We start from the raw sequence: 69,722 nt of genomic DNA on the forward strand, positions 1-69,722 counted from the left end.
AGCGAACTGTCTCAACCAAGGAACGCCGTAGCTGCTCCTCTGGGCCTGGGGTTGCCTGCAGTGCCAAAGAAGGAACAGGACTTGAATTGCAGTAAGAACCCAAGCCGCCGTCCTCTAAGAGGCACGGTGCCTTCAGTCAGGAGGTCCTGGATGGAATGCGAAGACGAGGGTTACTCTGAGCGCAGCTCCGATTAGGGCAACGCGTAAGACCTCCGCGCCATGTGGGACGTGCCAGAACGGTGTGCGTGAACGTGTGCGAGTGCTGAGGAAACCAAGCTGCTCCAAAAGAGAGGGCAGTGCGTTCCCCTACGCTCTGCGTGCACAGTGGGGCTCTAAAGGGCTACGGGCCTGGATGTTGCTTAGCAGACCCAGGTGCGCCTGGGGTTACTCAGTGTTCCTGCCGGGAACAGGGTGCCCCGGCTAGCCTCCCAGGTGTCCAGAAAGCTGTGCTGCCGTTCAAGGTATGCAGAGCAGAGGCCACCACCTCCTGGAAACTGCAGCACGCCTCCGCTTCTGCACGGCAAATCAGGGCCTTACTTCCAGGCGTGCGTTCATGCTGGGTGTGCCGGGATCCACACAGCATGCTAAGATGCCGACTTTCTCCTCCAGCAGAGTGACTTCAGGTACGAGGGCGGGCCTCGCAGTGTTCCAAGCACAGCGTTCTCTCATGGCAGCTCACACAAGGGCCATGACAGAGTCTTCCTGGGCACTTCGCACTCACCAGCCATGTTGTCCTGAGGGCGTTCGAGGGCTCTGGAGATGTAGCGCTCGTCAAGGAACGCGCAGTGTGTGGTTGCCCAGCACTCGGCACGCACAGGGGTCCTCCGAGGGAATCAACCAATGGACCTCGACGTTGCTCAGCCGGCCCACAGGTGTCTGGAGGCACTCAGTGACCTTGGAGGGAAAATGATGCACGCCCGTGGGGCCTAGGAGTCCCCGGACGTGTACTTCCTTTAAAGCAAAGCGACTAACAACTCCTGGAAAGAGCTGCATGCCTCCCTTTCTGCACGGCTACTCAGGGCCTAACCTGGAGGCGAGTTCTCACGTTGAGGTTCCCTTTAGCTCTAGAGCCTGTCGTGCGGACCGCCACCGCGGCCACGGAAGCCCCTGGTTTAGAGAGAGCAAACTCATAATTTTCCCCGAAGCATTCTTCCAGGGCTCACTGGCCTGTCGGGAGCCGGGAATGTCAGGGAGCGTCAAGGCAGGCATGAATGCCGCCCTCAAAATGGGAAAGCAGGGCTAGTTCCAGCAGGCCCCCGTTTCCATGGGCACACTCAGCGTACATCCCTGTGGTTTCTAACGAGTCCCAAGAGACACCGGTTACCCTGTGTTTCCTTCCCTGAGTCAACTTATCGAAGTAGGGAGTCCCGCATCCAGCGAACTGTCTCAACCAAGGAACGCCGTAGCTGCTCCTCTGGGCCTGGGGCTGCCTGCAGTGCCAAAGAAGGAACAGGACTTGAATTGCAGTAAGAACCCAAGCCGCCGTCCTCTAAGAGGCACGGTGCCTTCAGTCAGGAGGTCCTGGATGGAATGCGAAGACGAGGGTTACTCTGAGCGCAGCTCCGATTAGGGCAACGCGTAAGACCTCCGCGCCATGTGGGACGTGCCAGAACGGTGTGCGTGAACGTGTGCGAGTGCTGAGGAAACCAAGCTGCTCCAAAAGAGAGGGCAGTGCGTTTCCCTACGCTCTGCGTGCACAGTGGGGCTCTAAAGGGCTACGGGCCTGGATGTTGCTTAGCAGACCCAGGTGCGCCTGGGGTTACTCAGTGTTCCTGCCGGGAACAGGGTGCCCCGGCTAGCCTCCCAGGTGTCCAGAAAGCTGTGCTGCCGTTCAAGGTATGCAGAGCAGAGGCCACCACCTCCTGGAAACTGCAGCACGCCTCCGCTTCTGCACGGCAAATCAGGGCCTTACTTCCGGGCGTGGGTTCATGCTGGGTGTGCCGGGATCCACACAGCATGCTAAGATGCCGACTTTCTCCTCCAGCAGAGTGACTTCAGGTACGAGGGCGGGCCTCGCAGTGTTCCAAGCACAGCGTTCTCTCATGGCAGCTCACACAAGGGCCATGACAGAGTCTTCCTGGGCACTTCGCACTCACCAGCCATGTTGTCCTGAGGGCGTTCGAGGGCTCTGGAGATGTAGCGCTCGTCAAGGAACGCGCAGTGTGTGGTTGCCCAGCACTCGGCACGCACAGGGGTGCTCCGAAGGAATCAACCAATGGACCTCGACGTTGCTCAGCCGGCCCACAGGTGTCTGGAGGCACTCAGTGACCTTGGAGGGAAAATGATGCACGCCCGTGGGGCCTAAGAGTCCACGGACGTGTACTTTCTTTAAAGCAAAGCGACTAAGAACTCCTGGAAAGAGCTGCATGCCTCCCTTTCTGCACGGCTACTCAGGGCCTAACCTGGAGGCGAGTTCTCACGTTGAGGTTCCCTTTAGCTCTAGAGCCTGTCACGCGGACCGCCACCGCGGCCACGGAAGCCCCTGGTTTAGAGAGAGCAAACTCATAATTTTCCCCGAAGCATTCTTCCAGGGCTCACTGGCCTGTCGGGAGCCGGGAATGTCAGGGAGCGTCAAGGCAGGCATGAATGCCGCCCTCAAAATGGGAAAGCAGGGCTAGTTCCAGCAGGCCCCCGTTTCCATGGGCACACTCAGCGTACATCCCTGTGGTTTCTAACGAGTCCCAAGAGACACCGGTTACCCTGTGTTTCCTTCCCTGAGTCAACTTATCGAAGTAGGGAGTCGCGCATCCAGCGAACTGTCTCAACCAAGGAACGCCGTAGCTGCTCCTCTGGGCCTGGGGCTGCCTGCAGTGCCAAAGAAGGAACAGGACTTGAATTGCAGTAAGAACCCAAGCCGCCATCCTCTAAGAGGCACGGTGCCTTCAGTCAGGAGGTCCTGGATGGAATGCGAAGACGAGGGTTACTCTGAGCGCAGCTCCGATTAGGGCAACGCGTAAGACCTCCGCGCCATGTGGGACGTGCCAGAACGGTGTGCGTGAACGTGTGCGAGTGCTGAGGAAACCAAGCTGCTCCAAAAGAGAGGGCAGTGCGTTTCCCTACGCTCGGCGTGCACAGAGGGGCTCTAAAGGGCTACGGGCCTGGATGTTGCTTAGCAGACCCAGGTGCGCCTGGGGTTACTCAGTGTTCCTGCCGGGAACAGGGTGCCCCGGCTAGCCTCCCAGGTGTCCAGAAAGCTGTGCTGCCGTTCAAGGTATGCAGAGCAGAGGCCACCACCTCCTGGAAACTGCAGCACGCCTCCGCTTCTGCACGGCAAATCAGGGCCTTACTTCCAGGCGTGGGTTCATGCTGGGTGTGCCGGGAGCCACACAGCATGCTAAGATGCCGACTTTCTCCTCCAGCAGAGTGACTTCAGGTACGAGGGCGGGCCTCGCAGTGTTCCAAGCACAGCGTTCTCTCATGGCAGCTCACACAAGGGCCATGACAGAGTCTTCCTGGGCACTTCGCACTCACCAGCCATGTTGTCCTGAGGGCGTTCGAGGGCTCTGGAGATGTAGCGCTCCTCAAGGAACGCGCAGTGTGTGGTTGCCCAGCACTCGGCACGCACAGGGGTCCTCCGAGGGAATCAACCAATGGACCTCGACGTTGCTCAGCCGGCCCACAGGTGTCTGGAGGCACTCAGTGACCTTGGAGGGAAAATGATGCACGCCCGTGGGGCCTAGGAGTCCCCGGACGTGTACTTCCTTTAAAGCAAAGCGACTAACAACTCCTGGAAAGAGCTGCATGCCTCCCTTTCTGCACGGCTACTCAGGGCCTAACCTGGAGGCGAGTTCTCACGTTGAGGTTCCCTTTAGCTCTAGAGCCTGTCATGCGGACCGCCACCGCGGCCACGGAAGCCCCTGGTTTAGAGAGAGCAAACTCATGATTTTCCCCGAAGCATTCTTCCAGGGCTCACTGGCCTGTCGGGAGCCGGGAATGTCAGGGAGCGTCAAGGCAGGCATGAATGCCGCCCTCAAAATGGGAAAGCAGGGCTAGTTCCAGCAGGCCCCCGTTTCCATGGGCACACTCAGCGTACATCCCTGTGGTTTCTAACGAGTCCCAAGAGACACCGGTTACCCTGTGTTTCCTTCCCTGAGTCAACTTATCGAAGTAGGGAGTCGCGCATCCAGCGAACTGTCTCAACCAAGGAACGCCGTAGCTGCTCCTCTGGGCCTGGGGCTGCCTGCAGTGCCAAAGAAGGAACAGGACTTGAATTGCAGTAAGAACCCAAGCCGCCATCCTCTAAGAGGCACGGTGCCTTCAGTCAGGAGGTCCTGGATGGAATGCGAAGACGAGGGTTACTCTGAGCGCAGCTCCGATTAGGGCAACGCGTAAGACCTCCGCGCCATGTGGGACGTGCCAGAACGGTGTGCGTGAACGTGTGCGAGTGCTGAGGAAACCAAGCTGCTCCAAAAGAGAGGGCAGTGCGTTTCCCTACGCTCGGCGTGCACAGAGGGGCTCTAAAGGGCTACGGGCCTGGATGTTGCTTAGCAGACCCAGGTGCGCCTGGGGTTACTCAGTGTTCCTGCCGGGAACAGGGTGCCCCGGCTAGCCTCCCAGGTGTCCAGAAAGCTGTGCTGCCGTTCAAGGTATGCAGAGCAGAGGCCACCACCTCCTGGAAACTGCAGCACGCCTCCGCTTCTGCACGGCAAATCAGGGCCTTACTTCCAGGCGTGGGTTCATGCTGGGTGTGCCGGGAGCCACACAGCATGCTAAGATGCCGACTTTCTCCTCCAGCAGAGTGACTTCAGGTACGAGGGCGGGCCTCGCAGTGTTCCAAGCACAGCGTTCTCTCATGGCAGCTCACACAAGGGCCATGACAGAGTCTTCCTGGGCACTTCGCACTCACCAGCCATGTTGTCCTGAGGGCGTTCGAGGGCTCTGGAGATGTAGCGCTCCTCAAGGAACGCGCAGTGTGTGGTTGCCCAGCACTCGGCACGCACAGGGGTCCTCCGAGGGAATCAACCAATGGACCTCGACGTTGCTCAGCCGGCCCACAGGTGTCTGGAGGCACTCAGTGACCTTGGAGGGAAAATGATGCACGCCCGTGGGGCCTAGGAGTCCCCGGACGTGTACTTCCTTTAAAGCAAAGCGACTAACAACTCCTGGAAAGAGCTGCATGCCTCCCTTTCTGCACGGCTACTCAGGGCCTAACCTGGAGGCGAGTTCTCACGTTGAGGTTCCCTTTAGCTCTAGAGCCTGTCATGCGGACCGCCACCGCGGCCACGGAAGCCCCTGGTTTAGAGAGAGCAAACTCATGATTTTCCCCGAAGCATTCTTCCAGGGCTCACTGGCCTGTCGGGAGCCGGGAATGTCAGGGAGCGTCAAGGCAGGCATGAATGCCGCCCTCAAAATGGGAAAGCAGGGCTAGTTCCAGCAGGCCCCCGTTTCCATGGGCACACTCTGCGTACATCCCTGTGGTTTCTAACGAGTCCCAAGAGACACCGGTTACCCTGTGTTTCCTTCCCTGAGTCAACTTATCGAAGTAGGGAGTCCCGCATCCAGCGAACTGTCTCAACCAAGGAACGCCGTAGCTGCTCCTCTGGGCCTGGGGCTGCCTGCAGTGCCAAAGAAGGAACAGGACTTGAATTGCAGTAAGAACCCAAGCCGCCGTCCTCTAAGAGGCACGGTGCCTTCAGTCAGGAGGTCCTGGATGGAATGCGAAGACGAGGGTTACTCTGAGCGCAGCTCCGATTAGGGCAACGCGTAAGACCTCCGCGCCATGTGGGACGTGCCAGAACGGTGTGCGTGAACGTGTGCGAGTGCTGAGGAAACCAAGCTGCTTCCAAAAGAGAGGGCAGTGCGTTCCCCTACGCTCTGCGTGCACAGTGGGGCTCTAAAGGGCTACGGGCCTGGATGTTGCTTAGCAGACCCAGGTGCGCCTGGGGTTACTCAGTGTTCCTGCCGGGAACAGGGTGCCCCGGCTAGCCTCCCAGGTGTCCAGAAAGCTGTGCTGCCGTTCAAGGTATGCAGAGCAGAGGCCACCACCTCCTGGAAACTGCAGCACGCCTCCGCTTCTGCACGGCAAATCAGGGCCTTACTTCCAGGCGTGGGTTCATGCCGGGTGTGCCGGGAGCCACACAGCATGCTAAGATGCCGACTTTCTCCTCCAGCAGAGTGACTTCAGGTACGAGGGCGGGCCTCGCAGTGTTCCAAGCACAGCGTTCTCTCATGGCAGCTCACACAAGGGCCATGACAGAGTCTTCCTGGGCACTTCGCACTCACCAGCCATGTTGTCCTGAGGGCGTTCGAGGGCTCTGGAGATGTAGCGCTCGTCAAGGAACGCGCAGTGTGTGGTTGCCCAGCATTCGGCACGCACAGGGGTGCTCCGAAGGAATCAACCAATGGACCTCGACGTTGCTCAGCCGGCCCACAGGTGTCTGGAGGCACTCAGTGACCTTGGAGGGAAAATGATGCACGCCCGTGGGGCCTAAGAGTCCACGGACGTGTACTTTCTTTAAAGCAAAGCGACTAAGAACTCCTGGAAAGAGCTGCATGCCTCCCTTTCTGCACGGCTACTCAGGGCCTAACCTGGAGGCGAGTTCTCACGTTGAGGTTCCCTTTAGCTCTAGAGCCTGTCACGCGGACCGCCACCGCGGCCACGGAAGCCCCTGGTTTAGAGAGAGCAAACTCATAATTTTCCCCGAAGCATTCTTCCAGGGCTCACTGGCCTGTCGGGAGCCGGGAATGTCAGGGAGCGTCAAGGCAGGCATGAATGCCGCCCTCAAAATGGGAAAGCAGGGCTAGTTCCAGCAGGCCCCCGTTTCCATGGGCACACTCAGCGTACATCCCTGTGGTTTCTAACGAGTCCCAAGAGACACCGGTTACCCTGTGTTTCCTTCCCTGAGTCAACTTATCGAAGTAGGGAGTCGCGCATCCAGCGAACTGTCTCAACCAAGGAACGCCGTAGCTGCTCCTCTGGGCCTGGGGCTGCCTGCAGTGCCAAAGAAGGAACAGGACTTGAATTGCAGTAAGAACCCAAGCCGCCGTCCTCTAAGAGGCACGGTGCCTTCAGTCAGGAGGTCCTGGATGGAATGCGAAGACGAGGGTTACTCTGAGCGCAGCTCCGATTAGGGCAACGCGTAAGACCTCCGCGCCATGTGGGACGTGCCAGAACGGTGTGCGTGAACGTGTGCGAGTGCTGAGGAAACCAAGCTGCTCCAAAAGAGAGGGCAGTGCGTTTCCCTACGCTCGGCGTGCACAGAGGGGCTCTAAAGGGCTACGGGCCTGGATGTTGCTTAGCAGACCCAGGTGCGCCTGGGGTTACTCAGTGTTCCTGCCGGGAACAGGGTGCCCCGGCTAGCCTCCCAGGTGTCCAGAAAGCTGTGCTGCCGTTCAAGGTATGCAGAGCAGAGGCCACCACCTCCTGGAAACTGCAGCACGCCTCCGCTTCTGCACGGCAAATCAGGGCCTTACTTCCAGGCGTGGGTTCATGCTGGGTGTGCCGGGAGCCACACAGCATGCTAAGATGCCGACTTTCTCCTCCAGCAGAGTGACTTCAGGTACGAGGGCGGGCCTCGCAGTGTTCCAAGCCCAGCGTTCTCTCATGGCAGCTCACACAAGGGCCATGACAGAGTCTTCCTGGGCACTTCGCACTCACCAGCCATGTTGTCCTGAGGGCGTTCGAGGGCTCTGGAGATGTAGCGCTCCTCAAGGAACGCGCAGTGTGTGGTTGCCCAGCACTCGGCACGCACAGGGGTCCTCCGAGGGAATCAACCAATGGACCTCGACGTTGCTCAGCCGGCCCACAGGTGTCTGGAGGCACTCAGTGACCTTGGAGGGAAAATGATGCACGCCCGTGGGGCCTAGGAGTCCCCGGACGTGTACTTCCTTTAAAGCAAAGCGACTAACAACTCCTGGAAAGAGCTGCATGCCTCCCTTTCTGCACGGCTACTCAGGGCCTAACCTGGAGGCGAGTTCTCACGTTGAGGTTCCCTTTAGCTCTAGAGCCTGTCATGCGGACCGCCACCGCGGCCACGGAAGCCCCTGGTTTAGAGAGAGCAAACTCATGATTTTCCCCGAAGCATTCTTCCAGGGCTCACTGGCCTGTCGGGAGCCGGGAATGTCAGGGAGCGTCAAGGCAGGCATGAATGCCGCCCTCAAAATGGGAAAGCAGGGCTAGTTCCAGCAGGCCCCCGTTTCCATGGGCACACTCAGCGTACATCCCTGTGGTTTCTAACGAGTCCCAAGAGACACCGGTTACCCTGTGTTTCCTTCCCTGAGTCAACTTATCGAAGTAGGGAGTCCCGCATCCAGCGAACTGTCTCAACCAAGGAACGCCGTAGCTGCTCCTCTGGGCCTGGGGCTGCCTGCAGTGCCAAAGAAGGAACAGGACTTGAATTGCAGTAAGAACCCAAGCCGCCGTCCTCTAAGAGGCACGGTGCCTTCAGTCAGGAGGTCCTGGATGGAATGCGAAGACGAGGGTTACTCTGAGCGCAGCTCCGATTAGGGCAACGCGTAAGACCTCCGCGCCATGTGGGACGTGCCAGAACGGTGTGCGTGAACGTGTGCGAGTGCTGAGGAAACCAAGCTGCTCCAAAAGAGAGGGCAGTGCGTTTCCCTACGCTCGGCGTGCACAGAGGGGCTCTAAAGGGCTACGGGCCTGGATGTTGCTTAGCAGACCCAGGTGCGCCTGGGGTTACTCAGTGTTCCTGCCGGGAACAGGGTGCCCCGGCTAGCCTCCCAGGTGTCCAGAAAGCTGTGCTGCCGTTCAAGGTATGCAGAGCAGAGGCCACCACCTCCTGGAAACTGCAGCACGCCTCCGCTTCTGCACGGCAAATCAGGGCCTTACTTCCAGGCGTGGGTTCATGCCGGGTGTGCCGGGAGCCACACAGCATGCTAAGATGCCGACTTTCTCCTCCAGCAGAGTGACTTCAGGTACGAGGGCGGGCCTCGCAGTGTTCCAAGCACAGCGTTCTCTCATGGCAGCTCACACAAGGGCCATGACAGAGTCTTCCTGGGCACTTCGCACTCACCAGCCATGTTGTCCTGAGGGCGTTCGAGGGCTCTGGAGATGTAGCGCTCCTCAAGGAACGCGCAGTGTGTGGTTGCCCAGCACTCGGCACGCACAGGGGTCCTCCGAGGGAATCAACCAATGGACCTCGACGTTGCTCAGCCGGCCCACAGGTGTCTGGAGGCACTCAGTGACCTTGGAGGGAAAATGATGCACGCCCGTGGGGCCTAGGAGTCCCCGGGCGTGTACTTCCTTTAAAGCAAAGCGACTAACAACTCCTGGAAAGAGCTGCATGCCTCCCTTTCTGCACGGCTACTCAGGGCCTAACCTGGAGGCGAGTTCTCACGTTGAGGTTCCCTTTAGCTCTAGAGCCTGTCATGCGGACCACCACCGCGGCCACGGAAGCCCCTGGTTTAGAGAGAGCAAACTCATAATTTTCCCCGAAGCATTCTTCCAGGGCTCACTGGCCTGTCGGGAGCCGGGAATGTCAGGGAGCGTCAAGGCAGGCATGAATGCCGCCCTCAAAATGGGAAAGCAGGGCTAGTTCCAGCAGGCCCCCGTTTCCATGGGCACACTCAGCGTACATCCCTGTGGTTTCTAACGAGTCCCAAGAGACACCGGTTACCCTGTGTTTCCTTCCCTGAGTCAACTTATCGAAGTAGGGAGTCCCGCATCCAGCGAACTGTCTCAACCAAGGAACGCCGTAGCTGCTCCTCTGGGCCTGGGGCTGCCTGCAGTGCCAAAGAAGGAACAGGACTTGAATTGCAGTAAGAACCCAAGCCGCCGTCCTCTAAGAGGCACGGTGCCTTCAGTCAGGAGGTCCTGGATGGAATGCGAAGACGAGGGTTACTCTGAGCGCAGCTCCGATTAGGGCAACGCGTAAGACCTCCGCGCCATGTGGGACGTGCCAGAACGGTGTGCGTGAACGTGTGCGAGTGCTGAGGAAACCAAGCTGCTCCAAAAGAGAGGGCAGTGCGTTTCCCTACGCTCGGCGTGCACAGAGGGGCTCTAAAGGGCTACGGGCCTGGATGTTGCTTAGCAGACCCAGGTGCGCCTGGGGTTACTCAGTGTTCCTGCCGGGAACAGGGTGCCCCGGCTAGCCTCCCAGGTGTCCAGAAAGCTGTGCTGCCGTTCAAGGTATGCAGAGCAGAGGCCACCACCTCCTGGAAACTGCAGCACGCCTCCGCTTCTGCACGGCAAATCAGGGCCTTACTTCCGGGCGTGGGTTCATGCCGGGTGTGCCGGGAGCCACACAGCATGCTAAGATGCCGACTTTCTCCTCCAGCAGAGTGACTTCAGGTACGAGGGCGGGCCTCGCAGTGTTCCAAGCACAGCGTTCTCTCATGGCAGCTCACACAAGGGCCATGACAGAGTCTTCCTGGGCACTTCGCACTCACCAGCCATGTTGTCCTGAGGGCGTTCGAGGGCTCTGGAGATGTAGCGCTCCTCAAGGAACGCGCAGTGTGTGGTTGCCCAGCACTCGGCACGCACAGGGGTCCTCCGAGGGAATCAACCAATGGACCTCGACGTTGCTCAGCCGGCCCACAGGTGTCTGGAGGCACTCAGTGACCTTGGAGGGAAAATGATGCACGCCCGTGGGGCCTAGGAGTCCCCAGACGTGTACTTCCTTTAAAGCAAAGCGACTAACAACTCCTGGAAAGAGCTGCATGCCTCCCTTTCTGCACGGCTACTCAGGGCCTAACCTGGAGGCGAGTTCTCACGTTGAGGTTCCCTTTAGCTCTAGAGCCTGTCATGCGGACCGCCACCGCGGCCACGGAAGCCCCTGGTTTAGAGAGAGCAAACTCATAATTTTCCCCGAAGCATTCTTCCAGGACTCACTGGCCTGTCGGGAGCCGGGAATGTCAGGGAGCTTCAAGGCAGGCATGAATGCCGCCCTCAAAATGGGAAAGCAGGGCTAGTTCCAGCAGGCCCCCGTTTCCATGGGCACACTCAGCGTACATCCCTGTGGTTTCTAACGAGTCCCAAGAGACACCGGTTACCCTGTGTTTCCTTCCCTGCGTCAACTTATCGAAGTAGGGAGTCCCGCATCCAGCGAACTGTCTCAACCAAGGAACGCCGTAGCTGCTCCTCTGGGCCTGGGGCTGCCTGCAGTGCCAAAGAAGGAACAGGACTTGAATTGCAGTAAGAACCCAAGCCGCCGTCCTCTAAGAGGCACGGTGCCTTCAGTCAGGAGGTCCTGGATGGAATGCGAAGACGAGGGTTACTCTGAGCGCAGCTCCGATTAGGGCAACGCGTAAGACCTCCGCGCCATGTGGGACGTGCCAGAACGGTGTGCGTGAACGTGTGCGAGTGCTGAGGAAACCAAGCTGCTCCAAAAGAGAGGGCAGTGCGTTTCCCTACGCTCTGCGTGCACAGTGGGGCTCTAAAAGGCTACGGGCCTGGATGTTGCTTAGCAGACCCAGGTGCGCCTGGGGTTACTCAGTGTTCCTGCCGGGAACAGGGTGCCCCGGCTAGCCTCCCAGGTGTCCAGAAAGCTGTGCTGCCGTTCAAGGTATGCAGAGCAGAGGCCACCACCTCCTGGAAACTGCAGCACGCCTCCGCTTCTGCACGGCAAATCAGGGCCTTACTTCCGGGCGTGCGTTCATGCCGGGTGTGCCGGGAGCCACACAGCATGCTAAGATGCCGACTTTCTCCTCCAGCAGAGTGACTTCAGGTACGAGGGCGGGCCTCGCAGTGTTCCAAGCACAGCGTTCTCTCATGGCAGCTCACACAAGGGCCATGACAGAGTCTTCCTGGGCACTTCGCACTCACCAGCCATGTTGTCCTGAGGGCGTTCGAGGGCTCTGGAGATGTAGCGCTCCTCAAGGAACGCGCAGTGTGTGGTTGCCCAGCACTCGGCACGCACAGGGGTCCTCCGAGGGAATCAACCAATGGACCTCGACGTTGCTCAGCCGGCCCACAGGTGTCTGGAGGCACTCAGTGACCTTGGAGGGAAAATGATGCACGCCCGTGGGGCCTAGGAGTCCCCGGACGTGTACTTCCTTTAAAGCAAAGCGACTAAGAACTCCTGGAAAGAGCTGCATGCTTCCCTTTCTGCACGGCTACTCAGGGCCTAACCTGGAGGCGAGTTCTCACGTTGAGGTTCCCTTTAGCTCTAGAGCCTGTCATGCGGACCGCCACCGCGGCCACGGAAGCCCCTGGTTTAGAGAGAGCAAACTCATGATTTTCCCCGAAGCATTCTTCCAGGACTCACTGGCCTGTCGGGAGCCGGGAATGTCAGGGAGCTTCAAGGCAGGCATGAATGCCGCCCTCAAAATGGGAAAGCAGGGCTAGTTCCAGCAGGCCCCCGTTTCCATGGGCACACTCAGCGTACATCCCTGTGGTTTCTAACGAGTCCCAAGAGACACCGGTTACCCTGTGTTTCCTTCCCTGCGTCAACTTATCGAAGTAGGGAGTCCCGCATCCAGCGAACTGTCTCAACCAAGGAACGCCGTAGCTGCTCCTCTGGGCCTGGGGCTGCCTGCAGTGCCAAAGAAGGAACAGGACTTGAATTGCAGTAAGAACCCAAGCCGCCGTCCTCTAAGAGGCACGGTGCCTTCAGTCAGGAGGTCCTGGATGGAATGCGAAGACGAGGGTTACTCTGAGCGCAGCTCCGATTAGGGCAACGCGTAAGACCTCCGCGCCATGTGGGACGTGCCAGAACGGTGTGCGTGAACGTGTGCGAGTGCTGAGGAAACCAAGCTGCTCCAAAAGAGAGGGCAGTGCGTTTCCCTACGCTCTGCGTGCACAGTGGGGCTCTAAAGGGCTACGGGCCTGGATGTTGCTTAGCAGACCCAGGTGCGCCTGGGGTTACTCAGTGTTCCTGCCGGGAACAGGGTGCCCCGGCTAGCCTCCCAGGTGTCCAGAAAGCTGTGCTGCCGTTCAAGGTATGCAGAGCAGAGGCCACCACCTCCTGGAAACTGCAGCACGCCTCCGCTTCTGCACGGCAAATCAGGGCCTTACTTCCAGGCGTGGGTTCATGCCGGGTGTGCCGGGAGCCACACAGCATGCTAAGATGCCGACTTTCTCCTCCAGCAGAGTGACTTCAGGTACGAGGGCGGGCCTCACAGTGTTCCAAGCACAGCGTTCTCTCATGGCAGCTCACACAAGGGCCATGACAGAGTCTTCCTGGGCACTTCGCACTCACCAGCCATGTTGTCCTGAGGGCGTTCGAGGGCTCTGGAGATGTAGCGCTCGTCAAGGAACGCGCAGTGTGTGGTTGCCCAGCACTCGGCACTCACAGGGGTCCTCCGAGGGAATCAACCAATGGACCTCGACGTTGCTCAGCCGGCCCACAGGTGTCTGGAGGCACTCAGTGACCTTGGAGGGAAAATGATGCACGCCCGTGGGGCCTAGGAGTCCCCGGGCGTGTACTTCCTTTAAAGCAAAGCGACTAAGAACTCCTGGAAAGAGCTGCATGCCTCCCTTTCTGCACGGCTACTCAGGGCCTAACCTGGAGGCGAGTTCTCACGTTGAGGTTCCCTTTAGCTCTAGAGCCTGTCATGCGGACCGCCACCGCGGCCACGGAAGCCCCTGGTTTAGAGAGAGCAAACTCATGATTTTCCCCGAAGCATTCTTCCAGGGCTCACTGGCCTGTCGGGAGCCGGGAATGTCAGGGAGCGTCAAGGCAGGCATGAATGCCGCCCTCAAAATGGGAAAGCAGGGCTAGTTCCAGCAGGCCCCCGTTTCCATGGGCACACTCAGCGTACATCCCTGTGGTTTCTAACGAGTCCCAAGAGACACCGGTTACCCTGTGTTTCCTTCCCTGAGTCAACTTATCGAAGTAGGGAGTCGCGCATCCAGCGAACTGTCTCAACCAAGGAACGCCGTAGCTGCTCCTCTGGGCCTGGGGCTGCCTGCAGTGCCAAAGAAGGAACAGGACTTGAATTGCAGTAAGAACCCAAGCCGCCATCCTCTAAGAGGCACGGTGCCTTCAGTCAGGAGGTCCTGGATGGAATGCGAAGACGAGGGTTACTCTGAGCGCAGCTCCGATTAGGGCAACGCGTAAGACCTCCGCGCCATGTGGGACGTGCCAGAACGGTGTGCGTGAACGTGTGCGAGTGCTGAGGAAACCAAGCTGCTCCAAAAGAGAGGGCAGTGCGTTTCCCTACGCTCGGCGTGCACAGAGGGGCTCTAAAGGGCTACGGGCCTGGATGTTGCTTAGCAGACCCAGGTGCGCCTGGGGTTACTCAGTGTTCCTGCCGGGAACAGGGTGCCCCGGCTAGCCTCCCAGGTGTCCAGAAAGCTGTGCTGCCGTTCAAGGTATGCAGAGCAGAGGCCACCACCTCCTGGAAACTGCAGCACGCCTCCGCTTCTGCACGGCAAATCAGGGCCTTACTTCCAGGCGTGGGTTCATGCTGGGTGTGCCGGGAGCCACACAGCATGCTAAGATGCCGACTTTCTCCTCCAGCAGAGTGACTTCAGGTACGAGGGCGGGCCTCGCAGTGTTCCAAGCACAGCGTTCTCTCATGGCAGCTCACACAAGGGCCATGACAGAGTCTTCCTGGGCACTTCGCACTCACCAGCCATGTTGTCCTGAGGGCGTTCGAGGGCTCTGGAGATGTAGCGCTCCTCAAGGAACGCGCAGTGTGTGGTTGCCCAGCACTCGGCACGCACAGGGGTCCTCCGAGGGAATCAACCAATGGACCTCGACGTTGCTCAGCCGGCCCACAGGTGTCTGGAGGCACTCAGTGACCTTGGAGGGAAAATGATGCACGCCCGTGGGGCCTAGGAGTCCCCGGACGTGTACTTCCTTTAAAGCAAAGCGACTAACAACTCCTGGAAAGAGCTGCATGCCTCCCTTTCTGCACGGCTACTCAGGGCCTAACCTGGAGGCGAGTTCTCACGTTGAGGTTCCCTTTAGCTCTAGAGCCTGTCATGCGGACCGCCACCGCGGCCACGGAAGCCCCTGGTTTAGAGAGAGCAAACTCATGATTTTCCCCGAAGCATTCTTCCAGGGCTCACTGGCCTGTCGGGAGCCGGGAATGTCAGGGAGCGTCAAGGCAGGCATGAATGCCGCCCTCAAAATGGGAAAGCAGGGCTAGTTCCAGCAGGCCCCCGTTTCCATGGGCACACTCAGCGTACATCCCTGTGGTTTCTAACGAGTCCCAAGAGACACCGGTTACCCTGTGTTTCCTTCCCTGAGTCAACTTATCGAAGTAGGGAGTCCCGCATCCAGCGAACTGTCTCAACCAAGGAACGCCGTAGCTGCTCCTCTGGGCCTGGGGCTGCCTGCAGTGCCAAAGAAGGAACAGGACTTGAATTGCAGTAAGAACCCAAGCCGCCGTCCTCTAAGAGGCACGGTGCCTTCAGTCAGGAGGTCCTGGATGGAATGCGAAGACGAGGGTTACTCTGAGCGCAGCTCCGATTAGGGCAACGCGTAAGACCTCCGCGCCATGTGGGACGTGCCAGAACGGTGTGCGTGAACGTGTGCGAGTGCTGAGGAAACCAAGCTGCTCCAAAAGAGAGGGCAGTGCGTTTCCCTACGCTCGGCGTGCACAGAGGGGCTCTAAAGGGCTACGGGCCTGGATGTTGCTTAGCAGACCCAGGTGCGCCTGGGGTTACTCAGTGTTCCTGCCGGGAACAGGGTGCCCCGGCTAGCCTCCCAGGTGTCCAGAAAGCTGTGCTGCCGTTCAAGGTATGCAGAGCAGAGGCCACCACCTCCTGGAAACTGCAGCACGCCTCCGCTTCTGCACGGCAAATCAGGGCCTTACTTCCAGGCGTGGGTTCATGCTGGGTGTGCCGGGAGCCACACAGCATGCTAAGATGCCGACTTTCTCCTCCAGCAGAGTGACTTCAGGTACGAGGGCGGGCCTCGCAGTGTTCCAAGCACAGCGTTCTCTCATGGCAGCTCACACAAGGGCCATGACAGAGTCTTCCTGGGCACTTCGCACTCACCAGCCATGTTGTCCTGAGGGCGTTCGAGGGCTCTGGAGATGTAGCGCTCCTCAAGGAACGCGCAGTGTGTGGTTGCCCAGCACTCGGCACGCACAGGGGTCCTCCGAGGGAATCAACCAATGGACCTCGACGTTGCTCAGCCGGCCCACAGGTGTCTGGAGGCACTCAGTGACCTTGGAGGGAAAATGATGCACGCCCGTGGGGCCTAGGAGTCCCCAGACGTGTACTTCCTTTAAAGCAAAGCGACTAACAACTCCTGGAAAGAGCTGCATGCCTCCCTTTCTGCACGGCTACTCAGGGCCTAACCTGGAGGCGAGTTCTCACGTTGAGGTTCCCTTTAGCTCTAGAGCCTGTCATGCGGACCGCCACCGCGGCCACGGAAGCCCCTGGTTTAGAGAGAGCAAACTCATAATTTTCCCCGAAGCATTCTTCCAGGGCTCACTGGCCTGTCGGGAGCCGGGAATGTCAGGGAGCGTCAAGGCAGGCATGAATGCCGCCCTCAAAATGGGAAAGCAGGGCTAGTTCCAGCAGGCCCCCGTTTCCATGGGCACACTCAGCGTACATCCCTGTGGTTTCTAACGAGTCCCAAGAGACACCGGTTACCCTGTGTTTCCTTCCCTGAGTCAACTTATCGAAGTAGGGAGTCCCGCATCCAGCGAACTGTCTCAACCAAGGAACGCCGTAGCTGCTCCTCTGGGCCTGGGGCTGCCTGCAGTGCCAAAGAAGGAACAGGACTTGAATTGCAGTAAGAACCCAAGCCGCCGTCCTCTAAGAGGCACGGTGCCTTCAGTCAGGAGGTCCTGGATGGAATGCGAAGACGAGGGTTACTCTGAGCGCAGCTCCGATTAGGGCAACGCGTAAGACCTCCGCGCCATGTGGGACGTGCCAGAACGGTGTGCGTGAACGTGTGCGAGTGCTGAGGAAACCAAGCTGCTCCAAAAGAGAGGGCAGTGCGTTTCCCTACGCTCGGCGTGCACAGAGGGGCTCTAAAGGGCTACGGGCCTGGATGTTGCTTAGCAGACCCAGGTGCGCCTGGGGTTACTCAGTGTTCCTGCCGGGAACAGGGTGCCCCGGCTAGCCTCCCAGGTGTCCAGAAAGCTGTGCTGCCGTTCAAGGTATGCAGAGCAGAGGCCACCACCTCCTGGAAACTGCAGCACGCCTCCGCTTCTGCACGGCAAATCAGGGCCTTACTTCCAGGCGTGGGTTCATGCCGGGTGTGCCGGGAGCCACACAGCATGCTAAGATGCCGACTTTCTCCTCCAGCAGAGTGACTTCAGGTACGAGGGCGGGCCTCGCAGTGTTCCAAGCACAGCGTTCTCTCATGGCAGCTCACACAAGGGCCATGACAGAGTCTTCCTGGGCACTTCGCACTCACCAGCCATGTTGTCCTGAGGGCGTTCGAGGGCTCTGGAGATGTAGCGCTCCTCAAGGAACGCGCAGTGTGTGGTTGCCCAGCACTCGGCACGCACAGGGGTCCTCCGAGGGAATCAACCAATGGACCTCGACGTTGCTCAGCCGGCCCACAGGTGTCTGGAGGCACTCAGTGACCTTGGAGGGAAAATGATGCACGCCCGTGGGGCCTAGGAGTCCCCGGACGTGTACTTCCTTTAAAGCAAAGCGACTAACAACTCCTGGAAAGAGCTGCATGCCTCCCTTTCTGCACGGCTACTCAGGGCCTAACCTGGAGGCGAGTTCTCACGTTGAGGTTCCCTTTAGCTCTAGAGCCTGTCACGCGGACCGCCACCGCGGCCACGGAAGCCCCTGGTTTAGAGAGAGCAAACTCATAATTTTCCCCGAAGCATTCTTCCAGGGCTCACTGGCCTGTCGGGAGCCGGGAATGTCAGGGAGCGTCAAGGCAGGCATGAATGCCGCCCTCAAAATGGGAAAGCAGGGCTAGTTCCAGCAGGCCCCCGTTTCCATGGGCACACTCAGCGTACATCCCTGTGGTTTCTAACGAGTCCCAAGAGACACCGGTTACCCTGTGTTTCCTTCCCTGAGTCAACTTATCGAAGTAGGGAGTCCCGCATCCAGCGAACTGTCTCAACCAAGGAACGCCGTAGCTGCTCCTCTGGGCCTGGGGCTGCCTGCAGTGCCAAAGAAGGAACAGGACTTGAATTGCAGTAAGAACCCAAGCCGCCGTCCTCTAAGAGGCACGGTGCCTTCAGTCAGGAGGTCCTGGATGGAATGCGAAGACGAGGGTTACTCTGAGCGCAGCTCCGATTAGGGCAACGCGTAAGACCTCCGCGCCATGTGGGACGTGCCAGAACGGTGTGCGTGAACGTGTGCGAGTGCTGAGGAAACCAAGCTGCTCCAAAAGAGAGGGCAGTGCGTTTCCCTACGCTCGGCGTGCACAGAGGGGCTCTAAAGGGCTACGGGCCTGGATGTTGCTTAGCAGACCCAGGTGCGCCTGGGGTTACTCAGTGTTCCTGCCGGGAACAGGGTGCCCCGGCTAGCCTCCCAGGTGTCCAGAAAGCTGTGCTGCCGTTCAAGGTATGCAGAGCAGAGGCCACCACCTCCTGGAAACTGCAGCACGCCTCCGCTTCTGCACGGCAAATCAGGGCCTTACTTCCAGGCGTGGGTTCATGCTGGGTGTGCCGGGAGCCACACAGCATGCTAAGATGCCGACTTTCTCCTCCAGCAGAGTGACTTCAGGTACGAGGGCGGGCCTCGCAGTGTTCCAAGCACAGCGTTCTCTCATGGCAGCTCACACAAGGGCCATGACAGAGTCTTCCTGGGCACTTCGCACTCACCAGCCATGTTGTCCTGAGGGCGTTCGAGGGCTCTGGAGATGTAGCGCTCCTCAAGGAACGCGCAGTGTGTGGTTGCCCAGCACTCGGCACGCACAGGGGTCCTCCGAGGGAATCAACCAATGGACCTCGACGTTGCTCAGCCGGCCCACAGGTGTCTGGAGGCACTCAGTGACCTTGGAGGGAAAATGATGCACGCCCGTGGGGCCTAGGAGTCCCCGGACGTGTACTTCCTTTAAAGCAAAGCGACTAAGAACTCCTGGAAAGAGCTGCATGCCTCCCTTTCTGCACGGCTACTCAGGGCCTAACCTGGAGGCGAGTTCTCACGTTGAGGTTCCCTTTAGCTCTAGAGCCTGTCATGCGGACCGCCACCGCGGCCACGGAAGCCCCTGGTTTAGAGAGAGCAAACTCATAATTTTCCCCGAAGCATTCTTCCAGGGCTCACTGGCCTGTCGGGAGCCGGGAATGTCAGGGAGCGTCAAGGCAGGCATGAATGCCGCCCTCAAAATGGGAAAGCAGGGCTAGTTCCAGCAGGCCCCCGTTTCCATGGGCACACTCAGCGTACATCCCTGTGGTTTCTAACGAGTCCCAAGAGACACCGGTTACCCTGTGTTTCCTTCCCTGAGTCAACTTATCGAAGTAGGGAGTCCCGCATCCAGCGAACTGTCTCAACCAAGGAACGCCGTAGCTGCTCCTCTGGGCCTGGGGCTGCCTGCAGTGCCAAAGAAGGAACAGGACTTGAATTGCAGTAAGAACCCAAGCCGCCGTCCTCTAAGAGGCACGGTGCCTTCAGTCAGGAGGTCCTGGATGGAATGCGAAGACGAGGGTTACTCTGAGCGCAGCTCCGATTAGGGCAACGCGTAAGACCTCCGCGCCATGTGGGACGTGCCAGAACGGTGTGCGTGAACGTGTGCGAGTGCTGAGGAAACCAAGCTGCTCCAAAAGAGAGGGCAGTGCGTTTCCCTACGCTCTGCGTGCACAGTGGGGCTCTAAAAGGCTACGGGCCTGGATGTTGCTTAGCAGACCCAGGTGCGCCTGGGGTTACTCAGTGTTCCTGCCGGGAATAGGGTGCCCCGGCTAGCCTCCCAGGTGTCCAGAAAGCTGTGCTGCCGTTCAAGGTATGCAGAGCAGAGGCCACCACCTCCTGGAAACTGCAGCACGCCTCCGCTTCTGCACGGCAAATCAGGGCCTTACTTCCGGGCGTGGGTTCATGCTGGGTGTGCCGGGAGCCACACAGCATGCTAAGATGCCGACTTTCTCCTCCAGCAGAGTGACTTCGGGTACGAGGGCGGGCCTCGCAGTGTTCCAAGCACAGCGTTCTCTCATGGCAGCTCACACAAGGGCCATGACAGAGTCTTCCTGGGCACTTCGCACTCACCAGCCATGTTGTCCTGAGGGCGTTCGAGGGCTCTGGAGATGTAGCGCTCCTCAAGGAACGCGCAGTGTGTGGTTGCCCAGCACTCGGCACGCACAGGGGTCCTCCGAGGGAATCAACCAATGGACCTCGACGTTGCTCAGCCGGCCCACAGGTGTCTGGAGGCACTCAGTGACCTTGGAGGGAAAATGATGCACGCCCGTGGGGCCTAGGAGTCCCCGGACGTGTACTTCCTTTAAAGCAAAGCGACTAAGAACTCCTGGAAAGAGCTGCATGCCTCCCTTTCTGCACGGCTACTCAGGGCCTAACCTGGAGGCGAGTTCTCACGTTGAGGTTCCCTTTAGCTCTAGAGCCTGTCATGCGGACCGCCACCGCGGCCACGGAAGCCCCTGGTTTAGAGAGAGCAAACTCATGATTTTCCCCGAAGCATTCTTCCAGGACTCACTGGCCTGTCGGGAGCCGGGAATGTCAGGGAGCTTCAAGGCAGGCATGAATGCCGCCCTCAAAATGGGAAAGCAGGGCTAGTTCCAGCAGGCCCCCGTTTCCATGGGCACACTCAGCGTACATCCCTGTGGTTTCTAACGAGTCCCAAGAGACACCGGTTACCCTGTGTTTCCTTCCCTGCGTCAACTTATCGAAGTAGGGAGTCCCGCATCCAGCGAACTGTCTCAACCAAGGAACGCCGTAGCTGCTCCTCTGGGCCTGGGGCTGCCTGCAGTGCCAAAGAAGGAACAGGACTTGAATTGCAGTAAGAACCCAAGCCGCCGTCCTCTAAGAGGCACGGTGCCTTCAGTCAGGAGGTCCTGGATGGAATGCGAAGACGAGGGTTACTCTGAGCGCAGCTCCGATTAGGGCAACGCGTAAGACCTCCGCGCCATGTGGGACGTGCCAGAACGGTGTGCGTGAACGTGTGCGAGTGCTGAGGAAACCAAGCTGCTCCAAAAGAGAGGGCAGTGCGTTTCCCTACGCTCGGCGTGCACAGAGGGGCTCTAAAGGGCTACGGGCCTGGATGTTGCTTAGCAGACCCAGGTGCGCCTGGGGTTACTCAGTGTTCCTGCCGGGAACAGGGTGCCCCGGCTAGCCTCCCAGGTGTCCAGAAAGCTGTGCTGCCGTTCAAGGTATGCAGAGCAGAGGCCACCACCTCCTGGAAACTGCAGCACGCCTCCGCTTCTGCACGGCAAATCAGGGCCTTACTTCCAGGCGTGGGTTCATGCTGGGTGTGCCGGGAGCCACACAGCATGCTAAGATGCCGACTTTCTCCTCCAGCAGAGTGACTTCAGGTACGAGGGCGGGCCTCGCAGTGTTCCAAGCACAGCGTTCTCTCATGGCAGCTCACACAAGGGCCATGACAGAGTCTTCCTGGGCACTTCGCACTCACCAGCCATGTTGTCCTGAGGGCGTTCGAGGGCTCTGGAGATGTAGCGCTCCTCAAGGAACGCGCAGTGTGTGGTTGCCCAGCACTCGGCACGCACAGGGGTCCTCCGAGGGAATCAACCAATGGACCTCGACGTTGCTCAGCCGGCCCACAGGTGTCTGGAGGCACTCAGTGACCTTGGAGGGAAAATGATGCACGCCCGTGGGGCCTAGGAGTCCCCGGACGTGTACTTCCTTTAAAGCAAAGCGACTAACAACTCCTGGAAAGAGCTGCATGCCTCCCTTTCTGCACGGCTACTCAGGGCCTAACCTGGAGGCGAGTTCTCACGTTGAGGTTCCCTTTAGCTCTAGAGCCTGTCATGCGGACCGCCACCGCGGCCACGGAAGCCCCTGGTTTAGAGAGAGCAAACTCATAATTTTCCCCGAAGCATTCTTCCAGGGCTCACTGGCCTGTCGGGAGCCGGGAATGTCAGGGAGCGTCAAGGCAGGCATGAATGCCGCCCTCAAAATGGGAAAGCAGGGCTAGTTCCAGCAGGCCCCCGTTTCCATGGGCACACTCAGCGTACATCCCTGTGGTTTCTAACGAGTCCCAAGAGACACCGGTTACCCTGTGTTTCCTTCCCTGAGTCAACTTATCGAAGTAGGGAGTCCCGCATCCAGCGAACTGTCTCAACCAAGGAACGCCGTAGCTGCTCCTCTGGGCCTGGGGCTGCCTGCAGTGCCAAAGAAGGAACAGGACTTGAATTGCAGTAAGAACCCAAGCCGCCGTCCTCTAAGAGGCACGGTGCCTTCAGTCAGGAGGTCCTGGATGGAATGCGAAGACGAGGGTTACTCTGAGCGCAGCTCCGATTAGGGCAACGCGTAAGACCTCCGCGCCATGTGGGACGTGCCAGAACGGTGTGCGTGAACGTGTGCGAGTGCTGAGGAAACCAAGCTGCTCCAAAAGAGAGGGCAGTGCGTTTCCCTACGCTCTGCGTGCACAGTGGGGCTCTAAAAGGCTACGGGCCTGGATGTTGCTTAGCAGACCCAGGTGCGCCTGGGGTTACTCAGTGTTCCTGCCGGGAACAGGGTGCCCCGGCTAGCCTCCCAGGTGTCCAGAAAGCTGTGCTGCCGTTCAAGGTATGCAGAGCAGAGGCCACCACCTCCTGGAAACTGCAGCACGCCTCCGCTTCTGCACGGCAAATCAGGGCCTTACTTCCGGGCGTGGGTTCATGCTGGGTGTGCCGGGAGCCACACAGCATGCTAAGATGCCGACTTTCTCCTCCAGCAGAGTGACTTCAGGTACGAGGGCGGGCCTCGCAGTGTTCCAAGCACAGCGTTCTCTCATGGCAGCTCACACAAGGGCCATGACAGAGTCTTCCTGGGCACTTCGCACTCACCAGCCATGTTGTCCTGAGGGCGTTCGAGGGCTCTGGAGATGTAGCGCTCGTCAAGGAACGCGCAGTGTGTGGTTGCCCAGCACTCGGCACGCACAGGGGTCCTCCGAGGGAATCAACCAATGGACCTCGACGTTGCTCAGCCGGCCCACAGGTGTCTGGAGGCACTCAGTGACCTTGGAGGGAAAATGATGCACGCCCGTGGGGCCTAGGAGTCCCCGGACGTGTACTTCCTTTAAAGCAAAGCGACTAAGAACTCCTGGAAAGAGCTGCATGCCTCCCTTTCTGCACGGCTACTCAGGGCCTAACCTGGAGGCGAGTTCTCACGTTGAGGTTCCCTTTAGCTCTAGAGCCTGTCACGCGGACCGCCACCGCGGCCACGGAAGCCCCTGGTTTAGAGAGAGCAAACTCATGATTTTCCCCGAAGCATTCTTCCAGGACTCACTGGCCTGTCGGGAGCCGGGAATGTCAGGGAGCTTCAAGGCAGGCATGAATGCCGCCCTCAAAATGGGAAAGCAGGGCTAGTTCCAGCAGGCCCCCGTTTCCATGGGCACACTCAGCGTACATCCCTGTGGTTTCTAACGAGTCCCAAGAGACACTGGTTACCCTGTGTTTCCTTCCCTGCGTCAACTTATCGAAGTAGGGAGTCCCGCATCCAGCGAACTGTCTCAACCAAGGAACGCCGTAGCTGCTCCTCTGGGCCTGGGGCTGCCTGCAGTGCCAAAGAAGGAACAGGACTTGAATTGCAGTAAGAACCCAAGCCGCCGTCCTCTAAGAGGCACGGTGCCTTCAGTCAGGAGGTCCTGGATGGAATGCGAAGACGAGGGTTACTCTGAGCGCAGCTCCGATTAGGGCAACGCGTAAGACCTCCGCGCCATGTGGGACGTGCCAGAACGGTGTGCGTGAACGTGTGCGAGTGCTGAGGAAACCAAGCTGCTCCAAAAGAGAGGGCAGTGCGTTTCCCTACGCTCTGCGTGCACAGTGGGGCTCTAAAAGGCTACGGGCCTGGATGTTGCTTAGCAGACCCAGGTGCGCCTGGGGTTACTCAGTGTTCCTGCCGGGAACAGGGTGCCCCGGCTAGCCTCCCAGGTGTCCAGAAAGCTGTGCTGCCGTTCAAGGTATGCAGAGCAGAGGCCACCACCTCCTGGAAACTGCAGCACGCCTCCGCTTCTGCACGGCAAATCAGGGCCTTACTTCCGGGCGTGGGTTCATGCTGGGTGTGCCGGGAGCCACACAGCATGCTAAGATGCCGACTTTCTCCTCCAGCAGAGTGACTTCAGGTACGAGGGCGGGCCTCGCAGTGTTCCAAGCACAGCGTTCTCTCATGGCAGCTCACACAAGGGCCATGACAGAGTCTTCCTGGGCACTTCGCACTCACCAGCCATGTTGTCCTGAGGGCGTTCGAGGGCTCTGGAGATGTAGCGCTCCTCAAGGAACGCGCAGTGTGTGGTTGCCCAGCACTCGGCACGCACAGGGGTCCTCCGAGGGAATCAACCAATGGACCTCGACGTTGCTCAGCCGGCCCACAGGTGTCTGGAGGCACTCAGTGACCTTGGAGGGAAAATGATGCACGCCCGTGGGGCCTAGGAGTCCCCGGACGTGTACTTCCTTTAAAGCAAAGCGACTAAGAACTCCTGGAAAGAGCTGCATGCTTCCCTTTCTGCACGGCTACTCAGGGCCTAACCTGGAGGCGAGTTCTCACGTTGAGGTTCCCTTTAGCTCTAGAGCCTGTCATGCGGACCGCCACCGCGGCCACGGAAGCCCCTGGTTTAGAGAGAGCAAACTCATGATTTTCCCCGAAGCATTCTTCCAGGACTCACTGGCCTGTCGGGAGCCGGGAATGTCAGGGAGCTTCAAGGCAGGCATGAATGCCGCCCTCAAAATGGGAAAGCAGGGCTAGTTCCAGCAGGCCCCCGTTTCCATGGGCACACTCAGCGTACATCCCTGTGGTTTCTAACGAGTCCCAAGAGACACCGGTTACCCTGTGTTTCCTTCCCTGCGTCAACTTATCGAAGTAGGGAGTCCCGCATCCAGCGAACTGTCTCAACCAAGGAACGCCGTAGCTGCTCCTCTGGGCCTGGGGCTGCCTGCAGTGCCAAAGAAGGAACAGGACTTGAATTGCAGTAAGAACCCAAGCCGCCGTCCTCTAAGAGGCACGGTGCCTTCAGTCAGGAGGTCCTGGATGGAATGCGAAGACGAGGGTTACTCTGAGCGCAGCTCCGATTAGGGCAACGCGTAAGACCTCCGCGCCATGTGGGACGTGCCAGAACGGTGTGCGTGAACGTGTGCGAGTGCTGAGGAAACCAAGCTGCTCCAAAAGAGAGGGCAGTGCGTTTCCCTACGCTCTGCGTGCACAGTGGGGCTCTAAAGGGCTACGGGCCTGGATGTTGCTTAGCAGACCCAGGTGCGCCTGGGGTTACTCAGTGTTCCTGCCGGGAACAGGGTGCCCCGGCTAGCCTCCCAGGTGTCCAGAAAGCTGTGCTGCCGTTCAAGGTATGCAGAGCAGAGGCCACCACCTCCTGGAAACTGCAGCACGCCTCCGCTTCTGCACGGCAAATCAGGGCCTTACTTCCAGGCGTGGGTTCATGCCGGGTGTGCCGGGAGCCACACAGCATGCTAAGATGCCGACTTTCTCCTCCAGCAGAGTGACTTCAGGTACGAGGGCGGGCCTCGCAGTGTTCCAAGCACAGCGTTCTCTCATGGCAGCTCACACAAGGGCCATGACAGAGTCTTCCTGGGCACTTCGCACTCACCAGCCATGTTGTCCTGAGGGCGTTCGAGGGCTCTGGAGATGTAGCGCTCCTCAAGGAACGCGCAGTGTGTGGTTGCCCAGCACTCAGCACGCACAGGGGTCCTCCGAGGGAATCAACCAATGGACCTCGACGTTGCTCAGCCGGCCCACAGGTGTCTGGAGGCACTCAGTGACCTTGGAGGGAAAATGATGCACGCCCGTGGGGCCTAGGAGTCCCCGGGCGTGTACTTCCTTTAAAGCAAAGCGACTAAGAACTCCTGGAAAGAGCTGCATGCCTCCCTTTCTGCACGGCTACTCAGGGCCTAACCTGGAGGCGAGTTCTCACGTTGAGGTTCCCTTTAGCTCTAGAGCCTGTCATGCGGACCGCCACCGCGGCCACGGAAGCCCCTGGTTTAGAGAGAGCAAACTCATAATTTTCCCCGAAGCATTCTTCCAGGGCTCACTGGCCTGTCGGGAGCCGGGAATGTCAGGGAGCGTCAAGGCAGGCATGAATGCCGCCCTCAAAATGGGAAAGCAGGGCTAGTTCCAGCAGGCCCCCGTTTCCATGGGCACACTCAGCGTACATCCCTGTGGTTTCTAACGAGTCCCAAGAGACACCGGTTACCCTGTGTTTCCTTCCCTGAGTCAACTTATCGAAGTAGGGAGTCCCGCATCCAGCGAACTGTCTCAACCAAGGAACGCCGTAGCTGCTCCTCTGGGCCTGGGGCTGCCTGCAGTGCCAAAGAAGGAACAGGACTTGAATTGCAGTAAGAACCCAAGCCGCCGTCCTCTAAGAGGCACGGTGCCTTCAGTCAGGAGGTCCTGGATGGAATGCGAAGACGAGGGTTACTCTGAGCGCAGCTCCGATTAGGGCAACGCGTAAGACCTCCGCGCCATGTGGGACGTGCCAGAACGGTGTGCGTGAACGTGTGCGAGTGCTGAGGAAACCAAGCTGCTCCAAAAGAGAGGGCAGTGCGTTTCCCTACGCTCGGCGTGCACAGAGGGGCTCTAAAGGGCTACGGGCCTGGATGTTGCTTAGCAGACCCAGGTGCGCCTGGGGTTACTCAGTGTTCCTGCCGGGAACAGGGTGCCCCGGCTAGCCTCCCAGGTGTCCAGAAAGCTGTGCTGCCGTTCAAGGTATGCAGAGCAGAGGCCACCACCTCCTGGAAACTGCAGCACGCCTCCGCTTCTGCACGGCAAATCAGGGCCTTACTTCCAGGCGTGGGTTCATGCTGGGTGTGCCGGGAGCCACACAGCATGCTAAGATGCCGACTTTCTCCTCCAGCAGAGTGACTTCAGGTACGAGGGCGGGCCTCGCAGTGTTCCAAGCACAGCGTTCTCTCATGGCAGCTCACACAAGGGCCATGACAGAGTCTTCCTGGGCACTTCGCACTCACCAGCCATGTTGTCCTGAGGGCGTTCGAGGGCTCTGGAGATGTAGCGCTCGTCAAGGAACGCGCAGTGTGTGGTTGCCCAGCACTCGGCACGCACAGGGGTCCTCCGAGGGAATCAACCAATGGACCTCGACGTTGCTCAGCCGGCCCACAGGTGTCTGGAGGCACTCAGTGACCTTGGAGGGAAAATGATGCACGCCCGTGGGGCCTAGGAGTCCCCAGACGTGTACTTCCTTTAAAGCAAAGCGACTAACAACTCCTGGAAAGAGCTGCATGCCTCCCTTTCTGCACGGCTACTCAGGGCCTAACCTGGAGGCGAGTTCTCACGTTGAGGTTCCCTTTAGCTCTAGAGCCTGTCATGCGGACCGCCACCGCGGCCACGGAAGCCCCTGGTTTAGAGAGAGCAAACTCATAATTTTCCCCGAAGCATTCTTCCAGGGCTCACTGGCCTGTCGGGAGCCGGGAATGTCAGGGAGCGTCAAGGCAGGCATGAATGCCGCCCTCAAAATGGGAAAGCAGGGCTAGTTCCAGCAGGCCCCCGTTTCCATGGGCACACTCAGCGTACATCCCTGTGGTTTCTAACGAGTCCCAAGAGACACCGGTTACCCTGTGTTTCCTTCCCTGCGTCAACTTATCGAAGTAGGGAGTCCCGCATCCAGCGAACTGTCTCAACCAAGGAACGCCGTAGCTGCTCCTCTGGGCCTGGGGCTGCCTGCAGTGCCAAAGAAGGAACAGGACTTGAATTGCAGTAAGAACCCAAGCCGCCGTCCTCTAAGAGGCACGGTGCCTTCAGTCAGGAGGTCCTGGATGGAATGCGAAGACGAGGGTTACTCTGAGCGCAGCTCCGATTAGGGCAACGCGTAAGACCTCCGCGCCATGTGGGACGTGCCAGAACGGTGTGCGTGAACGTGTGCGAGTGCTGAGGAAACCAAGCTGCTCCAAAAGAGAGGGCAGTGCGTTTCCCTACGCTCTGCGTGCACAGTGGGGCTCTAAAGGGCTACGGGCCTGGATGTTGCTTAGCAGACCCAGGTGCGCCTGGGGTTACTCAGTGTTCCTGCCGGGAACAGGGTGCCCCGGCTAGCCTCCCAGGTGTCCAGAAAGCTGTGCTGCCGTTCAAGGTATGCAGAGCAGAGGCCACCACCTCCTGGAAACTGCAGCACGCCTCCGCTTCTGCACGGCAAATCAGGGCCTTACTTCCAGGCGTGGGTTCATGCCGGGTGTGCCGGGAGCCACACAGCATGCTAAGATGCCGACTTTCTCCTCCAGCAGAGTGACTTCAGGTACGAGGGCGGGCCTCGCAGTGTTCCAAGCACAGCGTTCTCTCATGGCAGCTCACACAAGGGCCATGACAGAGTCTTCCTGGGCACTTCGCACTCACCAGCCATGTTGTCCTGAGGGCGTTCGAGGGCTCTGGAGATGTAGCGCTCCTCAAGGAACGCGCAGTGTGTGGTTGCCCAGCACTCGGCACGCACAGGGGTCCTCCGAGGGAATCAACCAATGGACCTCGACGTTGCTCAGCCGGCCCACAGGTGTCTGGAGGCACTCAGTGACCTTGGAGGGAAAATGATGCACGCCCGTGGGGCCTAGGAGTCCCCGGGCGTGTACTTCCTTTAAAGCAAAGCGACTAAGAACTCCTGGAAAGAGCTGCATGCCTCCCTTTCTGCACGGCTACTCAGGGCCTAACCTGGAGGCGAGTTCTCACGTTGAGGTTCCCTTTAGCTCTAGAGCCTGTCATGCGGACCGCCACCGCGGCCACGGAAGCCCCTGGTTTAGAGACAGCAAACTCATGATTTTCCCCGAAGCATTCTTCCAGGGCTCACTGGCCTGTCGGGAGCCGGGAATGTCAGGGAGCGTCAAGGCAGGCATGAATGCCGCCCTCAAAATGGGAAAGCAGGGCTAGTTCCAGCAGGCCCCCGTTTCCATGGGCACACTCAGCGTACATCCCTGTGGTTTCTAACGAGTCCCAAGAGACACCGGTTACCCTGTGTTTCCTTCCCTGCGTCAACTTATCGAAGTAGGGAGTCCCGCATCCAGCGAACTGTCTCAACCAAGGAACGCCGTAGCTGCTCCTCTGGGCCTGGGGCTGCCTGCAGTGCCAAAGAAGGAACAGGACTTGAATTGCAGTAAGAACCCAAGCCGCCGTCCTCTAAGAGGCACGGTGCCTTCAGTCAGGAGGTCCTGGATGGAATGCGAAGACGAGGGTTACTCTGAGCGCAGCTCCGATTAGGGCAACGCGTAAGACCTCCGCGCCATGTGGGACGTGCCAGAACGGTGTGCGTGAACGTGTGCGAGTGCTGAGGAAACCAAGCTGCTCCAAAAGAGAGGGCAGTGCGTTTCCCTACGCTCTGCGTGCACAGTGGGGCTCTAAAGGGCTACGGGCCTGGATGTTGCTTAGCAGACCCAGGTGCGCCTGGGGTTACTCAGTGTTCCTGCCGGGAACAGGGTGCCCCGGCTAGCCTCCCAGGTGTCCAGAAAGCTGTGCTGCCGTTCAAGGTATGCAGAGCAGAGGCCACCACCTCCTGGAAACTGCAGCACGCCTCCGCTTCTGCACGGCAAATCAGGGCCTTACTTCCAGGCGTGGGTTCATGCCGGGTGTGCCGGGAGCCACACAGCATGCTAAGATGCCGACTTTCTCCTCCAGCAGAGTGACTTCAGGTACGAGGGCGGGCCTCGCAGTGTTCCAAGCACAGCGTTCTCTCATGGCAGCTCACACAAGGGCCATGACAGAGTCTTCCTGGGCACTTCGCACTCACCAGCCATGTTGTCCTGAGGGCGTTCGAGGGCTCTGGAGATGTAGCGCTCCTCAAGGAACGCGCAGTGTGTGGTTGCCCAGCACTCGGCACGCACAGGGGTCCTCCGAGGGAATCAACCAATGGACCTCGACGTTGCTCAGCCGGCCCACAGGTGTCTGGAGGCACTCAGTGACCTTGGAGGGAAAATGATGCACGCCCGTGGGGCCTAGGAGTCCCCGGACGTGTACTTCCTTTAAAGCAAAGCGACTAACAACTCCTGGAAAGAGCTGCATGCCTCCCTTTCTGCACGGCTACTCAGGGCCTAACCTGGAGGCGAGTTCTCACGTTGAGGTTCCCTTTAGCTCTAGAGCCTGTCATGCGGACCGCCACCGCGGCCACGGAAGCCCCTGGTTTAGAGAGAGCAAACTCATAATTTTCCCCGAAGCATTCTTCCAGGGCTCACTGGCCTGTCGGGAGCCGGGAATGTCAGGGAGCGTCAAGGCAGGCATGAATGCCGCCCTCAAAATGGGAAAGCAGGGCTAGTTCCAGCAGGCCCCCGTTTCCATGGGCACACTCAGCGTACATCCCTGTGGTTTCTAACGAGTCCCAAGAGACACCGGTTACCCTGTGTTTCCTTCCCTGAGTCAACTTATCGAAGTAGGGAGTCCCGCATCCAGCGAACTGTCTCAACCAAGGAACGCCGTAGCTGCTCCTCTGGGCCTGGGGCTGCCTGCAGTGCCAAAGAAGGAACAGGACTTGAATTGCAGTAAGAACCCAAGCCGCCGTCCTCTAAGAGGCACGGTGCCTTCAGTCAGGAGGTCCTGGATGGAATGCGAAGACGAGGGTTACTCTGAGCGCAGCTCCGATTAGGGCAACGCGTAAGACCTCCGCGCCATGTGGGACGTGCCAGAACGGTGTGCGTGAACGTGTGCGAGTGCTGAGGAAACCAAGCTGCTCCAAAAGAGAGGGCAGTGCGTTTCCCTACGCTCTGCGTGCACAGAGGGGCTCTAAAGGGCTACGGGCCTGGATGTTGCTTAGCAGACCCAGGTGCGCCTGGGGTTACTCAGTGTTCCTGCCGGGAACAGGGTGCCCCGGCTAGCCTCCCAGGTGTCCAGAAAGCTGTGCTGCCGTTCAAGGTATGCAGAGCAGAGGCCACCACCTCCTGGAAACTGCAGCACGCCTCCGCTTCTGCACGGCAAATCAGGGCCTTACTTCCAGGCGTGGGTTCATGCTGGGTGTGCCGGGAGCCACACAGCATGCTAAGATGCCGACTTTCTCCTCCAGCAGAGTGACTTCAGGTACGAGGGCGGGCCTCGCAGTGTTCCAAGCACAGCGTTCTCTCATGGCAGCTCACACAAGGGCCATGACAGAGTCTTCCTGGGCACTTCGCACTCACCAGCCATGTTGTCCTGAGGGCGTTCGAGGGCTCTGGAGATGTAGCGCTCGTCAAGGAACGCGCAGTGTGTGGTTGCCCAGCACTCGGCACGCACAGGGGTCCTCCGAGGGAATCAACCAATGGACCTCGACGTTGCTCAGCCGGCCCACAGGTGTCTGGAGGCACTCAGTGACCTTGGAGGGAAAATGATGCACGCCCGTGGGGCCTAGGAGTCCCCGGGCGTGTACTTCCTTTAAAGCAAAGCGACTAAGAACTCCTGGAAAGAGCTGCATGCCTCCCTTTCTGCACGGCTACTCAGGGCCTAACCTGGAGGCGAGTTCTCACGTTGAGGTTCCCTTTAGCTCTAGAGCCTGTCATGCGGACCGCCACCGCGGCCACGGAAGCCCCTGGTTTAGAGAGAGCAAACTCATGATTTTCCCCGAAGCATTCTTCCAGGGCTCACTGGCCTGTCGGGAGCCGGGAATGTCAGGGAGCGTCAAGGCAGGCATGAATGCCGCCCTCAAAATGGGAAAGCAGGGCTAGTTCCAGCAGGCCCCCGTTTCCATGGGCACACTCAGCGTACATCCCTGTGGTTTCTAACGAGTCCCAAGAGACACCGGTTACCCTGTGTTTCCTTCCCTGCGTCAACTTATCGAAGTAGGGAGTCCCGCATCCAGCGAACTGTCTCAACCAAGGAACGCCGTAGCTGCTCCTCTGGGCCTGGGGCTGCCTGCAGTGCCAAAGAAGGAACAGGACTTGAATTGCAGTAAGAACCCAAGCCGCCGTCCTCTAAGAGGCACGGTGCCTTCAGTCAGGAGGTCCTGGATGGAATGCGAAGACGAGGGTTACTCTGAGCGCAGCTCCGATTAGGGCAACGCGTAAGACCTCCGCGCCATGTGGGACGTGCCAGAACGGTGTGCGTGAACGTGTGCGAGTGCTGAGGAAACCAAGCTGCTCCAAAAGAGAGGGCAGTGCGTTTCCCTACGCTCTGCGTGCACAGTGGGGCTCTAAAGGGCTACGGGCCTGGATGTTGCTTAGCAGACCCAGGTGCGCCTGGGGTTACTCAGTGTTCCTGCCGGGAACAGGGTGCCCCGGCTAGCCTCCCAGGTGTCCAGAAAGCTGTGCTGCCGTTCAAGGTATGCAGAGCAGAGGCCACCACCTCCTGGAAACTGCAGCACGCCTCCGCTTCTGCACGGCAAATCAGGGCCTTACTTCCAGGCGTGGGTTCATGCCGGGTGTGCCGGGAGCCACACAGCATGCTAAGATGCCGACTTTCTCCTCCAGCAGAGTGACTTCAGGTACGATGGCGGGCCTCGCAGTGTTCCAAGCACAGCGTTCTCTCATGGCAGCTCACACAAGGGCCATGACAGAGTCTTCCTGGGCACTTCGCACTCACCAGCCATGTTGTCCTGAGGGCGTTCGAGGGCTCTGGAGATGTAGCGCTCGTCAAGGAACGCGCAGTGTGTGGTTGCCCAGCACTCGGCACGCACAGGGGTCCTCCGAGGGAATCAACCAATGGACCTCGACGTTGCTCAGCCGGCCCACAGGTGTCTGGAGGCACTCAGTGACCTTGGAGGGAAAATGATGCACGCCCGTGGGGCCTAGGAGTCCCCGGGCGTGTACTTCCTTTAAAGCAAAGCGACTAAGAACTCCTGGAAAGAGCTGCATGCCTCCCTTTCTGCACGGCTACTCAGGGCCTAACCTGGAGGCGAGTTCTCACGTTGAGGTTCCCTTTAGCTCTAGAGCCTGTCATGCGGACCGCCACCGCGGCCATGGAAGCCCCTGGTTTAGAGACAGCAAACTCATGATTTTCCCCGAAGCATTCTTCCAGGGCTCACTGGCCTGTCGGGAGCCGGGAATGTCAGGGAGCGTCAAGGCAGGCATGAATGCCGCCCTCAAAATGGGAAAGCAGGGCTAGTTCCAGCAGGCCCCCGTTTCCATGGGCACACTCAGCGTACATCCCTGTGGTTTCTAACGAGTCCCAAGAGACACCGGTTACCCTGTGTTTCCTTCCCTGCGTCAACTTATCGAAGTAGGGAGTCCCGCATCCAGCGAACTGTCTCAACCAAGGAACGCCGTAGCTGCTCCTCTGGGCCTGGGGCTGCCTGCAGTGCCAAAGAAGGAACAGGACTTGAATTGCAGTAAGAACCCAAGCCGCCGTCCTCTAAGAGGCACGGTGCCTTCAGTCAGGAGGTCCTGGATGGAATGCGAAGACGAGGGTTACTCTGAGCGCAGCTCCGATTAGGGCAACGCGTAAGACCTCCGCGCCATGTGGGACGTGCCAGAACGGTGTGCGTGAACGTGTGCGAGTGCTGAGGAAACCAAGCTGCTCCAAAAGAGAGGGCAGTGCGTTTCCCTACGCTCTGCGTGCACAGTGGGGCTCTAAAGGGCTACGGGCCTGGATGTTGCTTAGCAGACCCAGGTGCGCCTGGGGTTACTCAGTGTTCCTGCCGGGAACAGGGTGCCCCGGCTAGCCTCCCAGGTGTCCAGAAAGCTGTGCTGCCGTTCAAGGTATGCAGAGCAGAGGCCACCACCTCCTGGAAACTGCAGCACGCCTCCGCTTCTGCACGGCAAATCAGGGCCTTACTTCCAGGCGTGGGTTCATGCCGGGTGTGCCGGGAGCCACACAGCATGCTAAGATGCCGACTTTCTCCTCCAGCAGAGTGACTTCAGGTACGAGGGCGGGCCTCGCAGTGTTCCAAGCACAGCGTTCTCTCATGGCAGCTCACACAAGGGCCATGACAGAGTCTTCCTGGGCACTTCGCACTCACCAGCCATGTTGTCCTGAGGGCGTTCGAGGGCTCTGGAGATGTAGCGCTCGTCAAGGAACGCGCAGTGTGTGGTTGCCCAGCACTCGGCACGCACAGGGGTCCTCCGAGGGAATCAACCAATGGACCTCGACGTTGCTCAGCCGGCCCACAGGTGTCTGGAGGCACTCAGTGACCTTGGAGGGAAAATGATGCACGCCCGTGGGGCCTAGGAGTCCCCGGGCGTGTACTTCCTTTAAAGCAAAGCGACTAAGAACTCCTGGAAAGAGCTGCATGCCTCCCTTTCTGCACGGCTACTCAGGGCCTAACCTGGAGGCGAGTTCTCACGTTGAGGTTCCCTTTAGCTCTAGAGCCTGTCATGCGGACCGCCACCGCGGCCACGGAAGCCCCTTGTTTAGAGACAGCAAACTCATGATTTTCCCCGAAGCATTCTTCCAGGGCTCACTGGCCTGTCGGGAGCCGGGAATGTCAGGGAGCGTCAAGGCAGGCATGAATGCCGCCCTCAAAATGGGAAAGCAGGGCTAGTTCCAGCAGGCCCCCGTTTCCATGGGCACACTCAGCGTACATCCCTGTGGTTTCTAACGAGTCCCAAGAGACACCGGTTACCCTGTGTTTCCTTCCCTGCGTCAACTTATCGAAGTAGGGAGTCCCGCATCCAGCGAACTGTCTCAACCAAGGAACGCCGTAGCTGCTCCTCTGGGCCTGGGGCTGCCTGCAGTGCCAAAGAAGGAACAGGACTTGAATTGCAGTAAGAACCCAAGCCGCCGTCCTCTAAGAGGCACGGTGCCTTCAGTCAGGAGGTCCTGGATGGAATGCGAAGACGAGGGTTACTCTGAGCGCAGCTCCGATTAGGGCAACGCGTAAGACCTCCGCGCCATGTGGGACGTGCCAGAACGGTGTGCGTGAACGTGTGCGAGTGCTGAGGAAACCAAGCTGCTCCAAAAGAGAGGGCAGTGCGTTTCCCTACGCTCTGCGTGCACAGTGGGGCTCTAAAGGGCTACGGGCCTGGATGTTGCTTAGCAGACCCAGGTGCGCCTGGGGTTACTCAGTGTTCCTGCCGGGAACAGGGTGCCCCGGCTAGCCTCCCAGGTGTCCAGAAAGCTGTGCTGCCGTTCAAGGTATGCAGAGCAGAGGCCACCACCTCCTGGAAACTGCAGCACGCCTCCGCTTCTGCACGGCAAATCAGGGCCTTACTTCCAGGCGTGGGTTCATGCCGGGTGTGCCGGGAGCCACACAGCATGCTAAGATGCCGACTTTCTCCTCCAGCAGAGTGACTTCAGGTACGAGGGCGGGCCTCGCAGTGTTCCAAGCACAGCGTTCTCTCATGGCAGCTCACACAAGGGCCATGACAGAGTCTTCCTGGGCACTTCGCACTCACCAGCCATGTTGTCCTGAGGGCGTTCGAGGGCTCTGGAGATGTAGCGCTCGTCAAGGAACGCGCAGTGTGTGGTTGCCCAGCACTCGGCACGCACAGGGGTCCTCCGAGGGAATCAACCAATGGACCTCGACGTTGCTCAGCCGGCCCACAGGTGTCTGGAGGCACTCAGTGACCTTGGAGGGAAAATGATGCACGCCCGTGGGGCCTAGGAGTCCCCAGACGTGTACTTCCTTTAAAGCAAAGCGACTAACAACTCCTGGAAAGAGCTGCATGCCTCCCTTTCTGCACGGCTACTCAGGGCCTAACCTGGAGGCGAGTTCTCACGTTGAGGTTCCCTTTAGCTCTAGAGCCTGTCATGCGGACCGCCACCGCGGCCACGGAAGCCCCTGGTTTAGAGAGAGCAAACTCATAATTTTCCCCGAAGCATTCTTCCAGGGCTCACTGGCCTGTCGGGAGCCGGGAATGTCAGGGAGCGTCAAGGCAGGCATGAATGCCGCCCTCAAAATGGGAAAGCAGGGCTAGTTCCAGCAGGCCCCCGTTTCCATGGGCACACTCAGCGTACATCCCTGTGGTTTCTAACGAGTCCCAAGAGACACCGGTTACCCTGTGTTTCCTTCCCTGCGTCAACTTATCGAAGTAGGGAGTCCCGCATCCAGCGAACTGTCTCAACCAAGGAACGCCGTAGCTGCTCCTCTGGGCCTGGGGCTGCCTGCAGTGCCAAAGAAGGAACAGGACTTGAATTGCAGTAAGAACCCAAGCCGCCGTCCTCTAAGAGGCACGGTGCCTTCAGTCAGGAGGTCCTGGATGGAATGCGAAGACGAGGGTTACTCTGAGCGCAGCTCCGATTAGGGCAACGCGTAAGACCTCCGCGCCATGTGGGACGTGCCAGAACGGTGTGCGTGAACGTGTGCGAGTGCTGAGGAAACCAAGCTGCTCCAAAAGAGAGGGCAGTGCGTTTCCCTACGCTCTGCGTGCACAGTGGGGCTCTAAAGGGCTACGGGCCTGGATGTTGCTTAGCAGACCCAGGTGCGCCTGGGGTTACTCAGTGTTCCTGCCGGGAACAGGGTGCCCCGGCTAGCCTCCCAGGTGTCCAGAAAGCTGTGCTGCCGTTCAAGGTATGCAGAGCAGAGGCCACCACCTCCTGGAAACTGCAGCACGCCTCCGCTTCTGCACGGCAAATCAGGGCCTTACTTCCAGGCGTGGGTTCATGCCGGGTGTGCCGGGAGCCACACAGCATGCTAAGATGCCGACTTTCTCCTCCAGCAGAGTGACTTCAGGTACGAGGGCGGGCCTCGCAGTGTTCCAAGCACAGCGTTCTCTCATGGCAGCTCACACAAGGGCCATGACAGAGTCTTCCTGGGCACTTCGCACTCACCAGCCATGTTGTCCTGAGGGCGTTCGAGGGCTCTGGAGATGTAGCGCTCCTCAAGGAACGCGCAGTGTGTGGTTGCCCAGCACTCGGCACGCACAGGGGTCCTCCGAGGGAATCAACCAATGGACCTCGACGTTGCTCAGCCGGCCCACAGGTGTCTGGAGGCACTCAGTGACCTTGGAGGGAAAATGATGCACGCCCGTGGGGCCTAGGAGTCCCCGGACGTGTACTTCCTTTAAAGCAAAGCGACTAACAACTCCTGGAAAGAGCTGCATGCCTCCCTTTCTGCACGGCTACTCAGGGCCTAACCTGGAGGCGAGTTCTCACGTTGAGGTTCCCTTTAGCTCTAGAGCCTGTCATGCGGACCGCCACCGCGGCCACGGAAGCCCCTGGTTTAGAGAGAGCAAACTCATAATTTTCCCCGAAGCATTCTTCCAGGGCTCACTGGCCTGTCGGGAGCCGGGAATGTCAGGGAGCGTCAAGGCAGGCATGAATGCCGCCCTCAAAATGGGAAAGCAGGGCTAGTTCCAGCAGGCCCCCGTTTCCATGGGCACACTCAGCGTACATCCCTGTGGTTTCTAACGAGTCCCAAGAGACACCGGTTACCCTGTGTTTCCTTCCCTGAGTCAACTTATCGAAGTAGGGAGTCCCGCATCCAGCGAACTGTCTCAACCAAGGAACGCCGTAGCTGCTCCTCTGGGCCTGGGGCTGCCTGCAGTGCCAAAGAAGGAACAGGACTTGAATTGCAGTAAGAACCCAAGCCGCCGTCCTCTAAGAGGCACGGTGCCTTCAGTCAGGAGGTCCTGGATGGAATGCGAAGACGAGGGTTACTCTGAGCGCAGCTCCGATTAGGGCAACGCGTAAGACCTCCGCGCCATGTGGGACGTGCCAGAACGGTGTGCGTGAACGTGTGCGAGTGCTGAGGAAACCAAGCTGCTCCAAAAGAGAGGGCAGTGCGTTTCCCTACGCTCTGCGTGCACAGAGGGGCTCTAAAGGGCTACGGGCCTGGATGTTGCTTAGCAGACCCAGGTGCGCCTGGGGTTACTCAGTGTTCCTGCCGGGAACAGGGTGCCCCGGCTAGCCTCCCAGGTGTCCAGAAAGCTGTGCTGCCGTTCAAGGTATGCAGAGCAGAGGCCACCACCTCCTGGAAACTGCAGCACGCCTCCGCTTCTGCACGGCAAATCAGGGCCTTACTTCCAGGCGTGGGTTCATGCTGGGTGTGCCGGGAGCCACACAGCATGCTAAGATGCCGACTTTCTCCTCCAGCAGAGTGACTTCAGGTACGAGGGCGGGCCTCGCAGTGTTCCAAGCACAGCGTTCTCTCATGGCAGCTCACACAAGGGCCATGACAGAGTCTTCCTGGGCACTTCGCACTCACCAGCCATGTTGTCCTGAGGGCGTTCGAGGGCTCTGGAGATGTAGCGCTCGTCAAGGAACGCGCAGTGTGTGGTTGCCCAGCACTCGGCACGCACAGGGGTCCTCCGAGGGAATCAACCAATGGACCTCGACGTTGCTCAGCCGGCCCACAGGTGTCTGGAGGCACTCAGTGACCTTGGAGGGAAAATGATGCACGCCCGTGGGGCCTAGGAGTCCCCGGGCGTGTACTTCCTTTAAAGCAAAGCGACTAAGAACTCCTGGAAAGAGCTGCATGCCTCCCTTTCTGCACGGCTACTCAGGGCCTAACCTGGAGGCGAGTTCTCACGTTGAGGTTCCCTTTAGCTCTAGAGCCTGTCATGCGGACCGCCACCGCGGCCACGGAAGCCCCTGGTTTAGAGAGAGCAAACTCATGATTTTCCCCGAAGCATTCTTCCAGGGCTCACTGGCCTGTCGGGAGCCGGGAATGTCAGGGAGCGTCAAGGCAGGCATGAATGCCGCCCTCAAAATGGGAAAGCAGGGCTAGTTCCAGCAGGCCCCCGTTTCCATGGGCACACTCAGCGTACATCCCTGTGGTTTCTAACGAGTCCCAAGAGACACCGGTTACCCTGTGTTTCCTTCCCTGCGTCAACTTATCGAAGTAGGGAGTCCCGCATCCAGCGAACTGTCTCAACCAAGGAACGCCGTAGCTGCTCCTCTGGGCCTGGGGCTGCCTGCAGTGCCAAAGAAGGAACAGGACTTGAATTGCAGTAAGAACCCAAGCCGCCGTCCTCTAAGAGGCACGGTGCCTTCAGTCAGGAGGTCCTGGATGGAATGCGAAGACGAGGGTTACTCTGAGCGCAGCTCCGATTAGGGCAACGCGTAAGACCTCCGCGCCATGTGGGACGTGCCAGAACGGTGTGCGTGAACGTGTGCGAGTGCTGAGGAAACCAAGCTGCTCCAAAAGAGAGGGCAGTGCGTTTCCCTACGCTCTGCGTGCACAGTGGGGCTCTAAAGGGCTACGGGCCTGGATGTTGCTTAGCAGACCCAGGTGCGCCTGGGGTTACTCAGTGTTCCTGCCGGGAACAGGGTGCCCCGGCTAGCCTCCCAGGTGTCCAGAAAGCTGTGCTGCCGTTCAAGGTATGCAGAGCAGAGGCCACCACCTCCTGGAAACTGCAGCACGCCTCCGCTTCTGCACGGCAAATCAGGGCCTTACTTCCAGGCGTGGGTTCATGCCGGGTGTGCCGGGAGCCACACAGCATGCTAAGATGCCGACTTTCTCCTCCAGCAGAGTGACTTCAGGTACGATGGCGGGCCTCGCAGTGTTCCAAGCACAGCGTTCTCTCATGGCAGCTCACACAAGGGCCATGACAGAGTCTTCCTGGGCACTTCGCACTCACCAGCCATGTTGTCCTGAGGGCGTTCGAGGGCTCTGGAGATGTAGCGCTCGTCAAGGAACGCGCAGTGTGTGGTTGCCCAGCACTCGGCACGCACAGGGGTCCTCCGAGGGAATCAACCAATGGACCTCGACGTTGCTCAGCCGGCCCACAGGTGTCTGGAGGCACTCAGTGACCTTGGAGGGAAAATGATGCACGCCCGTGGGGCCTAGGAGTCCCCGGGCGTGTACTTCCTTTAAAGCAAAGCGACTAAGAACTCCTGGAAAGAGCTGCATGCCTCCCTTTCTGCACGGCTACTCAGGGCCTAACCTGGAGGCGAGTTCTCACGTTGAGGTTCCCTTTAGCTCTAGAGCCTGTCATGCGGACCGCCACCGCGGCCATGGAAGCCCCTGGTTTAGAGACAGCAAACTCATGATTTTCCCCGAAGCATTCTTCCAGGGCTCACTGGCCTGTCGGGAGCCGGGAATGTCAGGGAGCGTCAAGGCAGGCATGAATGCCGCCCTCAAAATGGGAAAGCAGGGCTAGTTCCAGCAGGCCCCCGTTTCCATGGGCACACTCAGCGTACATCCCTGTGGTTTCTAACGAGTCCCAAGAGACACCGGTTACCCTGTGTTTCCTTCCCTGCGTCAACTTATCGAAGTAGGGAGTCCCGCATCCAGCGAACTGTCTCAACCAAGGAACGCCGTAGCTGCTCCTCTGGGCCTGGGGCTGCCTGCAGTGCCAAAGAAGGAACAGGACTTGAATTGCAGTAAGAACCCAAGCCGCCGTCCTCTAAGAGGCACGGTGCCTTCAGTCAGGAGGTCCTGGATGGAATGCGAAGACGAGGGTTACTCTGAGCGCAGCTCCGATTAGGGCAACGCGTAAGACCTCCGCGCCATGTGGGACGTGCCAGAACGGTGTGCGTGAACGTGTGCGAGTGCTGAGGAAACCAAGCTGCTCCAAAAGAGAGGGCAGTGCGTTTCCCTACGCTCTGCGTGCACAGTGGGGCTCTAAAGGGCTACGGGCCTGGATGTTGCTTAGCAGACCCAGGTGCGCCTGGGGTTACTCAGTGTTCCTGCCGGGAACAGGGTGCCCCGGCTAGCCTCCCAGGTGTCCAGAAAGCTGTGCTGCCGTTCAAGGTATGCAGAGCAGAGGCCACCACCTCCTGGAAACTGCAGCACGCCTCCGCTTCTGCACGGCAAATCAGGGCCTTACTTCCAGGCGTGGGTTCATGCCGGGTGTGCCGGGAGCCACACAGCATGCTAAGATGCCGACTTTCTCCTCCAGCAGAGTGACTTCAGGTACGAGGGCGGGCCTCGCAGTGTTCCAAGCACAGCGTTCTCTCATGGCAGCTCACACAAGGGCCATGACAGAGTCTTCCTGGGCACTTCGCACTCACCAGCCATGTTGTCCTGAGGGCGTTCGAGGGCTCTGGAGATGTAGCGCTCGTCAAGGAACGCGCAGTGTGTGGTTGCCCAGCACTCGGCACGCACAGGGGTCCTCCGAGGGAATCAACCAATGGACCTCGACGTTGCTCAGCCGGCCCACAGGTGTCTGGAGGCACTCAGTGACCTTGGAGGGAAAATGATGCACGCCCGTGGGGCCTAGGAGTCCCCGGGCGTGTACTTCCTTTAAAGCAAAGCGACTAAGAACTCCTGGAAAGAGCTGCATGCCTCCCTTTCTGCACGGCTACTCAGGGCCTAACCTGGAGGCGAGTTCTCACGTTGAGGTTCCCTTTAGCTCTAGAGCCTGTCATGCGGACCGCCACCGCGGCCACGGAAGCCCCTGGTTTAGAGACAGCAAACTCATGATTTTCCCCGAAGCATTCTTCCAGGGCTCACTGGCCTGTCGGGAGCCGGGAATGTCAGGGAGCGTCAAGGCAGGCATGAATGCCGCCCTCAAAATGGGAAAGCAGGGCTAGTTCCAGCAGGCCCCCGTTTCCATGGGCACACTCAGCGTACATCCCTGTGGTTTCTAACGAGTCCCAAGAGACACCGGTTACCCTGTGTTTCCTTCCCTGCGTCAACTTATCGAAGTAGGGAGTCCCGCATCCAGCGAACTGTCTCAACCAAGGAACGCCGTAGCTGCTCCTCTGGGCCTGGGGCTGCCTGCAGTGCCAAAGAAGGAACAGGACTTGAATTGCAGTAAGAACCCAAGCCGCCGTCCTCTAAGAGGCACGGTGCCTTCAGTCAGGAGGTCCTGGATGGAATGCGAAGACGAGGGTTACTCTGAGCGCAGCTCCGATTAGGGCAACGCGTAAGACCTCCGCGCCATGTGGGACGTGCCAGAACGGTGTGCGTGAACGTGTGCGAGTGCTGAGGAAACCAAGCTGCTCCAAAAGAGAGGGCAGTGCGTTTCCCTACGCTCTGCGTGCACAGTGGGGCTCTAAAGGGCTACGGGCCTGGATGTTGCTTAGCAGACCCAGGTGCGCCTGGGGTTACTCAGTGTTCCTGCCGGGAACAGGGTGCCCCGGCTAGCCTCCCAGGTGTCCAGAAAGCTGTGCTGCCGTTCAAGGTATGCAGAGCAGAGGCCACCACCTCCTGGAAACTGCAGCACGCCTCCGCTTCTGCACGGCAAATCAGGGCCTTACTTCCAGGCGTGGGTTCATGCCGGGTGTGCCGGGAGCCACACAGCATGCTAAGATGCCGACTTTCTCCTCCAGCAGAGTGACTTCAGGTACGAGGGCGGGCCTCGCAGTGTTCCAAGCACAGCGTTCTCTCATGGCAGCTCACACAAGGGCCATGACAGAGTCTTCCTGGGCACTTCGCACTCACCAGCCATGTTGTCCTGAGGGCGTTCGAGGGCTCTGGAGATGTAGCGCTCGTCAAGGAACGCGCAGTGTGTGGTTGCCCAGCACTCGGCACGCACAGGGGTCCTCCGAGGGAATCAACCAATGGACCTCGACGTTGCTCAGCCGGCCCACAGGTGTCTGGAGGCACTCAGTGACCTTGGAGGGAAAATGATGCACGCCCGTGGGGCCTAGGAGTCCCCGGGCGTGTACTTCCTTTAAAGCAAAGCGACTAAGAACTCCTGGAAAGAGCTGCATGCCTCCCTTTCTGCACGGCTACTCAGGGCCTAACCTGGAGGCGAGTTCTCACGTTGAGGTTCCCTTTAGCTCTAGAGCCTGTCATGCGGACCGCCACCGCGGCCACGGAAGCCCCTGGTTTAGAGAGAGCAAACTCATAATTTTCCCCGAAGCATTCTTCCAGGGCTCACTGGCCTGTCGGGAGCCGGGAATGTCAGGGAGCGTCAAGGCAGGCATGAATGCCGCCCTCAAAATGGGAAAGCAGGGCTAGTTCCAGCAGGCCCCCGTTTCCATGGGCACACTCAGCGTACATCCCTGTGGTTTCTAACGAGTCCCAAGAGACACCGGTTACCCTGTGTTTCCTTCCCTGCGTCAACTTATCGAAGTAGGGAGTCCCGCATCCAGCGAACTGTCTCAACCAAGGAACGCCGTAGCTGCTCCTCTGGGCCTGGGGCTGCCTGCAGTGCCAAAGAAGGAACAGGACTTGAATTGCAGTAAGAACCCAAGCCGCCGTCCTCTAAGAGGCACGGTGCCTTCAGTCAGGAGGTCCTGGATGGAATGCGAAGACGAGGGTTACTCTGAGCGCAGCTCCGATTAGGGCAACGCGTAAGACCTCCGCGCCATGTGGGACGTGCCAGAACGGTGTGCGTGAACGTGTGCGAGTGCTGAGGAAACCAAGCTGCTCCAAAAGAGAGGGCAGTGCGTTCCCCTACGCTCTGCGTGCACAGTGGGGCTCTAAAGGGCTACGGGCCTGGATGTTGCTTAGCAGACCCAGGTGCGCCTGGGGTTACTCAGTGTTCCTGCCGGGAACAGGGTGCCCCGGCTAGCCTCCCAGGTGTCCAGAAAGCTGTGCTGCCGTTCAAGGTATGCAGAGCAGAGGCCACCACCTCCTGGAAACTGCAGCACGCCTCCGCTTCTGCACGGCAAATCAGGGCCTTACTTCCAGGCGTGGGTTCATGCCGGGTGTGCCGGGAGCCACACAGCATGCTAAGATGCCGACTTTCTCCTCCAGCAGAGTGACTTCAGGTACGAGGGCGGGCCTCGCAGTGTTCCAAGCACAGCGTTCTCTCATGGCAGCTCACACAAGGGCCATGACAGAGTCTTCCTGGGCACTTCGCACTCACCAGCCATGTTGTCCTGAGGGCGTTCGAGGGCTCTGGAGATGTAGCGCTCCTCAAGGAACGCGCAGTGTGTGGTTGCCCAGCACTCGGCACGCACAGGGGTCCTCCGAGGGAATCAACCAATGGACCTCGACGTTGCTCAGCCGGCCCACAGGTGTCTGGAGGCACTCAGTGACCTTGGAGGGAAAATGATGCACGCCCGTGGGGCCTAGGAGTCCCCGGGCGTGTACTTCCTTTAAAGCAAAGCGACTAAGAACTCCTGGAAAGAGCTGCATGCCTCCCTTTCTGCACGGCTACTCAGGGCCTAACCTGGAGGCGAGTTCTCACGTTGAGGTTCCCTTTAGCTCTAGAGCCTGTCATGCGGACCGCCACCGCGGCCACGGAAGCCCCTGGTTTAGAGAGAGCAAACTCATAATTTTCCCCGAAGCATTCTTCCAGGGCTCACTGGCCTGTCGGGAGCCGGGAATGTCAGGGGGCGTCAAGGCAGGCATGAATGCCGCCCTCAAAATGGGAAAGCAGGGCTAGTTCCAGCAGGCCCCCGTTTCCATGGGCACACTCAGCGTACATCCCTGTGGTTTCTAACGAGTCCCAAGAGACACCGGTTACCCTGTGTTTCCTTCCCTGAGTCAACTTATCGAAGTAGGGAGTCCCGCATCCAGCGAACTGTCTCAACCAAGGAACGCCGTAGCTGCTCCTCTGGGCCTGGGGCTGCCTGCAGTGCCAAAGAAGGAACAGGACTTGAATTGCAGTAAGAACCCAAGCCGCCGTCCTCTAAGAGGCACGGTGCCTTCAGTCAGGAGGTCCTGGATGGAATGCGAAGACGAGGGTTACTCTGAGCGCAGCTCCGATTAGGGCAACGCGTAAGACCTCCGCGCCATGTGGGACGTGCCAGAACGGTGTGCGTGAACGTGTGCGAGTGCTGAGGAAACCAAGCTGCTCCAAAAGAGAGGGCAGTGCGTTCCCCTACGCTCTGCGTGCACAGTGGGGCTCTAAAGGGCTACGGGCCTGGATGTTGCTTAGCAGACCCAGGTGCGCCTGGGGTTACTCAGTGTTCCTGCCGGGAACAGGGTGCCCCGGCTAGCCTCCCAGGTGTCCAGAAAGCTGTGCTGCCGTTCAAGGTATGCAGAGCAGAGGCCACCACCTCCTGGAAACTGCAGCACGCCTCCGCTTCTGCACGGCAAATCAGGGCCTTACTTCCAGGCGTGGGTTCATGCCGGGTGTGCCGGGAGCCACACAGCATGCTAAGATGCCGACTTTCTCCTCCAGCAGAGTGACTTCAGGTACGAGGGCGGGCCTCGCAGTGTTCCAAGCACAGCGTTCTCTCATGGCAGCTCACACAAGGGCCATGACAGAGTCTTCCTGGGCACTTCGCACTCACCAGCCATGTTGTCCTGAGGGCGTTCGAGGGCTCTGGAGATGTAGCGCTCCTCAAGGAACGCGCAGTGTGTGGTTGCCCAGCACTCGGCACGCACAGGGGTCCTCCGAGGGAATCAACCAATGGACCTCGACGTTGCTCAGCCGGCCCACAGGTGTCTGGAGGCACTCAGTGACCTTGGAGGGAAAATGATGCACGCCCGTGGGGCCTAGGAGTCCCCGGACGTGTACTTCCTTTAAAGGAAAGCGACTAACAACTCCTGGAAAGAGCTGCATGCCTCCCTTTCTGCACGGCTACTCAGGGCCTAACCTGGAGGCGAGTTCTCACGTTGAGGTTCCCTTTAGCTCTAGAGCCTGTCACGCGGACCGCCACCGCGGCCACGGAAGCCCCTGGTTTAGAGAGAGCAAACTCATAATTTTCCCCGAAGCATTCTTCCAGGGCTCACTGGCCTGTCGGGAGCCGGGAATGTCAGGGAGCGTCAAGGCAGGCATGAATGCCGCCCTCAAAATGGGAAAGCAGGGCTAGTTCCAGCAGGCCCCCGTTTCCATGGGCACACTCAGCGTACATCCCTGTGGTTTCTAACGAGTCCCAAGAGACACCGGTTACCCTGTGTTTCCTTCCCTGCGTCAACTTATCGAAGTAGGGAGTCCCGCATCCAGCGAACTGTCTCAACCAAGGAACGCCGTAGCTGCTCCTCTGGGCCTGGGGCTGCCTGCAGTGCCAAAGAAGGAACAGGACTTGAATTGCAGTAAGAACCCAAGCCGCCGTCCTCTAAGAGGCACGGTGCCTTCAGTCAGGAGGTCCTGGATGGAATGCGAAGACGAGGGTTACTCTGAGCGCAGCTCCGATTAGGGCAACGCGTAAGACCTCCGCACCATGTGGGACGTGCCAGAACGGTGTGCGTGAACGTGTGCGAGTGCTGAGGAAACCAAGCTGCTCCAAAAGAGAGGGCAGTGCGTTTCCCTACGCTCGGCGTGCACAGAGGGGCTCTAAAGGGCTACGGGCCTGGATGTTGCTTAGCAGACCCAGGTGCGCCTGGGGTTACTCAGTGTTCCTGCCGGGAACAGGGTGCCCCGGCTAGCCTCCCAGGTGTCCAGAAAGCTGTGCTGCCGTTCAAGGTATGCAGAGCAGAGGCCACCACCTCCTGGAAACTGCAGCACGCCTCCGCTTCTGCACGGCAAATCAGGGCCTTACTTCCAGGCGTGGGTTCATGCCGGGTGTGCCGGGAGCCACACAGCATGCTAAGATGCCGACTTTCTCCTCCAGCAGAGTGACTTCAGGTACGAGGGCGGGCCTCGCAGTGTTCCAAGCACAGCGTTCTCTCATGGCAGCTCACACAAGGGCCATGACAGAGTCTTCCTGGGCACTTCGCACTCACCAGCCATGTTGTCCTGAGGGCGTTCGAGGGCTCTGGAGATGTAGCGCTCCTCAAGGAACGCGCAGTGTGTGGTTGCCCAGCACTCGGCACGCACAGGGGTCCTCCGAGGGAATCAACCAATGGACCTCGACGTTGCTCAGCCGGCCCACAGGTGTCTGGAGGCACTCAGTGACCTTGGAGGGAAAAGGATGCACGCCCGTGGGGCCTAGGAGTCCCCGGGCGTGTACTTCCTTTAAAACAAAGCGACTAAGAACTCCTGGAAAGAGCTGCATGCCTCCCTTTCTGCACGGCTACTCAGGGCCTAACCTGGAGGCGAGTTCTCACGTTGAGGTTCCCTTTAGCTCTAGAGCCTGTCATGCGGACCGCCACCGCGGCCACGGAAGCCCCTGGTTTAGAGAGAGCAAACTCATGATTTTCCCCGAAGCATTCTTCCAGGGCTCACTGGCCTGTCGGGAGCCGGGAATGTCAGTGAGCGTCAAGGCAGGCATGAATGCCGCCCTCAAAATGGGAAAGCAGGGCTAGTTCCAGCAGGCCCCCGTTTCCATGGGCACACTCAGCGTACATCCCTGTGGTTTCTAACGAGTCCCAAGAGACACCGGTTACCCTGTGTTTCCTTCCCTGCGTCAACTTATCGAAGTAGGGAGTCCCGCATCCAGCGAACTGTCTCAACCAAGGAACGCCGTAGCTGCTCCTCTGGGCCTGGGGCTGCCTGCAGTGCCAAAGAAGGAACAGGACTTGAATTGCAGTAAGAACCCAAGCCGCCGTCCTCTAAGAGGCACGGTGCCTTCAGTCAGGAGGTCCTGGATGGAATGCGAAGACGAGGGTTACTCTGAGCGCAGCTCCGATTAGGGCAACGCGTAAGACCTCCGCGCCATGTGGGACGTGCCAGAACGGTGTGCGTGAACGTGTGCGAGTGCTGAGGAAACCAAGCTGCTCCAAAAGAGAGGGCAGTGCGTTTCCCTACGCTCTGCGTGCACAGTGGGGCTCTAAAGGGCTACGGGCCTGGATGTTGCTTAGCAGACCCAGGTGCGCCTGGGGTTACTCAGTGTTCCTGCCGGGAACAGGGTGCCCCGGCTAGCCTCCCAGGTGTCCAGAAAGCTGTGCTGCCGTTCAAGGTATGCAGAGCAGAGGCCACCACCTCCTGGAAACTGCAGCACGCCTCCGCTTCTGCACGGCAAATCAGGGCCTTACTTCCAGGCGTGGGTTCATGCCGGGTGTGCCGGGAGCCACACAGCATGCTAAGATGCCGACTTTCTCCTCCAGCAGAGTGACTTCAGGTACGAGGGCGGGCCTCGCAGTGTTCCAAGCACAGCGTTCTCTCATGGCAGCTCACACAAGGGCCATGACAGAGTCTTCCTGGGCACTTCGCACTCACCAGCCATGTTGTCCTGAGGGCGTTCGAGGGCTCTGGAGATGTAGCGCTCCTCAAGGAACGCGCAGTGTGTGGTTGCCCAGCACTCGGCACGCACAGGGGTCCTCCGAGGGAATCAACCAATGGACCTCGACGTTGCTCAGCCGGCCCACAGGTGTCTGGAGGCACTCAGTGACCTTGGAGGGAAAATGATGCACGCCCGTGGGGCCTAGGAGTCCCCGGGCGTGTACTTCCTTTAAAGCAAAGCGACTAAGAACTCCTGGAAAGAGCTGCATGCCTCCCTTTCTGCACGGCTACTCAGTGCCTAACCTGGAGGCGAGTTCTCACGTTGAGGTTCCCTTTAGCTCTAGAGCCTGTCATGCGGACCGCCACCGCGGCCACGGAAGCCCCTGGTTTAGAGAGAGCAAACTCATAATTTTCCCCGAAGCATTCTTCCAGGGCTCACTGGCCTGTCGGGAGCCGGGAATGTCAGGGAGCGTCAAGGCAGGCATGAATGCCGCCCTCAAAATGGGAAAGCAGGGCTAGTTCCAGCAGGCCCCCGTTTCCATGGGCACACTCAGCGTACATCCCTGTGGTTTCTAACGAGTCCCAAGAGACACCGGTTACCCTGTGTTTCCTTCCCTGCGTCAACTTATCGAAGTAGGGAGTCCCGCATCCAGCGAACTGTCTCAACCAAGGAACGCCGTAGCTGCTCCTCTGGGCCTGGGGCTGCCTGCAGTGCCAAAGAAGGAACAGGACTTGAATTGCAGTAAGAACCCAAGCCGCCGTCCTCTAAGAGGCACGGTGCCTTCAGTCAGGAGGTCCTGGATGGAATGCGAAGACGAGGGTTACTCTGAGCGCAGCTCCGATTAGGGCAACGCGTAAGACCTCCGCGCCATGTGGGACGTGCCAGAACGGTGTGCGTGAACGTGTGCGAGTGCTGAGGAAACCAAGCTGCTCCAAAAGAGAGGGCAGTGCGTTTCCCTACGCTCTGCGTGCACAGTGGGGCTCTAAAGGGCTACGGGCCTGGATGTTGCTTAGCAGACCCAGGTGCGCCTGGGGTTACTCAGTGTTCCTGCCGGGAACAGGGTGCCCCGGCTAGCCTCCCAGGTGTCCAGAAAGCTGTGCTGCCGTTCAAGGTATGCAGAGCAGAGGCCACCACCTCCTGGAAACTGCAGCACGCCTCCGCTTCTGCACGGCAAATCAGGGCCTTACTTCCAGGCGTGGGTTCATGCCGGGTGTGCCGGGAGCCACACAGCATGCTAAGATGCCGACTTTCTCCTCCAGCAGAGTGACTTCAGGTACGAGGGCGGGCCTCGCAGTGTTCCAAACACAGCGTTCTCTCATGGCAGCTCACACAAGGGCCATGACAGAGTCTTCCTGGGCACTTCGCACTCACCAGCCATGTTGTCCTGAGGGCGTTCGAGGGCTCTGGAGATGTAGCGCTCCTCAAGGAACGCGCAGTGTGTGGTTGCCCAGCACTCGGCACGCACAGGGGTCCTCCGAGGGAATCAACCAATGGACCTCGACGTTGCTCAGCCGGCCCACAGGTGTCTGGAGGCACTCAGTGACCTTGGAGGGAAAATGATGCACGCCCGTGGGGCCTAGGAGTCCCCGGGCGTGTACTTCCTTTAAAGCAAAGCGACTAAGAACTCCTGGAAAGAGCTGCATGCCTCCCTTTCTGCACGGCTACTCAGGGCCTAACCTGGAGGCGAGTTCTCACGTTGAGGTTCCCTTTAGCTCTAGAGCCTGTCATGCGGACCGCCACCGCGGCCACGGAAGCCCCTGGTTTAGAGAGAGCAAACTCATAATTTTCCCCGAAGCATTCTTCCAGGGCTCACTGGCCTGTCGGGAGCCGGGAATGTCAGGGAGCGTCAAGGCAGGCATGAATGCCGCCCTCAAAATGGGAAAGCAGGGCTAGTTCCAGCAGGCCCCCGTTTCCATGGGCACACTCAGCGTACATCCCTGTGGTTTCTAACGAGTCCCAAGAGACACCGGTTACCCTGTGTTTCCTTCCCTGCGTCAACTTATCGAAGTAGGGAGTCCCGCATCCAGCGAACTGTCTCAACCAAGGAACGCCGTAGCTGCTCCTCTGGGCCTGGGGCTGCCTGCAGTGCCAAAGAAGGAACAGGACTTGAATTGCAGTAAGAACCCAAGCCGCCGTCCTCTAAGAGGCACGGTGCCTTCAGTCAGGAGGTCCTGGATGGAATGCGAAGACGAGGGTTACTCTGAGCGCAGCTCCGATTAGGGCAACGCGTAAGACCTCCGCGCCATGTGGGACGTGCCAGAACGGTGTGCGTGAACGTGTGCGAGTGCTGAGGAAACCAAGCTGCTCCAAAAGAGAGGGCAGTGCGTTCCCCTACGCTCTGCGTGCACAGTGGGGCTCTAAAGGGCTACGGGCCTGGATGTTGCTTAGCAGACCCAGGTGCGCCTGGGGTTACTCAGTGTTCCTGCCGGGAACAGGGTGCCCCGGCTAGCCTCCCAGGTGTCCAGAAAGCTGTGCTGCCGTTCAAGGTATGCAGAGCAGAGGCCACCACCTCCTGGAAACTGCAGCACGCCTCCGCTTCTGCACGGCAAATCAGGGCCTTACTTCCAGGCGTGGGTTCATGCCGGGTGTGCCGGGAGCCACACAGCATGCTAAGATGCCGACTTTCTCCTCCAGCAGAGTGACTTCAGGTACGAGGGCGGGCCTCGCAGTGTTCCAAGCACAGCGTTCTCTCATGGCAGCTCACACAAGGGCCATGACAGAGTCTTCCTGGGCACTTCGCACTCACCAGCCATGTTGTCCTGAGGGCGTTCGAGGGCTCTGGAGATGTAGCGCTCCTCAAGGAACGCGCAGTGTGTGGTTGCCCAGCACTCGGCACGCACAAGGGTCCTCCGAGGGAATCAACCAATGGACCTCGACGTTGCTCAGCCGGCCCACAGGTGTCTGGAGGCACTCAGTGACCTTGGAGGGAAAATGATGCACGCCCGTGGGGCCTAGGAGTCCCCGGGCGTGTACTTCCTTTAAAGCAAAGCGACTAAGAACTCCTGGAAAGAGCTGCATGCCTCCCTTTCTGCACGGCTACTCAGGGCCTAACCTGGAGGCGAGTTCTCACGTTGAGGTTCCCTTTAGCTCTAGAGCCTGTCATGCGGACCGCCACCGCGGCCACGGAAGCCCCTGGTTTAGAGAGAGCAAACTCATGATTTTCCCCGAAGCATTCTTCCAGGACTCACTGGCCTGTCGGGAGCCGGGAATGTCAGGGAGCGTCAAGGCAGGCATGAATGCCGCCCTCAAAATGGGAAAGCAGGGCTAGTTCCAGCAGGCCCCCGTTTCCATGGGCACACTCAGCGTACATCCCTGTGGTTTCTAACGAGTCCCAAGAGACACCGGTTACCCTGTGTTTCCTTCCCTGCGTCAACTTATCGAAGTAGGGAGTCCCGCATCCAGCGAACTGTCTCAACCAAGGAACGCCGTAGCTGCTCCTCTGGGCCTGGGGCTGCCTGCAGTGCCAAAGAAGGAACAGGACTTGAATTGCAGTAAGAACCCAAGCCGCCGTCCTCTAAGAGGCACGGTGCCTTCAGTCAGGAGGTCCTGGATGGAATGCGAAGACGAGGGTTACTCTGAGCGCAGCTCCGATTAGGGCAACGCGTAAGACCTCCGCGCCATGTGGGACGTGCCAGAACGGTGTGCGTGAACGTGTGCGAGTGCTGAGGAAACCAAGCTGCTCCAAAAGAGAGGGCAGTGCGTTTCCCTACGCTCTGCGTGCACAGTGGGGCTCTAAAGGGCTACGGGCCTGGATGTTGCTTAGCAGACCCAGGTGCGCCTGGGGTTACTCAGTGTTCCTGCCGGGAACAGGGTGCCCCGGCTAGCCTCCCAGGTGTCCAGAAAGCTGTGCTGCCGTTCAAGGTATGCAGAGCAGAGGCCACCACCTCCTGGAAACTGCAGCACGCCTCCGCTTCTGCACGGCAAATCAGGGCCTTACTTCCAGGCGTGGGTTCATGCCGGGTGTGCCGGGAGCCACACAGCATGCTAAGATGCCGACTTTCTCCTCCAGCAGAGTGACGTCAGGTACGAGGGCGGGCCTCGCAGTGTTCCAAGCACAGCGTTCTCTCATGGGAGCTCACACAAGGGCCATGACAGAGTCTTCCTGGGCACTTCGCACTCACCAGCCATGTTGTCCTGAGGGCGTTCGAGGGCTCTGGAGATGTAGCGCTCCTCAAGGAACGCGCAGTGTGTGGTTGCCCAGCACTCGGCACGCACAGGGGTCCTCCGAGGGAATCAACCAATGGACCTCGACGTTGCTCAGCCGGCCCACAGGTGTCTGGAGGCACTCAGTGACCTTGGAGGGAAAATGATGCACGCCCGTGGGGCCTAGGAGTCCCCGGACGTGTACTTCCTTTAAAACAAAGCGACTAAGAACTCCTGGAAAGAGCTGCATGCCTCCCTTTCTGCACGGCTACTCAGGGCCTAACCTGGAGGCGAGTTCTCACGTTGAGGTTCCCTTTAGCTCTAGAGCCTGTCATGCGGACCGCCACCGCGGCCACGGAAGCCCCTGGTTTAGAGAGAGCAAACTCATGATTTTCCCCGAAGCATTCTTCCAGGGCTCACTGGCCTGTCGGGAGCCGGGAATGTCAGTGAGCGTCAAGGCAGGCATGAATGCCGCCCTCAAAATGGGAAAGCAGGGCTAGTTCCAGCAGACCCCCGTTTCCATGGGCACACTCAGCGTACATCCCTGTGGTTTCTAACGAGTCCCAAGAGACACCGGTTACCCTGTGTTTCCTTCCCTGCGTCAACTTATCGAAGTAGGGAGTCCCGCATCCAGCGAACTGTCTCAACCAAGGAACGCCGTAGCTGCTCCTCTGGGCCTGGGGCTGCCTGCAGTGCCAAAGAAGGAACAGGACTTGAATTGCAGTAAGAACCCAAGCCGCCGTCCTCTAAGAGGCACGGTGCCTTCAGTCAGGAGGTCCTGGATGGAATGCGAAGACGAGGGTTACTCTGAGCGCAGCTCCGATTAGGGCAACGCGTAAGACCTCCGCGCCATGTGGGACGTGCCAGAACGGTGTGCGTGAACGTGTGCGAGTGCTGAGGAAACCAAGCTGCTCCAAAAGAGAGGGCAGTGCGTTTCCCTACGCTCTGCGTGCACAGTGGGGCTCTAAAGGGCTACGGGCCTGGATGTTGCTTAGCAGACCCAGGTGCGCCTGGGGTTACTCAGTGTTCCTGCCGGGAACAGGGTGCCCCGGCTAGCCTCCCAGGTGTCCAGAAAGCTGTGCTGCCGTTCAAGGTATGCAGAGCAGAGGCCACCACCTCCTGGAAACTGCAGCACGCCTCCGCTTCTGCACGGCAAATCAGGGCCTTACTTCCAGGCGTGGGTTCATGCCGGGTGTGCCGGGAGCCACACAGCATGCTAAGATGCCGACTTTCTCCTCCAGCAGAGTGACTTCAGGTACGAGGGCGGGCCTCGCAGTGTTCCAAGCACAGCGTTCTCTCATGGCAGCTCACACAAGGGCCATGACAGAGTCTTCCTGGGCACTTCGCACTCACCAGCCATGTTGTCCTGAGGGCGTTCGAGGGCTCTGGAGATGTAGCGCTCGTCAAGGAACGCGCAGTGTGTGGTTGCCCAGCACTCGGCACGCACAGGGGTCCTCCGAGGGAATCAACCAATGGACCTCGACGTTGCTCAGCCGGCCCACAGGTGTCTGGAGGCACTCAGTGACCTTGGAGGGAAAATGATGCACGCCCGTGGGGCCTAGGAGTCCCCGGGCGTGTACTTCCTTTAAAGCAAAGCGACTAAGAACTCCTGGAAAGAGCTGCATGCCTCCCTTTCTGCACGGCTACTCAGGGCCTAACCTGGAGGCGAGTTCTCACGTTGAGGTTCCCTTTAGCTCTAGAGCCTGTCATGCGGACCGCCACCGCGGCCACGGAAGCCCCTGGTTTAGAGAGAGCAAACTCATAATTTTCCCCGAAGCATTCTTCCAGGGCTCACTGGCCTGTCGGGAGCCGGGAATGTCAGGGAGCGTCAAGGCAGGCATGAATGCCGCCCTCAAAATGGGAAAGCAGGGCTAGTTCCAGCAGGCCCCCGTTTCCATGGGCACACTCAGCGTACATCCCTGTGGTTTCTAACGAGTCCCAAGAGACACCGGTTACCCTGTGTTTCCTTCCCTGCGTCAACTTATCGAAGTAGGGAGTCCCGCATCCAGCGAACTGTCTCAACCAAGGAACGCCGTAGCTGCTCCTCTGGGCCTGGGGCTGCCTGCAGTGCCAAAGAAGGAACAGGACTTGAATTGCAGTAAGAACCCAAGCCGCCGTCCTCTAAGAGGCACGGTGCCTTCAGTCAGGAGGTCCTGGATGGAATGCGAAGACGAGGGTTACTCTGAGCGCAGCTCCGATTAGGGCAACGCGTAAGACCTCCGCGCCATGTGGGACGTGCCAGAACGGTGTGCGTGAACGTGTGCGAGTGCTGAGGAAACCAAGCTGCTCCAAAAGAGAGGGCAGTGCGTTTCCCTACGCTCTGCGTGCACAGTGGGGCTCTAAAGGGCTACGGGCCTGGATGTTGCTTAGCAGACCCAGGTGCGCCTGGGGTTACTCAGTGTTCCTGCCGGGAACAGGGTGCCCCGGCTAGCCTCCCAGGTGTCCAGAAAGCTGTGCTGCCGTTCAAGGTATGCAGAGCAGAGGCCACCACCTCCTGGAAACTGCAGCACGCCTCCGCTTCTGCACGGCAAATCAGGGCCTTACTTCCAGGCGTGGGTTCATGCCGGGTGTGCCGGGAGCCACACAGCATGCTAAGATGCCGACTTTCTCCTCCAGCAGAGTGACTTCAGGTACGAGGGCGGGCCTCGCAGTGTTCCAAGCACAGCGTTCTCTCATGGCAGCTCACACAAGGGCCATGACAGAGTCTTCCTGGGCACTTCGCACTCACCAGCCATGTTGTCCTGAGGGCGTTCGAGGGCTCTGGAGATGTAGCGCTCGTCAAGGAACGCGCAGTGTGTGGTTGCCCAGCACTCGGCACGCACAGGGGTCCTCCGAGGGAATCAACCAATGGACCTCGACGTTGCTCAGCCGGCCCACAGGTGTCTGGAGGCACTCAGTGACCTTGGAGGGAAAATGATGCACGCCCGTGGGGCCTAGGAGTCCCCGGGCGTGTACTTCCTTTAAAGCAAAGCGACTAAGAACTCCTGGAAAGAGCTGCATGCCTCCCTTTCTGCACGGCTACTCAGGGCCTAACCTGGAGGCGAGTTCTCACGTTGAGGTTCCCTTTAGCTCTAGAGCCTGTCATGCGGACCGCCACCGCGGCCACGGAAGCCCCTGGTTTAGAGAGAGCAAACTCATAATTTTCCCCGAAGCATTCTTCCAGGGCTCACTGGCCTGTCGGGAGCCGGGAATGTCAGGGAGCGTCAAGGCAGGCATGAATGCCGCCCTCAAAATGGGAAAGCAGGGCTAGTTCCAGCAGGCCCCCGTTTCCATGGGCACACTCAGCGTACATCCCTGTGGTTTCTAACGAGTCCCAAGAGACACCGGTTACCCTGTGTTTCCTTCCCTGCGTCAACTTATCGAAGTAGGGAGTCCCGCATCCAGCGAACTGTCTCAACCAAGGAACGCCGTAGCTGCTCCTCTGGGCCTGGGGCTGCCTGCAGTGCCAAAGAAGGAACAGGACTTGAATTGCAGTAAGAACCCAAGCCGCCGTCCTCTAAGAGGCACGGTGCCTTCAGTCAGGAGGTCCTGGATGGAATGCGAAGACGAGGGTTACTCTGAGCGCAGCTCCGATTAGGGCAACGCGTAAGACCTCCGCGCCATGTGGGACGTGCCAGAACGGTGTGCGTGAACGTGTGCGAGTGCTGAGGAAACCAAGCTGCTCCAAAAGAGAGGGCAGTGCGTTTCCCTACGCTCTGCGTGCACAGTGGGGCTCTAAAGGGCTACGGGCCTGGATGTTGCTTAGCAGACCCAGGTGCGCCTGGGGTTACTCAGTGTTCCTGCCGGGAACAGGGTGCCCCGGCTAGCCTCCCAGGTGTCCAGAAAGCTGTGCTGCCGTTCAAGGTATGCAGAGCAGAGGCCACCACCTCCTGGAAACTGCAGCACGCCTCCGCTTCTGCACGGCAAATCAGGGCCTTACTTCCAGGCGTGGGTTCATGCCGGGTGTGCCGGGAGCCACACAGCATGCTAAGATGCCGACTTTCTCCTCCAGCAGAGTGACGTCAGGTACGAGGGCGGGCCTCGCAGTGTTCCAAGCACAGCGTTCTCTCATGGCAGCTCACACAAGGGCCATGACAGAGTCTTCCTGGGCACTTCGCACTCACCAGCCATGTTGTCCTGAGGGCGTTCGAGGGCTCTGGAGATGTAGCGCTCCTCAAGGAACGCGCAGTGTGTGGTTGCCCAGCACTCGGCACGCACAGGGGTCCTCCGAGGGAATCAACCAATGGACCTCGACGTTGCTCAGCCGGCCCACAGGTGTCTGGAGGCACTCAGTGACCTTGGAGGGAAAATGATGCACGCCCGTGGGGCCTAGGAGTCCCCGGGCGTGTACTTCCTTTAAAGCAAAGCGACTAAGAACTCCTGGAAAGAGCTGCATGCCTCCCTTTCTGCACGGCTACTCAGGGCCTAACCTGGAGGCGAGTTCTCACGTTGAGGTTCCCTTTAGCTCTAGAGCCTGTCATGCGGACCGCCACCGCGGCCACGGAAGCCCCTGGTTTAGAGAGAGCAAACTCATGATTTTCCCCGAAGCATTCTTCCAGGACTCACTGGCCTGTCGGGAGCCGGGAATGTCAGGGAGCGTCAAGGCAGGCATGAATGCCGCCCTCAAAATGGGAAAGCAGGGCTAGTTCCAGCAGGCCCCCGTTTCCATGGGCACACTCAGCGTACATCCCTGTGGTTTCTAACGAGTCCCAAGAGACACCGGTTACCCTGTGTTTCCTTCCCTGCGTCAACTTATCGAAGTAGGGAGTCCCGCATCCAGCGAACTGTCTCAACCAAGGAACGCCGTAGCTGCTCCTCTGGGCCTGGGGCTGCCTGCAGTGCCAAAGAAGGAACAGGACTTGAATTGCAGTAAGAACCCAAGCCGCCGTCCTCTAAGAGGCACGGTGCCTTCAGTCAGGAGGTCCTGGATGGAATGCGAAGACGAGGGTTACTCTGAGCGCAGCTCCGATTAGGGCAACGCGTAAGACCTCCGCGCCATGTGGGACGTGCCAGAACGGTGTGCGTGAACGTGTGCGAGTGCTGAGGAAACCAAGCTGCTCCAAAAGAGAGGGCAGTGCGTTTCCCTACGCTCTGCGTGCACAGTGGGGCTCTAAAGGGCTACGGGCCTGGATGTTGCTTAGCAGACCCAGGTGCGCCTGGGGTTACTCAGTGTTCCTGCCGGGAACAGGGTGCCCCGGCTAGCCTCCCAGGTGTCCAGAAAGCTGTGCTGCCGTTCAAGGTATGCAGAGCAGAGGCCACCACCTCCTGGAAACTGCAGCACGCCTCCGCTTCTGCACGGCAAATCAGGGCCTTACTTCCAGGCGTGGGTTCATGCCGGGTGTGCCGGGAGCCACACAGCATGCTAAGATGCCGACTTTCTCCTCCAGCAGAGTGACTTCAGGTACGAGGGCGGGCCTCGCAGTGTTCCAAGCACAGCGTTCTCTCATGGCAGCTCACACAAGGGCCATGACAGAGTCTTCCTGGGCACTTCGCACTCACCAGCCATGTTGTCCTGAGGGCGTTCGAGGGCTCTGGAGATGTAGCGCTCGTCAAGGAACGCGCAGTGTGTGGTTGCCCAGCACTCGGCACGAACAGGGGTCCTCCGAGGGAATCAACCAATGGACCTCGACGTTGCTCAGCCGGCCCACAGGTGTCTGGAGGCACTCAGTGACCTTGGAGGGAAAATGATGCACGCCCGTGGGGCCTAGGAGTCCCCGGGCGTGTACTTCCTTTAAAGCAAAGCGACTAAGAACTCCTGGAAAGAGCTGCATGCCTCCCTTTCTGCACGGCTACTCAGGGCCTAACCTGGAGGCGAGTTCTCACGTTGAGGTTCCCTTTAGCTCTAGAGCCTGTCATGCGGACCGCCACCGCGGCCACGGAAGCCCCTGGTTTAGAGAGAGCAAACTCATAATTTTCCCCGAAGCATTCTTCCAGGGCTCACTGGCCTGTCGGGAGCCGGGAATGTCAGGGAGCGTCAAGGCAGGCATGAATGCCGCCCTCAAAATGGGAAAGCAGGGCTAGTTCCAGCAGGCCCCCGTTTCCATGGGCACACTCAGCGTACATCCCTGTGGTTTCTAACGAGTCCCAAGAGACACCGGTTACCCTGTGTTTCCTTCCCTGTGTCAACTTATCGAAGTAGGGAGTCCCGCATCCAGCGAACTGTCTCAACCAAGGAACGCCGTAGCTGCTCCTCTGGGCCTGGGGCTGCCTGCAGTGCCAAAGAAGGAACAGGACTTGAATTGCAGTAAGAACCCAAGCCGCCGTCCTCTAAGAGGCACGGTGCCTTCAGTCAGGAGGTCCTGGATGGAATGCGAAGACGAGGGTTACTCTGAGCGCAGCTCCGATTAGGGCAACGCGTAAGACCTCCGCGCCATGTGGGACGTGCCAGAACGGTGTGCGTGAACGTGTGCGAGTGCTGAGGAAACCAAGCTGCTCCAAAAGAGAGGGCAGTGCGTTTCCCTACGCTCTGCGTGCACAGTGGGGCTCTAAAGGGCTACGGGCCTGGATGTTGCTTAGCAGACCCAGGTGCGCCTGGGGTTACTCAGTGTTCCTGCCGGGAACAGGGTGCCCCGGCTAGCCTCCCAGGTGTCCAGAAAGCTGTGCTGCCGTTCAAGGTATGCAGAGCAGAGGCCACCACCTCCTGGAAACTGCAGCACGCCTCCGCTTCTGCACGGCAAATCAGGGCCTTACTTCCAGGCGTGGGTTCATGCCGGGTGTGCCGGGAGCCACACAGCATGCTAAGATGCCGACTTTCTCCTCCAGCAGAGTGACTTCAGGTACGAGGGCGGGCCTCGCAGTGTTCCAAGCACAGCGTTCTCTCATGGCAGCTCACACAAGGGCCATGACAGAGTCTTCCTGGGCACTTCGCACTCACCAGCCATGTTGTCCTGAGGGCGTTCGAGGGCTCTGGAGATGTAGCGCTCCTCAAGGAACGCGCAGTGTGTGGTTGCCCAGCACTCGGCACGCACAGGGGTCCTCCGAGGGAATCAACCAATGGACCTCGACGTTGCTCAGCCGGCCCACAGGTGTCTGGAGGCACTCAGTGACCTTGGAGGGAAAATGATGCACGCCCGTGGGGCCTAGGAGTCCCCGGACGTGTACTTCCTTTAAAGCAAAGCGACTAAGAACTCCTGGAAAGAGCTGCATGCCTCCCTTTCTGCACGGCTACTCAGGGCCTAACCTGGAGGCGAGTTCTCACGTTGAGGTTCCCTTTAGCTCTAGAGCCTGTCATGCGGACCGCCACCGCGGCCACGGAAGCCCCTGGTTTAGAGAGAGCAAACTCATAATTTTCCCCGAAGCATTCTTCCAGGGCTCACTGGCCTGTCGGGAGCCGGGAATGTCAGGGAGCGTCAAGGCAGGCATGAATGCCGCCCTCAAAATGGGAAAGCAGGGCTAGTTCCAGCAGGCCCCCGTTTCCATGGGCACACTCAGCGTACATCCCTGTGGTTTCTAACGAGTCCCAAGAGACACCAGTTACCCTGTGTTTCCTTCCCTGCGTCAACTTATCGAAGTAAGGAGTCCCGCATCCAGCGAACTGTCTCAACCAAGGAACGCCGTAGCTGCTCCTCTGGGCCTGGGGCTGCCTGCAGTGCCAAAGAAGGAACAGGACTTGAATTGCAGTAAGAACCCAAGCCGCCGTCCTCTAAGAGGCACGGTGCCTTCAGTCAGGAGGTCCTGGATGGAATGCGAAGACGAGGGTTACTCTGAGCGCAGCTCCGATTAGGGCAACGCGTAAGACCTCCGCGCCATGTGGGACGTGCCAGAACGGTGTGCGTGAACGTGTGCGAGTGCTGAGGAAACCAAGCTGCTCCAAAAGAGAGGGCAGTGCGTTTCCCTACGCTCTGCGTGCACAGTGGGGCTCTAAAGGGCTACGGGCCTGGATGTTGCTTAGCAGACCCAGGTGCGCCTGGGGTTACTCAGTGTTCCTGCCGGGAACAGGGTGCCCCGGCTAGCCTCCCAGGTGTCCAGAAAGCTGTGCTGCCGTTCAAGGTATGCAGAGCAGAGGCCACCACCTCCTGGAAACTGCAGCACGCCTCCGCTTCTGCACGGCAAATCAGGGCCTTACTTCCAGGCGTGGGTTCATGCCGGGTGTGCCGGGAGCCACACAGCATGCTAAGATGCCGACTTTCTCCTCCAGCAGAGTGACGTCAGGTACGAGGGCGGGCCTCGCAGTGTTCCAAGCACAGCGTTCTCTCATGGCAGCTCACACAAGGGCCATGACAGAGTCTTCCTGGGCACTTCGCACTCACCAGCCATGTTGTCCTGAGGGCGTTCGAGGGCTCTGGAGATGTAGCGCTCCTCAAGGAACGCGCAGTGTGTGGTTGCCCAGCACTCGGCACGCACAGGGGTCCTCCGAGGGAATCAACCAATGGACCTCGACGTTGCTCAGCCGGCCCACAGGTGTCTGGAGGCACTCAGTGACCTTGGAGGGAAAATGATGCACGCCCGTGGGGCCTAGGAGTCCCCGGGCGTGTACTTCCTTTAAAGCAAAGCGACTAAGAACTCCTGGAAAGAGCTGCATGCCTCCCTTTCTGCACGGCTACTCAGGGCCTAACCTGGAGGCGAGTTCTCACGTTGAGGTTCCCTTTAGCTCTAGAGCCTGTCATGCGGACCGCCACCGCGGCCACGGAAGCCCCTGGTTTAGAGAGAGCAAACTCATAATTTTCCCCGAAGCATTCTTCCAGGGCTCACTGGCCTGTCGGGAGCCGGGAATGTCAGGGAGCGTCAAGGCAGGCATGAATGCCGCCCTCAAAATGGGAAAGCAGGGCTAGTTCCAGCAGGCCCCCGTTTCCATGGGCACACTCAGCGTACATCCCTGTGGTTTCTAACGAGTCCCAAGAGACACCAGTTACCCTGTGTTTCCTTCCCTGCGTCAACTTATCGAAGTAAGGAGTCCCGCATCCAGCGAACTGTCTCAACCAAGGAACGCCGTAGCTGCTCCTCTGGGCCTGGGGCTGCCTGCAGTGCCAAAGAAGGAACAGGACTTGAATTGCAGTAAGAACCCAAGCCGCCGTCCTCTAAGAGGCACGGTGCCTTCAGTCAGGAGGTCCTGGATGGAATGCGAAGACGAGGGTTACTCTGAGCGCAGCTCCGATTAGGGCAACGCGTAAGACCTCCGCGCCATGTGGGACGTGCCAGAACGGTGTGCGTGAACGTGTGCGAGTGCTGAGGAAACCAAGCTGCTCCAAAAGAGAGGGCAGTGCGTTTCCCTACGCTCTGCGTGCACAGTGGGGCTCTAAAGGGCTACGGGCCTGGATGTTGCTTAGCAGACCCAGGTGCGCCTGGGGTTACTCAGTGTTCCTGCCGGGAACAGGGTGCCCCGGCTAGCCTCCCAGGTGTCCAGAAAGCTGTGCTGCCGTTCAAGGTATGCAGAGCAGAGGCCACCACCTCCTGGAAACTGCAGCACGCCTCCGCTTCTGCACGGCAAATCAGGGCCTTACTTCCAGGCGTGGGTTCATGCCGGGTGTGCCGGGAGCCACACAGCATGCTAAGATGCCGACTTTCTCCTCCAGCAGAGTGACGTCAGGTACGAGGGCGGGCCTCGCAGTGTTCCAAGCACAGCGTTCTCTCATGGCAGCTCACACAAGGGCCATGACAGAGTCTTCCTGGGCACTTCGCACTCACCAGCCATGTTGTCCTGAGGGCGTTCGAGGGCTCTGGAGATGTAGCGCTCCTCAAGGAACGCGCAGTGTGTGGTTGCCCAGCACTCGGCACGCACAGGGGTCCTCCGAGGGAATCAACCAATGGACCTCGACGTTGCTCAGCCGGCCCACAGGTGTCTGGAGGCACTCAGTGACCTTGGAGGGAAAATGATGCACGCCCGTGGGGCCTAGGAGTCCCCGGGCGTGTACTTCCTTTAAAGCAAAGCGACTAAGAACTCCTGGAAAGAGCTGCATGCCTCCCTTTCTGCACGGCTACTCAGGGCCTAACCTGGAGGCGAGTTCTCACGTTGAGGTTCCCTTTAGCTCTAGAGCCTGTCATGCGGACCGCCACCGCGGCCACGGAAGCCCCTGGTTTAGAGAGAGCAAACTCATGATTTTCCCCGAAGCATTCTTCCAGGACTCACTGGCCTGTCGGGAGCCGGGAATGTCAGGGAGCGTCAAGGCAGGCATGAATGCCGCCCTCAAAATGGGAAAGCAGGGCTAGTTCCAGCAGGCCCCCGTTTCCATGGGCACACTCAGCGTACATCCCTGTGGTTTCTAACGAGTCCCAAGAGACACCGGTTACCCTGTGTTTCCTTCCCTGCGTCAACTTATCGAAGTAGGGAGTCCCGCATCCAGCGAACTGTCTCAACCAAGGAACGCCGTAGCTGCTCCTCTGGGCCTGGGGCTGCCTGCAGTGCCAAAGAAGGAACAGGACTTGAATTGCAGTAAGAACCCAAGCCGCCGTCCTCTAAGAGGCACGGTGCCTTCAGTCAGGAGGTCCTGGATGGAATGCGAAGACGAGGGTTACTCTGAGCGCAGCTCCGATTAGGGCAACGCGTAAGACCTCCGCGCCATGTGGGACGTGCCAGAACGGTGTGCGTGAACGTGTGCGAGTGCTGAGGAAACCAAGCTGCTCCAAAAGAGAGGGCAGTGCGTTTCCCTACGCTCTGCGTGCACAGTGGGGCTCTAAAGGGCTACGGGCCTGGATGTTGCTTAGCAGACCCAGGTGCGCCTGGGGTTACTCAGTGTTCCTGCCGGGAACAGGGTGCCCCGGCTAGCCTCCCAGGTGTCCAGAAAGCTGTGCTGCCGTTCAAGGTATGCAGAGCAGAGGCCACCACCTCCTGGAAACTGCAGCACGCCTCCGCTTCTGCACGGCAAATCAGGGCCTTACTTCCAGGCGTGGGTTCATGCCGGGTGTGCCGGGAGCCACACAGCATGCTAAGATGCCGACTTTCTCCTCCAGCAGAGTGACGTCAGGTACGAGGGCGGGCCTCGCAGTGTTCCAAGCACAGCGTTCTCTCATGGCAGCTCACACAAGGGCCATGACAGAGTCTTCCTGGGCACTTCGCACTCACCAGCCATGTTGTCCTGAGGGCGTTCGAGGGCTCTGGAGATGTAGCGCTCCTCAAGGAACGCGCAGTGTGTGGTTGCCCAGCACTCGGCACGCACAGGGGTCCTCCGAGGGAATCAACCAATGGACCTCGACGTTGCTCAGCCGGCCCACAGGTGTCTGGAGGCACTCAGTGACCTTGGAGGGAAAATGATGCACGCCCGTGGGGCCTAGGAGTCCCCGGGCGTGTACTTCCTTTAAAGCAAAGCGACTAAGAACTCCTGGAAAGAGCTGCATGCCTCCCTTTCTGCACGGCTACTCAGGGCCTAACCTGGAGGCGAGTTCTCACGTTGAGGTTCCCTTTAGCTCTAGAGCCTGTCATGCGGACCGCCACCGCGGCCACGGAAGCCCCTGGTTTAGAGAGAGCAAACTCATGATTTTCCCCGAAGCATTCTTCCAGGGCTCACTGGCCTGTCGGGAGCCGAGAATGTCAGGGAGCGTCAAGGCAGGCATGAATGCCGCCCTCAAAATGGGAAAGCAGGGCTAGTTCCAGCAGGCCCCCGTTTCCATGGGCACACTCAGCGTACATCCCTGTGGTTTCTAACGAGTCCCAAGAGACACCGGTTACCCTGTGTTTCCTTCCCTGCGTCAACTTATCGAAGTAGGGAGTCCCGCATCCAGCGAACTGTCTCAACCAAGGAACGCCGTAGCTGCTCCTCTGGGCCTGGGGCTGCCTGCAGTGCCAAAGAAGGAACAGGACTTGAATTGCAGTAAGAACCCAAGCCGCCGTCCTCTAAGAGGCACGGTGCCTTCAGTCAGGAGGTCCTGGATGGAATGCGAAGACGAGGGTTACTCTGAGCGCAGCTCCGATTAGGGCAACGCGTAAGACCTCCGCGCCATGTGGGACGTGCCAGAACGGTGTGCGTGAACGTGTGCGAGTGCTGAGGAAACCAAGCTGCTCCAAAAGAGAGGGCAGTGCGTTCCCCTACGCTCTGCGTGCACAGTGGGGCTCTAAAGGGCTACGGGCCTGGATGTTGCTTAGCAGACCCAGGTGCGCCTGGGGTTACTCAGTGTTCCTGCCGGGAACAGGGTGCCCCGGCTAGCCTCCCAGGTGTCCAGAAAGCTGTGCTGCCGTTCAAGGTATGCAGAGCAGAGGCCACCACCTCCTGGAAACTGCAGCACGCCTCCGCTTCTGCACGGCAAATCAGGGCCTTACTTCCAGGCGTGGGTTCATGCCGGGTGTGCCGGGAGCCACACAGCATGCTAAGATGCCGACTTTCTCCTCCAGCAGAGTGACTTCAGGTACGAGGGCGGGCCTCGCAGTGTTCCAAGCACAGCGTTCTCTCATGGCAGCTCACACAAGGGCCATGACAGAGTCTTCCTGGGCACTTCGCACTCACCAGCCATGTTGTCCTGAGGGCGTTCGAGGGCTCTGGAGATGTAGCGCTCCTCAAGGAACGCGCAGTGTGTGGTTGCCCAGCACTCGGCACGCACAGGGGTCCTCCGAGGGAATCAACCAATGGACCTCGACGTTGCTCAGCCGGCCCACAGGTGTCTGGAGGCACTCAGTGACCTTGGAGGGAAAATGATGCACGCCCGTGGGGCCTAGGAGTCCCCGGGCGTGTACTTCCTTTAAAGCAAAGCGACTAAGAACTCCTGGAAAGAGCTGCATGCCTCCCTTTCTGCACGGCTACTCAGGGCCTAACCTGGAGGCGAGTTCTCACGTTGAGGTTCCCTTTAGCTCTAGAGCCTGTCATGCGGACCGCCACCGCGGCCACGGAAGCCCCTGGTTTAGAGAGAGCAAACTCATAATTTTCCCCGAAGCATTCTTCCAGGGCTCACTGGCCTGTCGGGAGCCGGGAATGTCAGGGAGCGTCAAGGCAGGCATGAATGCCGCCCTCAAAATGGGAAAGCAGGGCTAGTTCCAGCAGGCCCCCGTTTCCATGGGCACACTCAGCGTACATCCCTGTGGTTTCTAACGAGTCCCAAGAGACACCGGTTACCCTGTGTTTCCTTCCCTGCGTCAACTTATCGAAGTAGGGAGTCCCGCATCCAGCGAACTGTCTCAACCAAGGAACGCCGTAGCTGCTCCTCTGGGCCTGGGGCTGCCTGCAGTGCCAAAGAAGGAACAGGACTTGAATTGCAGTAAGAACCCAAGCCGCCGTCCTCTAAGAGGCACGGTGCCTTCAGTCAGGAGGTCCTGGATGGAATGCGAAGACGAGGGTTACTCTGAGCGCAGCTCCGATTAGGGCAACGCGTAAGACCTCCGCGCCATGTGGGACGTGCCAGAACGGTGTGCGTGAACGTGTGCGAGTGCTGAGGAAACCAAGCTGCTCCAAAAGAGAGGGCAGTGCGTTTCCCTACGCTCTGCGTGCACAGTGGGGCTCTAAAGGGCTACGGGCCTGGATGTTGCTTAGCAGACCCAGGTGCGCCTGGGGTTACTCAGTGTTCCTGCCGGGAACAGGGTGCCCCGGCTAGCCTCCCAGGTGTCCAGAAAGCTGTGCTGCCGTTCAAGGTATGCAGAGCAGAGGCCACCACCTCCTGGAAACTGCAGCACGCCTCCGCTTCTGCACGGCAAATCAGGGCCTTACTTCCAGGCGTGGGTTCATGCCGGGTGTGCCGGGAGCCACACAGCATGCTAAGATGCCGACTTTCTCCTCCAGCAGAGTGACTTCAGGTACGAGGGCGGGCCTCGCAGTGTTCCAAGCACAGCGTTCTCTCATGGCAGCTCACACAAGGGCCATGACAGAGTCTTCCTGGGCACTTCGCACTCACCAGCCATGTTGTCCTGAGGGCGTTCGAGGGCTCTGGAGATGTAGCGCTCCTCAAGGAACGCGCAGTGTGTGGTTGCCCAGCACTCGGCACGCACAGGGGTCCTCCGAGGGAATCAACCAATGGACCTCGACGTTGCTCAGCCGGCCCACAGGTGTCTGGAGGCACTCAGTGACCTTGGAGGGAAAAGGATGCACGCCCGTGGGGCCTAGGAGTCCCCGGGCGTGTACTTCCTTTAAAGCAAAGCGACTAAGAACTCCTGGAAAGAGCTGCATGCCTCCCTTTCTGCACGGCTACTCAGGGCCTAACCTGGAGGCGAGTTCTCACGTTGAGGTTCCCTTTAGCTCTAGAGCCTGTCATGCGGACCGCCACCGCGGCCACGGAAGCCCCTGGTTTAGAGAGAGCAAACTCATGATTTTCCCCGAAGCATTCTTCCAGGGCTCACTGGCCTGTCGGGAGCCGGGAATGTCAGGGAGCGTCAAGGCAGGCATGAATGCCGCCCTCAAAATGGGAAAGCAGGGCTAGTTCCAGCAGGCCCCCGTTTCCATGGGCACACTCAGCGTACATCCCTGTGGTTTCTAACGAGTCCCAAGAGACACCGGTTACCCTGTGTTTCCTTCCCTGCGTCAACTTATCGAAGTAGGGAGTCCCGCATCCAGCGAACTGTCTCAACCAAGGAACGCCGTAGCTGCTCCTCTGGGCCTGGGGCTGCCTGCAGTGCCAAAGAAGGAACAGGACTTGAATTGCAGTAAGAACCCAAGCCGCCGTCCTCTAAGAGGCACGGTGCCTTCAGTCAGGAGGTCCTGGATGGAATGCGAAGACGAGGGTTACTCTGAGCGCAGCTCCGATTAGGGCAACGCGTAAGACCTCCGCGCCATGTGGGACGTGCCAGAACGGTGTGCGTGAACGTGTGCGAGTGCTGAGGAAACCAAGCTGCTCCAAAAGAGAGGGCAGTGCGTTTCCCTACGCTCTGCGTGCACAGTGGGGCTCTAAAGGGCTACGGGCCTGGATGTTGCTTAGCAGACCCAGGTGCGCCTGGGGTTACTCAGTGTTCCTGCCGGGAACAGGGTGCCCCGGCTAGCCTCCCAGGTGTCCAGAAAGCTGTGCTGCCGTTCAAGGTATGCAGAGCAGAGGCCACCACCTCCTGGAAACTGCAGCACGCCTCCGCTTCTGCACGGCAAATCAGGGCCTTACTTCCAGGCGTGGGTTCATGCCGGGTGTGCCGGGAGCCACACAGCATGCTAAGATGCCGACTTTCTCCTCCAGCAGAGTGACGTCAGGTACGAGGGCGGGCCTCGCAGTGTTCCAAGCACAGCGTTCTCTCATGGCAGCTCACACAAGGGCCATGACAGAGTCTTCCTGGGCACTTCGCACTCACCAGCCATGTTGTCCTGAGGGCGTTCGAGGGCTCTGGAGATGTAGCGCTCCTCAAGGAACGCGCAGTGTGTGGTTGCCCAGCACTCGGCACGCACAGGGGTCCTCCGAGGGAATCAACCAATGGACCTCGACGTTGCTCAGCCGGCCCACAGGTGTCTGGAGGCACTCAGTGACCTTGGAGGGAAAATGATGCACGCCCGTGGGGCCTAGGAGTCCCCGGACGTGTACTTCCTTTAAAGCAAAGCGACTAACAACTCCTGGAAAGAGCTGCATGCCTCCCTTTCTGCACGGCTACTCAGGGCCTAACCTGGAGGCGAGTTCTCACGTTGAGGTTCCCTTTAGCTCTAGAGCCTGTCATGCGGACCGCCACCGCGGCCACGGAAGCCCCTGGTTTAGAGAGAGCAAACTCATGATTTTCCCCGAAGCATTCTTCCAGGACTCACTGGCCTGTCGGGAGCCGGGAATGTCAGGGAGCGTCAAGGCAGGCATGAATGCCGCCCTCAAAATGGGAAAGCAGGGCTAGTTCCAGCAGGCCCCCGTTTCCATGGGCACACTCAGCGTACATCCCTGTGGTTTCTAACGAGTCCCAAGAGACACCGGTTACCCTGTGTTTCCTTCCCTGCGTCAACTTATCGAAGTAGGGAGTCCCGCATCCAGCGAACTGTCTCAACCAAGGAACGCCGTAGCTGCTCCTCTGGGCCTGGGGCTGCCTGCAGTGCCAAAGAAGGAACAGGACTTGAATTGCAGTAAGAACCCAAGCCGCCGTCCTCTAAGAGGCACGGTGCCTTCAGTCAGGAGGTCCTGGATGGAATGCGAAGACGAGGGTTACTCTGAGCGCAGCTCCGATTAGGGCAACGCGTAAGACCTCCGCGCCATGTGGGACGTGCCAGAACGGTGTGCGTGAACGTGTGCGAGTGCTGAGGAAACCAAGCTGCTCCAAAAGAGAGGGCAGTGCGTTTCCCTACGCTCTGCGTGCACAGTGGGGCTCTAAAGGGCTACGGGCCTGGATGTTGCTTAGCAGACCCAGGTGCGCCTGGGGTTACTCAGTGTTCCTGCCGGGAACAGGGTGCCCCGGCTAGCCTCCCAGGTGTCCAGAAAGCTGTGCTGCCGTTCAAGGTATGCAGAGCAGAGGCCACCACCTCCTGGAAACTGCAGCACGCCTCCGCTTCTGCACGGCAAATCAGGGCCTTACTTCCAGGCGTGGGTTCATGCCGGGTGTGCCGGGAGCCACACAGCATGCTAAGATGCCGACTTTCTCCTCCAGCAGAGTGACTTCAGGTACGAGGGCGGGCCTCGCAGTGTTCCAAGCACAGCGTTCTCTCATGGCAGCTCACACAAGGGCCATGACAGAGTCTTCCTGGGCACTTCGCACTCACCAGCCATGTTGTCCTGAGGGCGTTCGAGGGCTCTGGAGATGTAGCGCTCCTCAAGGAACGCGCAGTGTGTGGTTGCCCAGCACTCGGCACGCACAGGGGTCCTCCGAGGGAATCAACCAATGGACCTCGACGTTGCTCAGCCGGCCCACAGGTGTCTGGAGGCACTCAGTGACCTTGGAGGGAAAAGGATGCACGCCCGTGGGGCCTAGGAGTCCCCGGGCGTGTACTTCCTTTAAAGCAAAGCGACTAAGAACTCCTGGAAAGAGCTGCATGCCTCCCTTTCTGCACGGCTACTCAGGGCCTAACCTGGAGGCGAGTTCTCACGTTGAGGTTCCCTTTAGCTCTAGAGCCTGTCATGCGGACCGCCACCGCGGCCACGGAAGCCCCTGGTTTAGAGAGAGCAAACTCATAATTTTCCCCGAAGCATTCTTCCAGGGCTCACTGGCCTGTCGGGAGCCGGGAATGTCAGGGAGCGTCAAGGCAGGCATGAATGCCGCCCTCAAAATGGGAAAGCAGGGCTAGTTCCAGCAGGCCCCCGTTTCCATGGGCACACTCAGCGTACATCCCTGTGGTTTCTAACGAGTCCCAAGAGACACCGGTTACCCTGTGTTTCCTTCCCTGCGTCAACTTATCGAAGTAGGGAGTCCCGCATCCAGCGAACTGTCTCAACCAAGGAACGCCGTAGCTGCTCCTCTGGGCCTGGGGCTGCCTGCAGTGCCAAAGAAGGAACAGGACTTGAATTGCAGTAAGAACCCAAGCCGCCGTCCTCTAAGAGGCACGGTGCCTTCAGTCAGGAGGTCCTGGATGGAATGCGAAGACGAGGGTTACTCTGAGCGCAGCTCCGATTAGGGCAACGCGTAAGACCTCCGCGCCATGTGGGACGTGCCAGAACGGTGTGCGTGAACGTGTGCGAGTGCTGAGGAAACCAAGCTGCTCCAAAAGAGAGGGCAGTGCGTTTCCCTACGCTCTGCGTGCACAGTGGGGCTCTAAAGGGCTACGGGCCTGGATGTTGCTTAGCAGACCCAGGTGCGCCTGGGGTTACTCAGTGTTCCTGCCGGGAACAGGGTGCCCCGGCTAGCCTCCCAGGTGTCCAGAAAGCTGTGCTGCCGTTCAAGGTATGCAGAGCAGAGGCCACCACCTCCTGGAAACTGCAGCACGCCTCCGCTTCTGCACGGCAAATCAGGGCCTTACTTCCAGGCGTGGGTTCATGCCGGGTGTGCCGGGAGCCACACAGCATGCTAAGATGCCGACTTTCTCCTCCAGCAGAGTGACTTCAGGTACGAGGGCGGGCCTCGCAGTGTTCCAAGCACAGCGTTCTCTCATGGCAGCTCACACAAGGGCCATGACAGAGTCTTCCTGGGCACTTCGCACTCACCAGCCATGTTGTCCTGAGGGCGTTCGAGGGCTCTGGAGATGTAGCGCTCCTCAAGGAACGCGCAGTGTGTGGTTGCCCAGCACTCGGCACGCACAGGGGTCCTCCGAGGGAATCAACCAATGGACCTCGACGTTGCTCAGCCGGCCCACAGGTGTCTGGAGGCACTCAGTGACCTTGGAGGGAAAATGATGCACGCCCGTGGGGCCTAGGAGTCCCCGGGCGTGTACTTCCTTTAAAGCAAAGCGACTAA

The sequence above is a fragment of the Delphinus delphis genome, chromosome 9 (assembly GCF_949987515.2).
Source record: "Delphinus delphis chromosome 9, mDelDel1.2, whole genome shotgun sequence".
NCBI classification, from domain to species: Eukaryota; Metazoa; Chordata; class Mammalia; order Artiodactyla; family Delphinidae; genus Delphinus; species Delphinus delphis.